General features: G+C 37.0%; 6 protein-coding genes and 1 pseudogene across 6 annotated transcripts; 3 read left to right on the forward strand and 4 right to left on the reverse strand.

Moving 5' to 3' along the window:
- Window positions 1-21132: 21132 nt before the first annotated feature.
- LOC110774758 (BAG family molecular chaperone regulator 5, mitochondrial-like) lies at window positions 21133-21703 on the reverse strand (annotated as a pseudogene).
- A 2009-nt stretch (window positions 21704-23712) lies between these two features.
- On the reverse strand, window positions 23713-25567 carry LOC110774765 (BAG family molecular chaperone regulator 5, mitochondrial). The gene is made up of 2 exons (XM_056827892.1): window positions 24928-25567; window positions 23713-24363 (listed from the first exon to the last, which is right to left on the reverse strand). The coding sequence occupies exons 1-2, from the start codon at window positions 25345-25347 to the stop codon at window positions 24181-24183; spliced, it is 603 nt and encodes a 200-aa protein (XP_056683870.1). The 5' UTR covers window positions 25348-25567; the 3' UTR covers window positions 23713-24180.
- Window positions 25568-25712: 145 nt separating this feature from the next.
- Window positions 25713-33341, reverse strand: LOC110774764 (fumarylacetoacetase). Its single transcript, XM_021979342.2, has 14 exons — window positions 32856-33341; window positions 29315-29393; window positions 29079-29137; window positions 28861-28985; window positions 28689-28763; window positions 28244-28322; window positions 27943-28042; window positions 27771-27830; window positions 27617-27687; window positions 27443-27505; window positions 27244-27305; window positions 26728-26824; window positions 26491-26616; window positions 25713-25943 (listed from the first exon to the last, which is right to left on the reverse strand). The coding sequence occupies exons 1-14, from the start codon at window positions 33057-33059 to the stop codon at window positions 25884-25886; spliced, it is 1260 nt and encodes a 419-aa protein (XP_021835034.1). The 5' UTR covers window positions 33060-33341; the 3' UTR covers window positions 25713-25883.
- Window positions 33342-33476: 135 nt separating this feature from the next.
- Window positions 33477-37136, forward strand: LOC130460605 (protein FAR1-RELATED SEQUENCE 5-like). The gene is made up of 4 exons (XM_056827890.1): window positions 33477-33693; window positions 33775-33870; window positions 35562-36596; window positions 37001-37136. Exons 1-3 carry the CDS (start codon window positions 33621-33623, stop codon window positions 36560-36562), a joined length of 1170 nt encoding a protein of 389 aa, XP_056683868.1. The 5' UTR covers window positions 33477-33620; the 3' UTR covers window positions 36563-36596; window positions 37001-37136.
- LOC130460606 (protein FAR1-RELATED SEQUENCE 9-like) lies at window positions 37004-38499 on the forward strand. The gene is made up of 3 exons (XM_056827891.1): window positions 37004-37601; window positions 37686-37947; window positions 38035-38499. The coding sequence occupies exons 1-3, from the start codon at window positions 37163-37165 to the stop codon at window positions 38423-38425; spliced, it is 1092 nt and encodes a 363-aa protein (XP_056683869.1). The 5' UTR covers window positions 37004-37162; the 3' UTR covers window positions 38426-38499.
- Window positions 38500-42064: 3565 nt separating this feature from the next.
- LOC130461680 (uncharacterized) lies at window positions 42065-45839 on the reverse strand. The gene is made up of 4 exons (XM_056829852.1): window positions 45599-45839; window positions 44450-44666; window positions 42741-43773; window positions 42065-42205 (listed from the first exon to the last, which is right to left on the reverse strand). Exons 1-4 carry the CDS (start codon window positions 45744-45746, stop codon window positions 42065-42067), a joined length of 1539 nt encoding a protein of 512 aa, XP_056685830.1. The 5' UTR covers window positions 45747-45839.
- A 2792-nt stretch (window positions 45840-48631) lies between these two features.
- LOC110774755 (uncharacterized) lies at window positions 48632-50521 on the forward strand. Its single transcript, XM_021979335.2, has 3 exons — window positions 48632-49553; window positions 49641-50176; window positions 50231-50521. The coding sequence occupies exons 1-3, from the start codon at window positions 48632-48634 to the stop codon at window positions 50519-50521; spliced, it is 1749 nt and encodes a 582-aa protein (XP_021835027.2).
- The last annotated feature ends 21298 nt before the right edge of the window (window positions 50522-71819 follow it).

Here is a 71819-nt window from a genome sequence, read left to right on the forward strand (position 1 = left end):
CAACAAAAAGGAACATACAATATAAAAAAGAACATAAAATTCCAAAAGAAAGAACAAAAAGTAAAACAATTATGAAGAATTTTGTGAAGAATTTTAAAAAGCAACATGAAAGAACAAACAGTACAACGAGAAAGAAAAACAATACAAACAGAAAGAACAAACAATACATGCGCTTGTAAACACATAAAAGATCAATGAAGAGCTTAATTTCAATATGAACATCAACTAGATGATTATTATGAAAAAACAAATTAATAAGAAAGAACAAACAATGGGTTTAAAAGATGCGCAGTAATAGAACAAGAATGAACAAAAAATACATAAGGTATGAACAAATAAAACAAAAAGTATGAACAATTTCATTATGAACATTAACCAGATGATTATTATGAACAAACAATTTAACAAAAATGAACAAACAATATAAAAAATAACATTTCCAGAAAAGAGAACAAACAACAAAACAATTATGAACAATTTTATGATGAATTTAAAAAAGCAACATGAAAGAACAAACAGTACAACGAGAAAGAACATAGAATACAAAAAGAAAGAAAGAACAATACATGCGCTTGTAAAAAGATAAAAGATCAATGAAGAGCTTAATTTCATTATGAACATTAACCAGATGATTATAATGAACAAACAAATAAATAAGAAAGAACAAACAATTCAACAAAAAAGAACATAAAATTCCAGACGAAAGATCAAACAATACAACAATTATGAACAATTTTATGATGAATTTAAAAAACAACATGAAAGAACAAACAGTACAACAAGAACAAACAAAAAATACAAAAAGACATTACAAACAATACAAACAATACAAATGCTCTAAATCACATAAAAATTGATTTGCAAGGAAATGGAGAGAGAAAATGGAGATTCAACCAGAAAAATTCTAATCACATAAAAATTGATGCGCGCACAAACGTAGAACATAAAAGGAAAACTCTACTGAGTTATCAAAGACATTCTTCTAATCAACATATAATTCAATAAACAAAACCACAAAAAATAAGAAAATTAAAAGCAAATAAAGTAGAAAAGATCGAGAGAAGAAGTTTACAGCTAGTGGCATCGACATCATTCTCGTGAAGGATAAGGGCGGCGCAAATGCAAGAGGATTCTCCGATTGACATTGTTATTCGAGATTAGAAAAAAAATCGCATACAAATGAGGAGAGAGAAACTTTTGGGAGAGAGAAAACAAAAATGAGGAGCGAAAAACTTTTGGGGAGAGAGAAAACAAAAATGACAGTTTTCTGATATTTGAAAAATGTATATGCAATGTTTTTTGTTAAAAAGAAAGCACGTGATACATATATATTTTTTTCATAAATTTCAATTGCTCGTCGTTTTTGACGGGGGTACAACCAAGTTGGTTGTACATGGGTATAGAAATTAGGGGTATGACATCTCTAATCAGGTAACCAATTAAAAACTAATGTTATTGATTGGCGAAATTAAATTTAAGTCAGTAGAATACACACGTTGTATACAAGTTTTGGATAAACAGTATTCACTCTTAAGTTCGAAGTTGATATTGAGTCAGAACAGGGCCAGATATAAGCCTGTGCATCCAGACCTATAGCACAGGGCCCCATAAAATTTAGGGCCCAAAAGGCCACATTTTGAAAAAAAAACCTTGTAGTATTAAATCACTATAAAATAAAAACTTGCAACTATTTTCTGTAAGTATAATTTGTCTTAGCGGTTAGGTTGAGCGCCTGACATGTGAACATTGACAATTTAGGACGAGGTTCGAATCTTGTTCAAAGCATTTCTAGAAACAATAGTTACGGATTAATGGTGGCCAAAAGGTAGAAAAAGATAGTGGGGTGAATTGTAGATATGTATAAAAAAAAATTGTTCACGTGTTCCTCACGAGGTACGTTCCTTGCAATTATGCCAAACAGTAATTGATTGTCGTTCGAGTCCAAAAAGGTCAAAGGAAGTCGAGATGAACAATTAACAGCATGTTTGCTAGCCGGTCATAAATGGTGTCAATGGGGATAAATTTTTATGTAAATTTGTAAGGAAAATCAATATTCATTCCCGTGGTAATGCTAGTTCACTGAACATTATCTGTTTTTCTTTATAAATTTTCATTACCATCCATTACAATTTGGGGAGTGGTATTAGGTGGGAATGCAAATTTATGAAGAAAAACACAAAGTTTGAGACAAAATTTAATTACCATAGACATCATGATGCAATTTTCTTGCCAAAGTACACTTAGTTTATTCTCATTCCCATCATTTATTACCGGCTTCCAAATCAAGAATTTGACTCAAGTTATTCAACTAAATGTTGTGGCGTTAAGGCAGGAATGTCACAATTTTATGATCGAATAGTTGAACAATAAAACAACGGGATGTTCAAATAAGTTGTCTGAATTCTCAAAGAAAAAGTGCAAAAAAATTAGGACCAATTGTTTTTTACCACCTAAAAAAACCAAAAATTATTTTTTACCACCTAAAAAAAGTGAGAAGTTGTGTTTTACCACCTAATAACATAAAATTTGAAGAAACCGTTATGTAAGGCCATAATAACGGTAACATTTCAAATTTTTTCAATTATTCCCACGATTTTACATATGTGCCTTGCTGCGTTTTATTCTCTGTCGTTGTTCTTCCCATCTGTGAAATTCTTACCCATCTTCCCAAAATTCAATCGAAAAAACCAGAAACCAAAATCTATTACACGTTGATAGAAGTATAGCGAGAAGGAAAGTTGGAGTATTTGATAGAATTTGCAGAAACCAACGAAGAGCCCACATTTTCGCAACTTGAGAAAGATAAAGAGAGAATGTTAAACCCTTGCGTGAGGTACCCAAATTGAAAGAATGCTTCTCAAAATTCACGAAAATAATAACTCAAGTCATTAAATCTTTCCAGCTTTGCAAAGGAGATTCAAGAGCTTGTTTAAGGTATGATTTATTTGTGTCAAAAATAATATCTCGTTAATTCGTATTGTAATGAGTAATAGAATCGATGATGTTAATTGTGTTTATAAACCAATTTGTGTGTGTAATTGATTCGGAAACATGATTTATGTTAAGCAATTTTCTGAATTTATGATTCAATGACTTAAATTAACCCCAAAATTGGAAATTAAATTTAGGGTTCATTGCAATTTGATCGAATTGGGGATTTCTTGTATGTGATCCGTTTTTCAAAATTAAAGTTAGAAAATGCTAATTGAATTTATTATGAACTAATTAGGTTCATTTTTGTATGTCAATTATAGGGGATAATGTCTGCTCTTAATTTTTCTCCTTCAAATTAAAGGAGAAAATTGTGGCTGTGGAGTTCCTCTTGCAAGGTTGACTGGTTGGACTAGGGATGCAAAGTTTTACGATTCAATCACAGAAACACGGGATGCAAAGCTTTCGAGTGGGTGGATGAACCAGATGGAACTGCTTAATGAAATTGATAGCTTGAAGGTGATAATTGATAAGCAAGGCTATGAGCTGTGACAGAAATAAAATGAACATGGCAGGGGGACAGGGGGGAAAATCAGTGAACACATGTGTTGTTATTGTTGTCGTTTCCTGTTTTTTCATGATTTTAGGAATGTTTTGGTTAGGGTAAGAATCAACCGTGCTCAAAGAAGTAGAGCGTTTAGGTTGTTGAATTGAAGTTGTAAGGGCTTGAGAATTGTAAATTTCCGGTGGTTGAATGAAATAAGATGCAGTTTCGAGTAATTAAACATAGTTGCGTTGTTGTTTATTAAACATAGTTGTTGTTGCCATTTGTTGTTTGAATTGGTTGAAGCATAGCAGATATAGAATAGCTTAGCAACAAGCAGTAGCAATAGTTGTCAAATTTCCCGTTATTAGGTGGTAAAACACAACTTTTAATTTTTTTTAGCTGGTAAAATACAACTTTTATTTTTCTAGGTGGAAAAAAATAATTTTTGGTTTTTTTTTAGGTGGTAAAAAACAATTTGTCTAAAACAATCGAAAAATATTTATCAACATGTTGCTAGCTTGCTGCCCAGGGCCGAACTGGGGACCTTCAGTGTGTAAGACGGACGTGATAACCACTACACAATAGCAGCTGAAGGAAATAATGCCCTTGGTTCAAGTATGCATTTAATGCTAAGTCTAATAAATGCGGTTCAGTATTAATTATACAAGTTAATAATTCAGTGAGATCAAGTGAACTGTATGCCTAGCTAGAGGCCGCTTCAGTTCAAGTGGAATTAATAATATTAATCTACAGCTTACTCTTGACTGAACCCGTAGGGTCACACAAATAGTACGTGAACGGATCAAGTATTTAAAGGATTTAAATACTCCATTTATGGATATTTGGAATCGACGGATCTCGGTTCAAGTGGGAGCTGAAATCGTCAAAAGGCAAATTATGGATACTCGGGAAACGATGATATTGCCGGAAAAGGAAATATGGATCGTATCGAAAATATAAATATTATCCAAGTCGTAGATGTTGCCGGAAACGGAAACATGGTACGTATCGGAAATTATTATCGGAAATGGAAATATTGCCGGAATCGGAAATATTGCCGGAAACAGAACTATTGTCAGAATCGGAAATATTATCGGAATCGGAAAATAATTCCGGAATCGGAAATATTAAATATTTGTTCGAAACGGAAATTAATTCCGGAACCGGAAATGTTAAATATTGTTCGAATCGGAAATGAATTCCGGAATCAGAAAATTAATCGGAAGCGCGTCGTACGAAATAAGAATCGGACGAGCTTGCTAGACGAAGGCCCAGCACGAAGCCAGTCCCACGCCTAGCAAGCCCAGCGCGCAACGCAGCAAGCCAAAGGCACGCAAGGCCCAGTGCAAGGCCAGGCCCAGCGCGCCCTTGGGCTGCGAGCAAGGCTGCGAGCAACATGGGCTGTGAGCAACGCGGGCTGCGAGGCTGCGTGTGGGCAGCAAGCCTGCTGCGAGTTTCTCGCGCACGCGGGCATGGCCTGCTCGCTTGTGGGTCGTGCTCGTGTGCGTGTTGGAGTTTGCGCATGCATCGAATCCTTAAGCGATTAGGAGTAGATTAAAAGATTAATTTTCTAAGTTACTAGTTTTAAGTAAATTCTAATTCTAATAGATTTAGAATACTTGAATCCTAGTAGACTTCTAATTCCATATTCCTACTCTATAAATATGTGATGGCATTCACAAATTTATGTACAACATAATTTCAATTATTCACCTAGTTTTAAGGATTAAAACTAAGTCTAATATTTGCCTAAAATATTCGAACATATTCATAGAACCTTAGGTGCAATTCTAGTTAATTAAATCTAAGGCGGATCCGAACGTGCTATGGACTATCTACGGAGGGACGACATTTGGAGTCCTAGACTTGTTCTTGATCGGTTCGGGCGCAGCTAGGAAGGGCACGCTACAAAGTGTGTGTGTGTCCCAAATTATGCTAATTTTTATGTGACAATTAATTTGGATTCCTGGCTTTATGGTTTTTCCGCATTATTTATATTCAATTATAAGTATCATAACCTAACAGTGGTATCACGAGCCTCTAATTAATTCCATAATAATTAGTTAACATGGTTAAATTTTATAAATTTGCAATGAATTAAAGGGGTGATTAATTCGAAATTTTCAATTTTTGGTAATTAATTGCAAATTCGTGCGATTATTTAATTATATGTTCGCTGAATTTTCGGTAGTTTAGTCAATAATGTTCGGATTCGTATAAGTTTATAGTGTATTTCGCATGTAAACGGCGTTTTAAAATTTTGACTAAAATCAAAGATTTGATGTTGAACCCAGAATTCCCAAATTCGAAGCCTAACTATGACTTTTCGGAGGTTTTAGTTTTTCGATCGCAAAATTTGTAATTTTTAAGATGTTAAATTAAATATTTGCAATTCTTGTTTGCAAATCTTGAATTTTTGAATGACCTACTGTATATGTTTAACAAATTTATATGCCTAAGCTTGTTAATTATACAACCTAATTTGTAATTGTAATTAATTTGTTGAAATTCGAATAATTTAGAATTTGATTTGATTTTCATAATTAATTAACAATTTAATTAGGTATCCATGATTAAAACCACCATAAAAGTTGTTAAATTTGATAAATTTTAAATTTTTATGACCTAGATTTGAATCCATGATAATCGGAAATTAATTGAATAATAAATTTTCGATTTTTCGCCCTAAATTTATGAAATTAATATGATTTATTAATTTGTCTATAAATTTGAATTAAAAAGTTTTAATTTTTATATAATCCGCTCACGGATTTGCACGCACAAAGCAATGGATGTTACGTATTACCCTTAAGGGGTGTTGTATAATGCGGGCATGCGACGACGAGCAAGGGAGCTCGTCGCCCATGGGGTACGAATGCAGCGAGCAACGAGCGTGGCATGCGCGCAAGGCAGTGGGCTGCTTGGGCGTGTGTGCTGCGACCCATGGGCAATGGGGCGATGAGGCAAGGCACAAGTCGAGCAGGCAGGCGCGCGTGGGCAGCGAGGGATGCTGCGCCACAGCGAGTGTTGCCTCGCCCAGCGAGCGCTGCTGCGCCACAGCGAGCGAGCTGCAGCTGCGCCTAGGCGTGGCTCGGCTTGCTGCGTCTAGGCGTGGCTGCTGCTCGTGCCTTGCTATGCGGTCAGTCGAGGGGCGCTGCTGCCTCGTGCACTCGACGGGGCATGGGCGCAAGCCCATGGCCTCGTCTTGATCCGATTGATGCGTTTTGACTTTAATTTTAAATTTTCAGTTCGAAAACGATTTTAATTAATTTTAAAATTCGTAATTTAATTTTTTCTCGGAATTTAATTTTGAATAATCTAATTATTATAAATTTTATTTATACTAATTTTTTTACTAAAATTAAAACCTTGAATAAATTTAAATTTATTAATTTAATAAACTGAAAATAAATTAAAGGATTCAAATATTAATTTATATGAGCTTTAAATTTTAATTAAATTTGTATGTTTCCAGTTAGACTAGGAAATACAATTTTATGTTTAAAATTAGTAAAGCATGTAAATTTATTGGTTTAAGTGGGAGCTTTTAGTCATAAACTCTTGATTAGGTCTACATTCCTTTAAGGTTAAAACAACTCGATTAGAATTAATAAGGATTGAATAATTGGTAGATTATTGGAAGCCTTGATTAATTGCTGCAAATATTTATGTGATGCATAATATGTTCTACTAACCAGCTATGTGGGCCATTCATTGATAAATGAATGGGTGAATGGTATATATTGTATATGTACTATTTTGCAGGTTATTGAAAGGGACTAGTATGGCCCAAATAGGATAGAAAATATGGTCTGCGTACCATTAATTTGAATGTAAAATTGGTCTAATGCACCAAAGTTTTTTAATTTAAATATGGTCTGCTTACCATCAAATAGTTGTAATTAGTTTAAATTATAGCTTATCCTATTTGAAGAAAATGGCGCCTCCCATGGTGAAATTCAAGACGAAGTTTCCAATCCATTTTCAAGACGGAGTTTGAAGTTGAAGCTTCAAGATGAAGTCGGGCCATACTAGATCACATTTATATCTTATGCATGTTTTAAGTTATTTATTGCTTTAAATATGTCTTAATTATGCATGAGATTATGGCTTGATTATGTTGAATGATTAAGGATTTTAGTTCACTTAAAATCTAACCAACATAGTAAGAGCCTTAAGTTCCAAACTTTAAAATTGAGTTAAAAGGTGTCATGCCAAAATAACACTTACTTGGATAACCTTTACATCAATCTTAGTAATAGTTTTCTGCCTAACCGAGGTGTTACTTATTGATCCTAAAGGGGTAAGGTACACAAATAATTGTGAGTACATGTTAGTTTTGGTGAAACTCAACGATATAAGTAAGGAGTCCTTTTATGCCGTGGAAAATGAGATAGGTTTACCTAATAAGTTCTTAGACGTACCTATCAACCAAGAGTAGTTTCTAGACTATTAGCAAAGGCTTTTCTTACCTAAAATATTTTAGAATTGAGTCTAAATACATAATGTGCTTAATTCTTAAATGATTTAAGGATCTTGGAATCATTTTATTCACACCTGTCGGAACACATAACTTGAATAAAATGCTTAATAAATGATAAATTATGCATGTATGCTAGAATTTAAGTTTATTAAGAGAAACTGTGAATGGTTATTACTTATTTATTTGTTTATTCTTTTTAAATTGTAGTTTTTACTATGGAAAACAACAATTCATTCAACATCCGATCAATTATCGAAAAGGAGAAGTTGAACGGGAAAAACTTCCTTGACTGGCAAAGGAACTTGCAAATAGTTCTTATGCAGGAAGAAAAGGAGTATGTCCTAGAAGAGGCGATGCCCGAAGCCGCAGGCGACGGGGTCACTCAGGCAGCCCTCAATCGTTGGATTGATGCCAACAAGGATGTGAAATGTCTAATGCATGCAACCATGAGTGCAGATCAACAGAAAACGTTCATCAACTCAGATGCTTTCACGATCATCAGTGAGTTAGAGAACATGTTCCAAGATCTGGCTCGAGTCGAAAGATTCGAGACTCATAGGAAAATTCTTGAGACCAAGCTTAAGAAAGGCGAGCCCGTAAGTCCACATGTTCTCAAAATGATTGGACTCATTGAGAATATGAGTCAGCTGGATCACCAATTTTCTCAGGAAATGGCTATAGACACCATCCTCCATTCTCTTCATAGCGGGTATGATCAGTTCAAGCTGAACTACAGTATGAATAGTCTGGACAAAACGCTCACTGAGCTTCACGGTATGCTGAAGACCGCTGAAAAGATGCTCAAACGTGATAAGCAAGATGTGCTTATGGTGCGTTGGGGCAAGTTCAAGAAATCTGGCAAGAAGAGGAATGCTAAGAAAGGTGGCAAGAAGGCCAGCCCAACTAAGCAAGCTGGCGGCACCAACTCTGAAAAGAAGAAGGTGAGCCAACCCACTTCTGAATCTGAATGCTTCTACTGCAAGAAGAAGGGGCATTGGAAGAGAGATTGCTTGAAGCTTAAGGAAGATCAGAAGAACGGAACAGTCGTTCCATCTTCAGGTATTTTCGTTATAGACTGTATACTTGCTAATTCAACTTCTTGGGTATTAGATACATGTTGTGGCTCACACTTATGTTCCAATTCGCAGGGACTAAGAAGAAGTAGAAGGTTAAGCAAGGGTGAAGTCGACCTACGAGTGGGAAATGGAGCACGGATTGCTGCATTAGCTGTAGGAACTTATTATTTGTCGTTGCTCTCTGGGCTAGTTTTGGAACTGGAAGATTGTTTCCATGTTCCAAGTCTTACTAAAAACATCATTTCTATTTCTCGCTTAGATGCTAAGGGATTTTCCTTTTTAATAAAAGACAATAGTTGCTCGTTTTATTTTAAAGAGATGTTTTATGGATCTGCTAGATTAGTCAATGGACTTTATTTATTAGATCACGACAAACAAGTTTATAACATAAATACCAAAAAGGCCAAAAAGAATTATTCAGATCTCACCTATCTGTGGCATTGTCGATTAGGCCATATAAACATAAAACGCATAGAAAGACTTCAAAAGGAAGGAATTCTAGAACATATTGACTTAGAGGATTATGGTAAATGCGAATCATGTTTACTTGGCAAAATGACAAAGAAACATTTATCTAAAGTTGGAGAAAGAGCAAATGAACTATTGGGTTTAATCCATACAGATGTATGTGGACCAATGAGTACAAATTCTAGAGGTGGTTTCAGCGACTTTATCACTTTCACTGATGACTTCAGTAGATATGGTTATGTCTACCTAATGAAGCATAAGTTTGAATCCTTTGACAAATTCAAGGAATTTCAGAGTGAAGTAGAGAATCAATTAGGCAAGAAGATTAAGGCACTGCGGTCTGATAGAGGCGGTGAATATCTGAGCTATGAATTTGATGACCATTTGAAAGAATGTGGAATTTTATCATTATTGACTCCTCCCGGAACACCTCAATGGAATGGTGTGTCGGAACGGAGGAATAGAACCTTGCTAGACATGGTTAGATCAATGATGGGTCAGGCCGAACTTCCAGTAGAATTTTGGGGACATGCACTAAACACAGCTGCACTCACTATAAATAGAGCTCCGTCTAAAGCTGTTAAAAAGACTCCATATGAGTTATGGTTTGGAAAGCCTCCAAAAGTGTCTTTTCTTAAGATTTGGGGTTGTGAAGTATACGTCAAACGATTAATTTCAGACAAACTTCAACCAAAATCTGACAAATGTATCCTTGTGGGCTATCCAAAGGAAACAAAGGGGTATTACTTCTACAATACATCTGAGAACAAGGTGTTTGTTGCTCGAGATGGTATCTTTTATGAAAGAGATCACATTTCCAAAATGACAAGTGGGAGAAAAGTAGACGTAGAAGAAATTCGAGTCGAACAACAAACTCTAGAGAATGCTCAAGATGACATTGAGGATGAAACTCAGAGATCTTTAGAAGTATCTGGTGAGAATCAAGGACCATCTAGAAATGTAACCCCGCGTAGATCGCAGAGATATAGATCTCAACCGGAAAGGTACTTAGGTATTTTGAAGAACGGGAGCTATGAAGTTCTATTACTTGAAAGTGATGAACCTGCGACTTACAAACAAGCTATGACGAGGCCTAGCTCCAAGCAATGGAAAGAAGCCATGCAATCTGAATTAGACTCCATGTCTGAAAACCAAGTTTGGGATTTGGTCGATTTGCCAGATGGCTACCAAGCCATAGGAAGAAAATCGGTTTTCAAACTAAAAAAGGACAAGGATGGGAAACTGGAAGTTTTCAAAGCTAGATTAGTTGCAAAAGGTCACAGGCAAGTCCACGGTGTGGATTACGATGAAACCTTTTCACCAGTTGCAATGTTAAAGTATATTCGGATAATGTTAGCAATCGCTGCATATTACGATTACCAAATATGGCAGATGGATGTCAAAACCGCTTTCTTAAACGGCATTTTAACAGAAACTGTATTTATGACACACCCTAAGGGTTTTGAGGATCCAAAGAATGCTAAAAATGTATGCAAGCTTAAGAAATCAATCTACGGATTGAAGCAAGCATCAAGGAGCTGGAATATACGTTTTGATGAAGCAGTCAGTGACTTTGGTTTCATCAAGAACGCAGACGAATCTTGTGTATACAAGAAGGTCAATGGGAGAAAAATTGCTTTTCTAGTATTATATGTGGACCACATATTACTTATCGGAAATGACATTCCGATGTTGAACTCTATCAAGATTTGGCTTGGGAAATGTTTTTCGGTGAAGGATATAGGAGAAGCACAATACATACTGGGCATCAAGATTTACAGAGATAGATCTAAGAAGATGATTGGACTCAGTCAAAGCACTTACATCAATAAGGTGCTTGAAAGGTTCAATATGGCAGACTCCAAGCGAGGCTACCTACCCATGTCTCATGGAATGACTCTAAGCAAGACTCAGTGCCCAAAAACACTGGATGAGCGTAGATGAATGAATGGGATTCCATATGCATCATTGATTGGTTCAATAATATATGCTATGATATGTACACGCCCGGATGTTGCGTACGCACTTAGTGCTACGAGCAGATACCGGTCAGACCCAGGAGAGGCACATTGGACTGCTGCCAAGAATATTCTGAAGTACCTGAAAAGGCACAAAGATGATTTCCTGGTCTATGGTGGAGATGATGAATTAATTGTTAAAGGCTATACGGACGCAAGTTTCCAAACCGACAAAGATGATTTTAGATCACAATCTGGGTTTGCCTTCTGCCTCAACGGAGGTGCAGTAAGCTGGAAAAGTGCTAAACAAAGCACCATTGCGGATTCTACAACTGAAGAGGAGTACATTGCTGCACATGAAGCAACAAAGGAAGCTATTTGGCTAAGGAAGTTCATAGGTGAACTTTGTGTAGTCCCCTCCATTAAAGGACCAATAGCTCTATATTGTGATAATAACGGAGTTATTGCACAGGCAAAGGAGCCTAGACACCACCAGAGAGTCAAGCATGTACTTCGTAGATTTCACCTTCTACGAGAGTTCATTGAAAGAAAAGAAGTCGAGATAAGCAAGATTGGAACTGACGACAACATCTTATATCCATTAACTAAATCTCTGCCACAGGCGAAGCATAACTCGCACACTGCAGCTATGGGAATCAAGCATGTTGGAGAATGGCTTTGATGTCCTTATTTAATGTTTTAAAGTTTTAGAGTTTAATACTCCCTCCGTTTCTTATTGTTGTATCCGTTTCCATTTTAGCGTTTCATATTGTTGTATCCATTTAGAATCTATTCTATTTTTGGACATACATTTTATCCTAAAATACCCTTACATTTCTATCTAATTACCAAAATACCTAAAAATTCTACCCATATTCCCACCTAATTTTCCCCACCCATAATATTTAATTCTTTTCCCTTCCCCATATACCCACTCTCTCACCTCCTTTATCACCCATCATTATCACTTCTCTTTCTTACCTTATTTCTTTATTATTTTCTCACTCCTTTATTTATTATAATCTCTTACACCCAATCATTACACTTATACCCATACAAACCAAGATTCCAATTTTCTTAAAAACCACACCAGATTCCAAATGGATACATCAAAAAGAAATGGAGGGAGTACTTTGTAAAACATTATTGGTTAATCATTCACATTAATGAATAGAATTCATTTTTCCATTTAATTTGTGGTTTATTAAATGATGAGTCCCCTCAATATTACGATATATTCAAGATAGGTTGTCAGGACCAGTCATGTGACTAAGAAGGATTGAATAATTGGTAGATTATTGGAAGCCTTGATTAATTGCTGCAAATATTTATGTGATGCATAATATGTTCTACTAACCAGCTATGTGGGTCATTCATTGATAAATGAATGGGTGAATGGTATATATTGTATATGTACTGTTTTGCAGGTTATTGAAAGGGACTAGTATGGCCCAAATAGGATAGACAATATGATCTGCGTACCATTAATTTGAATGTAAAATTGGTCTAATGCACCAAATTTTTTAATTTAAATATGGTCTGCTTACCATCAAAGAGTTGTAATTAGTTTAAATTATAGCTTATCCTATTTGAAGAAAATGGCGCCTCCCATGGTGAAATTCAAGACGAAGTTTCCAATCCATTTTCAAGACGGGGTTTGAAGTTGAAGCTTCAAGATGAAGTCGGGCCATACTAGATCACATTTATATCTTATGCATGTTTTAAGTTATTTATTGCTTTAAATATGTCTTAATTATGCATGAGATTATGGCTTGATTATGTTGAATGATTAAGGATTTTAGTTCACTTAAAATCTAACCAACATAGTAAGAGCCTTAAGTTCCAAACTTTAAAATTGAGTTAAAAGGTATCATGCCAAAATAACACTTACTTGGATAACCTTTACATCAATCTTAGTAATAGTTTTCCGCCTAACCGAGGTGTTACTTATTGATCCTAAAGGGGTAAGGTACACAAATAATTGTGAGTACATGTTAGTTTTGGTGAAACTCAACGATATAAGTAAGGAGTCCTTTTATGCCGTGGAAAATGAGATAGGTTTACCTAATAAGTTCTTAGACGTACCTATCAACCAAGAGTATTTTCTAGACTATTAGCAAAGGCTTTGCTTACCTAAAATATTTTAGAATTGAGTCTAAATACATAATGTGCTTAATTCTTCAATGATTTAAGGATCTTGGAATCATTTTATTCACACCTGTCGGAACACATAACTTGAATAAAATGCTTAATAAATGATAAATTATGCAGGTATTCTAGAATTTAAGTTTATTAAGAGAAACTGTGAATGGTTATTACTTATTTATTTGTTTATTCTTTTTCAATTGTAGTTTTTACTATGGAAAACAACAATTCATTCAACATCCGATCAATTCTTGAAAAGGAGAAGTTGAACGGGAAAAACTTCCTTTACTGGCAAAGGAACTTGCAAATAGTTCTTATGCAGGAAGAAAAGGAGTATGTCCTGGAAGAGGCGATGCCCGAAGCCGCAGGCGACGGGGTCACTCAGGCAGCCCTCAATCGTTGGATTGATGCCAACAAGGATGTGAAATGTCTAATGCTTGCAACCATGAGTGTAGATCAACCGAAAACATTCATCAACTCAGATGCTTTCACGATCATCAGTGAGTTAAAGAACATGTTCCAAGATCTGGCTCGAGTCGAAAGATTCGAGACTCATAGGAAAATTCTTGAGAGCAAGCTTAAGAAAGGCAAGCCCGTAAGTCCACATGTTCTCAAAATGATTGGACTCATTGAGAATATGAGTCAGCTGGATCACCAATTTTCTCAGGAAATGGCTATAGACACCATCCTCCATTCTCTTCATAGCGGGTATGATCAATTCAAGCTGAACTACAGTATGAATAGTCTGGACAAAACGCTCACTGAGCTTCACGGTATGCTGAAGACCGCTGAAAAGATGTTCAAACGTGATAAGCAAGATGTGCTTATGGTGCGTTGGAGCAAGTTCAAGAAATCTGGCAAGAAGAGGAATGCTAAGAAAGGTGGCAAGAAGGCCAGCCCAACTAAGCAAGCTGGCTGCACCAACTCTGAAAAGAAGAAGGTGAGCCAACCCACTTCTGAATCTGAATGCTTCTACTGCAAGAAGAAGGGGCATTGGAAGAGAGATTGCTTGAAGCTTAAGGAAGATCAGAAGAACGGAACAGTCGTTCCATCTTCAGGTATTTTCGTTATAGACTGTATACTTGCTAATTCAACTTCTTGGGTATTAGATACATGTTGTGGCTCACACTTATGTTCCAATTCGCAGGGACTAAGAAGAAGTAGAAGGTTAAGAAAGGGTGAAGTCGACCTACGAGTGGGAAATGGAGCACGGATTGCTGCATTAGCTGTAGGAACTTATTATTTGTCGTTGCCCTCTGGGCTAGTTTTGGAACTGGAAGATTGTTTCCATGTTCCAAGTCTTACTAAAAACATCATTTCTATTTCTCGCTTAGATGCTAAGGGATTTTCCTTTTTAATAAAAGACAATAGTTGCTCGTTTTATTTTAAAGAGATGTTTTATGGATCTCCTAGATTAGTCAATGGACTTTATTTATTAGATCACGACAAACAAGTTTATAACATAAATACCAAAAAGGCCAAAAAGAATTATTCAAATCTCACCTATCTGTGGCATTGTCGATTAGGCCATATAAACATAAAACGCATAGAAAGACTTCAAAAGGAAGGAATTCTAGAACCATTTGACATAGAGGATTATGGTAAGTGCGAATCATGTTTACTTGGCCAAATGACAAAGCAACCTTTCTCTAAAGTTGGAGAAAGAGCAAATGAACTATTGGGTTTAATCCATACAGATGTATGTGGACCAATGAGTACAAATTCTAGAGGTGGTTTCAGCTACTTTATCACTTTCACTGATGACTTCAGTAGATATGGTTATGTCTACCTCATGAAGCATAAGTCTGAATCCTTTGACAAATTCAAGGAATTTTAGAGTGAAGTAGAGAATCAATTAGGCAAGAAGATTAAGGCACTGCGGTCTGATAGAGGCGGTGAATATCTGAGCTATGAATTTGATGACCATCTGAAAGAATGTGGAATTTTATCAGAATTGACTCCTCCCTGAACACCTCAATGGAATGGTGTGTCGGAACGGAGGAATAGAACCTTGCTAGACATGGTTAGATCAATAATGGGTCAGGCCGAACTTCCAGTAGAATTTTGGGGACATGCACTAAACATAGCTGCACTCACTATAAATAGAGCTCCGTCTAAAGCTGTTAAAAAGACTCCATATGAGTTATGGTTTGGAAAGCCTCCAAAAGTGTCTTTTCTTAAGATTTGGGGTTGTGAAGTATACGTCAAACGATTAATTTCAGACAAACTTCAACCAAAATCTGACAAATGTATCCTTGTGGGCTATCCAAAGGAAACAAAGGGGTATTACTTCTACAATACATCTGAGAACAAGGTGTTTGTTGCTCGAGATGGTATCTTTTAGGAAAGAGATCACATTTCCAAAATGACAAGTGGGAGAAAAGTAGACGTCGAAGAAATTCGAGTCGAACAACAAACTCTAGAGAATGCTCAAGATGACATTCATGATGAAACTCAGAGATCTTTAGAAGTATCTGGTGAGAATCAAGGACCATCTAGAAATGTAACCCCGCGTAGATCGCAGAGATATAGATCTCAACTGGAAAGGTACTTAGGTATTTTGAAGAACGAGAGCTATGAAGTTCTATTACTTGAAAGTGATGAACCTGCGACTTACAAACAAGCTATGATGAGCCCTAGCTCCAAGCAATGGAAAGAAGCCATGCAATCTGAATTAGACTCCATGTCTGAAAACCAAGTTTGGGATTTGGTCGATTTGCCAGATGGCTACCAAGCCATAGGAAGCAAATCGGTTTTCAAACTGAAAAAGGACAAGGATGGGAAACTGGAAGTTTTCAAAGCTAGATTAGTTGCAAAAGGTTACAGGCAAGTCCACGGTGTGGATTACGATGAAACCTTTTCACCAGTTGCAATGTTAAAGTATATTCGGATAATGTTAGCAATCGCTGCATATTACGATTACGAAATATGGCAGATGGATGTCAAAACCGCTTTCTTAAACGGCATTTTAACAGAAACTGTATTTATGACACACCCTAAGGGTTTTGAGGATCCAAAGAATGCTAAAAATGTATGCAAGCTTAAGAAATCAATCTACGGATTGAAGCAAGCATCAAGGAGCTGGAATATACGTTTTGATGAAGCAGTCAGTGACTTTGGTTTCATCAAGAACGCAGACGAATCTTGTGTATACAAGAAGGTCAATGGGAGAAAAAATGCTTTTCTAGTATTATATGTGGACCACATATTACTTATCGGAAATGACATTCCTATGTTGAACTCTGTCAAGATTTGGCTTGGGAAATGTTTTTCGGTGAAGGATCTAGGAGAAGCACAATACATACTGGGCATCAAGATTTATAGAGATAGATCTAAGAAGATGATTGGACTCAGTCAAAGCACTTACATCAATAAGGTGATTGAAAGGTTCAATATGGCAGACTCCAAGCGAGGCTACCTACCCATGTCTCATGGAATGACTCTAAGCAAGACTCAGTGCCCAAAAACACTAGATGAGCGTAGACGAATGAATGGGATTCCATATGCATCATTGATTGGTTCAATAATGTATGCTATGATATGTACCACCCGGATGTTGCGTACGCACTTAGTGCTACGAGCAGATACCGGTCAGACCCAGGAGAGGCACATTGGACTGCTGCCAAGAATATTCTGAAGTACCTGAAAAGGCACAAAGATGATTTCCTGGTCTATGGTGGAGATGATGAATTAATTGTTAAAGGCTATACGGACGCAAGTTTCCAAACCGACAAAGATGATTTTAGATCACAATCTGGGTTTGCCTTCTGCCTCAACGGAGGTGCAGTAAGCTGGAAAAGTGCTAAACAAAGCACCATTGCGGATTCTACAACTGAAGCGGAGTACATTGCTGCACATGAAGCAGCAAAGGAAGCTATTTGGCTAAGGAAGTTCATAGGTGAACTTTGTGTAGTCCCCTCCATTAAAGGACCAATAGCTCTATATTGTGATAATAACGGAGTTATTGCACAGGCAAAGGAGCCTAGACACCACCAGAGAGTCAAGCATGTACTTCGTAGATTTCACCTTCTACGAGAGTTCATTGAAAGAAAAGAAGTCGAGATAAGCAAGATTGGAACTGACGACAACATCTTATATCCATTAACTAAATCTCTGCCACAGCCGAAGCATAACTCGCACACTGCAGCTATGGGAATCAAGCATGTTGGAGAATGGCTTTGATGTCCTTATTTAATGTTTTAAAGTTTTAGAGTTTAATACTCCCTCCGTTTCTTATTGTTGTATCCGTTTCCATTTTAGCGTTTCATATTGTTGTATCCATTTAGAATCTATTCTATTTTTGGACATACATTTTATCCTAAAATACCCTTACATTTCTATCTAATTACCAAAATACCTAAAGATTCTACCCATATTCCCACCTAATTTTCCCCACCCATAATATTTAATACTTTTCCCTTCCCCATATACCCACACTCTCACATCCTTTATCACCCATCATTATCACTCCTCTTTCTTACCTTATTTCTTTATTATTTTCTCACTCCTTTATTTATTATAATCTCTTACACCCAATCATTACACTTATACCCATACAAACCAAGATTCCAATTTTCTTAAAAACCACACCAGATTCCAAATGGATACATAAAAAAGAAATGGAGGGAGTACTTTGTAAAACATTATTGGTTAATCATTCACATTAATGAATAGAATTCATTTTTCCATTTAATTTGTGGTTTATTAAATGATGAGTCCCCTCAATTTGACGATATATTCAAGATAGGTTGTCAGGACTAGTCATGTGACTAAGAAATGTCTATCAAGTGAACTTGAATGTCAAAAGTTGAAAATGGTCCCTGGTCGGAGTTTTATATAAAGATGGACGCATAAAAAACGTTACACGACTAGAATGCAAGATGACTAGTAGTTCTGTTTCTTGAACTATGTGGACATGGAAATGTCGCAATCATTTGCATAGATACTTACTTTGGGAAGACTAGTATCGGACAGAAATATGAAACTTTACTGTAAGAGAAGAAAATCTGTCATAAGTAAATTTCATTAAAATTATTAGACACTAATCCTCAATACCTGAGTGATTTGAGAATACTTGTTTGAGAACTGGTTACTTTGACGTTGTCAACCGTCGCACCGTAAAAGGAGGCTATAAAGGCAACGCTCAGGTAATCACCTATCAAACGAAGTCTAATCTCAAGATCGCAAGATTGGGATTGTCCTCCCATAAATCGGGACGAGATGCTGAAAGTTGTACAAAGGCCACTCGGAGAGCTAGAAACTGTAAAATGCATGGTCGTGCTCAGATGAATCATAGGCTATGATTATCTGTTTATTTGATCAGTTGAACTCTGAAATCGAGAAACACCTCTGGACATAATAAGGAAGACAACTCTTACCTTATGTTCAAGACCAAGCATTGAGCGACAAAGGAATTAGGAAATGCACACTTGTCCCTAAGGACAAGTGGGAGACTGAAGGAAATAATTCCTTTGGTCCAAGTATGCATTTAATGCTAAAGTCTAATAAATGCGGTTCAGTATTAATTATACAAGTTAATAATTCAGTGAGATCAAGTGAACTGTATGCCTAGCTAGAGGTCGCTTCAGTTCAAGTGGAATTAATAATATTAATCCACAGCTTACTCTTGACTGAACCCGTAAGGTCACACAAATAGTACGTGAACGGATCAAGTATTTAAAGGATTTAAATACTCCATTTATGAATATTTGGAATCGACGGATCTCGGTTCCAGTGGGAGCTGAAATCGTCAAAAGGCAAATTATGGATACTCCGGAAACGATGATATTGTCGGAAACGGAAATATGGATCGTATCGGAAATATAAATATTATCCAAGTCGAAGATGTTGCCAGAAACAGAAACATGGTAAGTATCGGAAAATATTATCGAAAATGGAAATATTGCCGGAATCGGAAATATTGCCTGAAACGGAAATATTGTCAGAATCGGAAATATTGTCGGAATCGGAAAATAATTCCGGAATCGGAAATATTAAATATTTGTTCGAAACGGATTTTAATTCCGAAATCGGAAATGTTAAATATTGTTCGAATCGGAAATGAATTTCGGAATCGGAAAATTAATCGGAAGCGCGTCGTACGAAATAAGCATCAGACGAGCTTGCTAGACGAAGGCCCAGCATGAAGCCAGTCCAACGCCTAGCAAGCCCAGCGCGCAACGCAGCAAGCCAAAGGCACGCAAGGCCCAGCGCAAGGCCAGGCCCAGCGCGCCCTTGGGCTGCAACCAAGGCTGCGAGCATCACGGGCTATGAGCAACGTAGGCTGCGAGGCTGCGTGTGGGCTGCAAGCCTGCTGCGAGCTTCTTCGCGCGCGCGGGCATGGCCTGCTCGCTTGTGGGCCGTGCTCGTGTGCGTGTTGGAGTTTGTGCATGCATCGAATCCTTAAGCGATTAGGATTAGATTAAAACATTATTTTTCTAAGTTACTAGTTTTAAGTAAACTCTACTTCTAATAGATTTAGAATACTTGAATCCTAGTAGACTTCTAATTCCATATTCCTACTCTATAAATATGTGATGGCATTCACAAATTTATGTACAACATAATTTCAATTATTCACCTAGTTTTAAGGATTAAAACTAAGTCTAATATTTGCCTAAAATATTCGAACGTATTCATAGAACCTTAGGTGCAATTCTAGTTAATTAAATCTAAGGCGGATCCGAACGTGCTGTGGACTATCTACGGAGGGACGACATTTGGAGTCCTAGACTTGTTCTTGTTCGGTTCGGGCGCAGCTAGGGAGGGCACGCTACAAAGTGTTTGTGTCCTAAATTATGCTAATTGTTATGTGGCAATTAATTTGGATTCCTGGCTTTATGGTTTTTCCACATGATTTATATTCTATTATATGTATCATAACCTAACAGCAACCTCGTGACCTAAACTTTTATTTTTTTTGTTAACAAACAATTAAGATTAACTGCTTCATTTTTCTGGATTTCTCTTGGCATTAGCAAACAACACAGCTCATGATCCTCAACAGTTTATGCAAAGATTCAGACATCAAAATTCATCATTTACAGTAAGCTTTTGTTGCAATTGGATACGAAAATAATTTCATTTCAAAGTTCGGCTAATTAAAATTCAACACATTAAACATCCATAAACTTCAAGAACTATACAATTCATAGTAAACTAGCCATATATTCATCTTGGCTTCTCAAACTCGACTCTAAAATTGCAAGCAAGATTTACATTGGATTGTTGTTGTTCAAATGCTGATCCGAACATCAAGTTATAATCCATCCACACACTGATAATTGTCGTTATTGTTGTCGTTCCAAGGTTCACGTAAAACCTCTTCAAAACAACAAATTCACGAGAAACATACTATGCTAGGTGTTATTGTGTAAGTATGATAACGGTTTACCCTAATTGGGCTCCCATGAGGCCTCAGTGTTTTTTGTTTTTCTGGTACGACCGAGCTACAAGCCTACAAGCAAATTACAAATGGATAGTGGGATTCAAACCTGAAATCTATTGTACACAGGCTCTCAACCGTTATTTTCGCAAAAACCTCTCTAAACATCGAAAAACCCAAGTTATAAGCACAAAACTTCCCCAACTCTTCCCCACCTCTTTCCCTACAAAACCTTTCCTCAATCCTAGCAAACCTCTCATCCCAATCCCTCCAAAAATTCCATCCATCCATTACTCTATGATCACCACAAATCCCATCCATCACCTCTTGCAACCCCACGATCCGAAGGCTCAAACTCTTCCTCAGCTCCTTTACACTCAAGTTAAACCCAGTAACAGAATCCAACTTCAACAACTGAACCATCAAAGCCTCATTGATCCGCAACTTCTCCTTTTCACTGCTCCTAACTGCATCCACAGTTTCCTGCTGTTGGATCAACCTCTCCAGTTTATCAACCTCTTTTTCAACGGCTGCGATCTTCTTTAAGAGAGAGCGGACCACGTAGGAACGGTAGGCTGTCTGTATCTTAGAAGCTGCAGCTGAGTGAGCATGGAAATGGACGGCGATCGGAATTTCAGTGGTTGGGCCTCCATGGGTAGACCCCGTCCGTCTGCAGCATACTTCCCCTTTTGCTTCGCCGCTCTGCAGCATTCTTGCACTGGGACGGTTTCACTAAAGGATCTTGTGATTTCTTCTTGAAGGACATGCTGAAGTCTCTCTTGCCATTCGCCCGTGATGTTCTGATGGAGACCATGCAACATGTGCTGCAGGGATCTCGTGGAGGCTGGTTGGCTTGCTGAGACATCACACTGCTTTTTAGCTTCACCTCTTATAGTGGGATGCCCTATGTTGATAGCAGGCCGTCCTCCTCCTGCGTCTTTCTCAGATTCGGTTTGGCCATGATACTATACCTCCCCACAGACGGCGCCAACTGTTGTGGGATCTTTTGTGGTGATGACGTGTCACGCGTTCCTCGGAGGTATCAAGTATGCGCTGGCACGATCTTCCTGCAACCTGCAAAACAAGAATATTCCCGTAGGAATATTCCCTCCGACGCCTAAGTATTGGCTAGAGAGAGAAATAATTTGTAGAGAGAAGGCAGAGCAAAGATAGTTTAAGGTAGGTGGGAATGAATTCAATGCCCCTTTTACCTTGGGATTTGAACTATTTATATGGCTAGGGTTTCTTGGAAATTGATCCCATAACCCTAGCTTGCATGATTGGGCGTTCTCGGGGATTGGGACACGTGTCCATAAGTGGGCGTTTTGATTAGAACTTGATGAACTCTTTATACTTGGGCCTGGTCATGGATAACTCGGGCCTTTATCAAGGGAGTGGTCTTCCAGGGCATAAGTGACGAGGTTTGGGCTAGCATATGAGTTATGGGCCCATATAAATTTGGGGGTGGGCTTGAGTCAGATCTCACACGTCTCTGGGCCCATTGTGGTGATACACCAAGCCCACATCAGGTGGTATGAGAATATGAATTTGTGCCTTTTTCTTGGCCGTTTGAGGCCCTATTTATAGGAAATAGGCGTCGTTTGAGATGAGAACTGTTAGAGTTTGAGATGCGCTGAAAAGCATTTACGCGCAAAGAATCTTTCGCGCGTGGCACCTGGGCGTGAGAAATGCCTCACGCTCAAGTGCCAACGCCAGATTCGTTCAGCATTTGAGTTTGAACCAAATTAAGATTGTTACGTGAGAATTTTGTTGCGCATGAGCTTTGGCGCGAGTGATAAGCTGCGATGGGCCACGTGCACAAGATATTTCTTCTGCACAAATCAATTGTCATGCGTTTTTCTCAGATTTTCTGATTTAATTCGGTTTTATGCCGTATTAAACTCTTTTAGTCCTTGTTTTCTAATTCTATTTAATCAAAACTCTTTTAATCATTTTTCTATATTTTAGAATTCTTGAATTAATTGGGATGCGAATAGAATTCTTTAATGCTTTTCAATCTTTTCTTAGGGTATTAATTGGAATGCAACTAAAATTCCTAAAATTCCTAGAATTTTAATTAGAATGCAATTAAAATTCCGTTGACACAAATCTATCTCGAACGGCTTTCCATTTTTAGCAGGCACTTAGAAGACAGCTACTATAAATAGCAGTTACTATAAATAGAAACATAGGGTTTAGATAAATGAGTCCGCCAGTCTTAGAACATTCGTTGTTTAGGAATGCGTTTGCCAAGTGATCGTTTTGTTTCATCATCGAACTTATCACTTCTAGCCGGAGATCAAATATAGACGTCTACGAACCATCAAAAGAAATTCTTCAAGGATTTGCTCAAGTTATTCAATTAAATGTTGTGGCGTTGATTAAGGCAGGTATGTGACAATTGTATGATCGAATAGTTGAACAATAAAACAACGGGATGTTCAAATAAGTTGTCTGAATTCTCAAAGAAAAAGTGTAAAAAAATTATAATTTTTTTTTTAGTTGCTGGCGTGCTGCCCAGGACCGAACTGGGGACCTTCAGTGTGTAAGACGGATGTGATAACCACTACTCAACAGCAACCTCGTGTCCTAAACTTTTACTTTTTTGTTAGCAAACAATAAAGATTAACTGCTTCATTCCCGGATTTCTCTTGGCATTAGCAAACAACACAACTCATGATCCTCATCTAGTTATTGCAAAGATTCAAACATCAAATTCATTATTTTCAGTAAGCTTTTGTTTCAATTGAATACGAAAATAAGTTCATTACAAAGCTCGGGTAATTAAAATTCAACACACATTAAGCATCCATAAACTTCAAGAACTATACAATTCGTAGTAAACTAGCCATTCATCTTGGCTTATCAAACTCGACTCTAAAATTGCAAGCAAGATTTACATTGAATTGCTGTTGTCAAAATGCCGATCCGAACATCAAGTTATAATCCACACACTAATAATTGCCGTTCCAAGGTTCACGTAAAACCTCTTCAAAACAACGGAATCACGAGAAACATACTATATTAGGTGTTATTGTGTAAGTATGATAACAGCTTATCCTAATTGGGGCTCCCTGAGGCCTGAGTGTTTTTTGTTTTTCTGGTACGACTGAGCCACAAGGCAATATAAATTACAAACGGATAGAGAAATTCAAACCTGAAATCTATAGTACACAGGCTCTCAACCGTTATTGTCGCAAAAACCTCTCTAAACATCGAAAACCCAAGTTATAGGCACAAAACTTCTCCAACTCCTCCCCACCTCTTTCCCTACAAAACTTTTCCTCAATCCCACCAAACCCCTCATCCCAATCCCTCCATAAATCCCATCCATCCATTAATCTATGATCACCACAAATGCCATCCATCACCTCTTGTAGAGCTGGCAAAAATTGACCCAACCCACCAACCCAACCCGAACCCAACCCAATAATAAAGGGTTGGGTCAAGATTTTCAACCCGTTTAATTAAATGGGTCAACCCAACCCAACCCGTTTAATTAAATGGGTTGGGTCAGGTTGAAATTTTCAACCCGAAAACAACCCGTCTAACCCGTTTAAGTGCAAGCAAGTATGTAATATATATATGTATAATGTGATTTGAAAGATTTTATTTCTCATTTTCCCTTCAACATTGAATAATTATTTGACGTTTTGATTCATGTCAAATACATATTGAAAAATTACTTTTTGCAATGAGATATGCCATAACAAAATCACCTCGCAATTCTATAGTCAAATCAATTTACAATTAAAAGTGGGAAAAAAAAATTAAACGGGTCAACTTCAGGTCAACCCGTTTATAGTTGGGTTGGGTTGGGTTGAAAATCTCAACCCGTTTAATTAAACAGGTCGGGTTGGGTTGGGAAAATCTCAACCCGTTTATAAATGGGTCGACCTGATTTCGACCCAACCCAACCCATTGCCAGCTCTAACCTCTTGCAACCCCACGATCCGACGGCTCAAACTCTTCCTCAGCTCCTTTACACTCAAGTTAAACCCAGGAACAGAATCCAACTTCAACAACTGAACCATCAAAGCCTCATTGATCCGTAACTTGTCCTTTTCACTACTCCTTACTGCATCCACAGTTTCCTGCTGTTGGATCAGCCTCTCCAATTTATCAACCTCTTTTTCAATGGCTGCGATCTTCTTTAAGAGAGAGCGGACCACGTAGGAACGATAGGCTGTCTGTATCTTAGAAGCTGCAGCTGAGTGATCATGGAAATGGACGGTGATCGGAATTTCAGTGGTTGTGGTTTTGGGGAGGGTAGAGTTGTCATTTCTGTATGTGTAGGTGACAGTTGATGTTGAGGATGAAGATGGTGAGAAACGAGCTTTTCTGTTGGGTTTCATGGCCACCGACTGAGAGATGAGAAAAGTGAGGAAGAGAATGATGATAAGAGAGAGAAAGTGGGTTGAAAATGATGCAGGGGGGCCGTAGAAACTACATAAAGGAAAAGGTTAAATTATGGAAGACGTTACAGTTTAAGCTTTTGGACCCCATGTTGATGATAATTTTTACATGTGCTTGGGCAAATATGTCTATAATGGAGAAATGTTTGGCCCCACAAACATGTATCAGTGTATCACCCTAAGTCCTAACCATATATTGATATATGTCACCCATATGCGATACCAACATATTCGTTTTTCTACTCGAGATTTGATTCTGGTAGGCATATTGTATGTCGTTACAGTTTAAGTACACAATGAACAACTGATAATAATACAAATACACAGATATGTATATATGTGCATACAGATTATGACATCTAATCATGTTATCAGCCTGATAGAAAGAATGTCCAGTTTCAAACGCAGTGCTGAAAGTTCGACCATAAAGGACATATTTCGATTACACGGTCACTAGTACTATTTACAACAGTGTCTTAGAGAGATGGCAAAATCTTCCCTGAGCAAGTTCCAAATCCAATGTTGTAACCATTTCCCTGCATAGAATTAGAAACCTCCAATATCAACAATTCTTCCTGGGACATGTAAGGTTATTTAGCTATATATGAGACTATGAATATATGCCTGACTCCTACTAACACAAATTTGAGGTTCATCTGGACTACTGGCAGACCTCTGTGATTCCACACTTATAATTTGTAATGAATGTGATGTAAGGCGCTTCAAAGTTCAAACCTAGTGGATAACAGATAATCTAATGTGTATTAGGCTTCGTTCTTTTCAACTAAATTTTTCTTATCTTATAAATGCAGTACACTGCCCTGCGACCAAGCACCCAACCGACCATGATTAAGGTATTCGATAACATCCAATACTTCATGTAACTTTCTGCACTTTGATTTTATAGTCACTGCAATTAAACTAGAAACTTACAATTTAATGACCGTGTGTTCATTTGTGTGCATTTTGCTAGAACAAATGGACGATGATGCATTCATGAAGTGACTTCCATAAGCACACAATTCCAAGTATATTTTGGGAATTTTAAAATTTCATACGTCAAGAACTGAGAATGTAACAAACCTTGCAAACACCAGTAAAAATGACCTCATCTCCGTCTTCTAGGAATGTCCTAGATGTTCCATTCAAAGAAAGTGGCTTTTGTCCATTCCAAGTTTTCTCCAACAAACATCCAAGAGAGTCAGGTTCCTGTCAGCAAATCAAACAGGATCAAAATCTCCCAAAATTTTTGTTTACCTACCAGCAAAATATTTGATCTCCTGGAAAGCGGTATAAGATCATGACATAACAATTACTTACAGGACCACTGATTGTCCCGGTCCCAAGGAGATCACCAGGCCTTAAATTGCAACCATTGATTGTATGATGAGCAAGTTGTTGCGTAACCGTCCAGTACCTGAACCCCAAAAGTAAAATTAAGTTGCAGAAACAAGATAATTAGATCAGGAAAGTACTATTGGTATTGGATAATAGAATCAGGGGGTAAAAAGAAAGCAACAGTAGATATCCCTCAACCATCAACACCAAATTTTGGTAACAATGGATAAATAGCATAATAGCAATACCACTGGCCAATCAGCTTAACATTTAGAATCACATTAAAATCATGGTGTCACCTTAAGAAGTATGCTCTGACTACAATCATGTCTATCCCTACCATTTACCAGCTTCTTTAGTAAAACAGGGTGACTGCGGAGAAATGGACCTTTCAGTAGTGTAGATTCTTGCATCGCAATAATAACCACTTACTAAATGGGGAGACACTGACAGAAGAAAGAACCTCAAGAATTTCTTAAGTATGGATGAGATACTTACAAATGGTTAAAGTTGCTCTTTGTCACTACACAAGGCTCCTGCCCAGCAGGTTTGAGTTGAACCTTGCAACAAGTAAAAATTTCATTAAGAACTAAATGCCCAAGTATTTATCAGGCCAGCTAACTTATGCACAATGCAGACCTAATGGGGGAATGGATCAGTGTCAGAATCGAGAAATATAAACAGAGCTACATACTACCTCCAACTGTATATCATAGTTTTTCGACGTCTTCTCAGCCAAATATGGCAATGGAGGAGGATCCTACAGTTGCAGAGCAGACTTGTATCATCAGTGTAAATTGAAATGACGGTACCTTTAGCATCAAACTTTTTAGTACAAAATTAAATGCCAAATGGCTAATCCATCAAGTACCTGTTCTGGGACACCACAAGCAAAAGGTTCCAGAGCATCCAGAGTTACAATCCATGGTGAGATTGTTGTACCTAAACAGAAAAATATGTTTCCTAAACTCCAAATAGGTGAGGTTAACTCAAAGAATAAACAACCATTATAAAAACGATCATACCAAAACTCTTTCCCAGGAAAGGTCCAAGAGGCACGTATTCCCACCCCTGAATATCTCTAGCTGTGGAAACCATTTTCAAGTAAATTTGAAGAATATAAATACGACTAAAGAAAGATTTTTGAAAGATAAGATGAATCCAGATTAAATTTATAAAGGTCGGCAAAAGATCTACCACTCCAGTCATTCATCAGCACAAGCCCAAAGATGTGATCAGAAGCATTATTGACATCAATAGGTTTCCCCAATTCGTTTCCTGGACCAACCACAGCAGCCTGCAGCATCGGGGGGAAAAACAATATGACTACTGTTCAGCTTTATAAACAAGGAAAAGGGTCTACCAATATTTTACAAATATGAGCACTTCAACTGCAAAAATTGGACACCCTAGTAAAACTTATAGCACTGTGTATGCTCTCCTAAACTCTGGCAACATTACATAATGTAAAATAAGAGAAGAGAGTTACAGCTCATACCATTTCTAGTTCAAAATCTAACTTGCGCGAAGGTCCAAAGTAAGGGGGTGGAGAATTAGGAGCTGGAGGTCCCTGCCCCCTAAGAAAGGAAACAGAATTATTAGTTTGATATAATAAAATAAAAAATGTAAGACATATCAGTCAAATCCTAAAGATGTCCACAGAATCACAGAGATGGGCAAGAGAGGAAGAGCTCAATCAATATATGTTGCTAGCTTGTAACGACAACTGCAAGTAAGTAGCTAGTATTTAGATAAGCATATCAGCATGAAACACATGAGAAAAATGGAACCAATTTAAGTACCACATTTAACAGACATACTAGGAATAATTAACAATACTCTTTCTCACTGCAATGACATCTATTGTTCAGAGCTACTAGCAAATCAAGAAAAGAAGGGGGGAACGAGAAGGAAAAGGAGCGGAGACACAACTAAAATCAGACCTTGGTCTCACTATATCAGTTCCAGAGATGACAACAGAAGATGCACGCCCATGATACGCAATAGGAAGATAGTACCTGCCCAATAATTATTCAACCAAAATCATATCCAGCTTTAACTCTAGCATTTCTTCAGGAATACTACAAAATAATTAAAAATGTCAATATGTCATACCAATTCAAATTAATGGCATTCTCTGGGCCACGGAATATGAGCCCACAATTCCTTGCATGATGCTTGGATGAGAAAAAGTCCGTGTAGTCCCCAATGGTCATAGGGACAAGCATCCCAACCTTGCTCTAAACAAAAAGGTTATAAATACTAAGAACTGTAGTACAGGACCATAAACCATTTTCAGTCGTACTCAAAAATGCCATGTCGCAGGAGTTTACCATAGGAATGAGTGCTTTCTGCCTCAGACTAGCATTGTCCCGCAATATTGGCTCGCTTTCTATAGCAGAATAAACAAAACTCCATTTAGCTGAATTGGTCAAAATTTGGCCAACCTGGTCTTGCAGGTCAAAAACTTAAAATTGCAAGTAGAGTTTATTGCCCTTGTTTTTGAGAAAATTATGACTCAATATGAATCGAGCAAGTAGGTGGATAAAACGAGGATATTCAAACACACCTGATAGTAGCTTCTGAATGGTGGCACGTGCTTCCTTCCATGAAGGCCGTCCCATTGCCAAAAATTTATTGAGTGTAGGCTGCTTTCATAACAAAGCTGCTATTAGAAGCTGTTTATACTAATATTGAAGACAACACAAAACAACCTGTTATTGACGGTCTGGAGAGAAGAAACTGATATGATACTTGCATGTCAAATTTTGACATGAATTTCACATGACCTTGAGAAGATACAACAGAATTCTCAATAAAAATTCAGAAACATTCACCCAACAAAAATCATTTTTCGAGGAGACAAATACAATAAAATGGATATCTATGTTAGGGAAATATAGGTAATAAAACCACAATACTTTGATATTTCCATATATTTGGTATGATGATCAACACCTCCTCCTTACCAAGTTACCATCAAAGAAAACCATGCAAATTAATTTCTGAAGAAAAAGTGAAAACAAATTTTCCTCCGTTCCAACATTATTGCAAAATGTATGTTTTGCATATGACTTTAGGTAGTGGGTAAAATAAAGAGAGAGAAATACAAAAATACAAAATTGCCTATGTGATTACAACCATTATAAATCAAGAAGTGTTAAGAAGTAAGGGTATATTGAGTATTTGTAGTGTAAAAACAACTATTTTATTTTCTAAAATGGAAATGGTGCAATATTTGTGAAACTTCCTTAGGAAAATGGTGCAATAAACCTGGAACGGATGAAGTATTTAGTTTGTAAATGCGCCTTTTCAGCTTGCTTTTAAGCTGAAATAATAAGATGCTAGATTAGCATTTTAAGTTGTTCATTAACCAAATAATGGTGAATTTATCTTAATTGACTCAAGAAAATCATCCCTCACTCGGAGTCTAGCTTTACCAGAGAGTCAAAAACGTTATTAAGTATCAAAACATTAACACAAAATATTGCACTCGATTAAAAGAAGAATATTAGAGAATGTAACCCCATAAATTGCTCAATGAACTCAAGTAAAGCATTCCTAACCCAAAGACTTCGTATACTAACAAAATAAACCTGAATAGTCGTACCCATTACAAAAGGCACCTGCCACACCATGGTTTGGGTAAATCCATCATGTACACAGCCTTCCCAATATTGTCATAAAGAGGTTATTTCTAGGGTCAAAGGTATGGTCTTCAAATTCACTCAAAACATGCAATATAAACTAAACTTGTGTACATCTAGTGTCTTCCTCCCTTACAAAATAGTTATATCATTTTGACTATCAGTTGCCAACGTATAACTTTGCCTATCAATATTAACCTCATTATTAGTAAAAACTAGCTTTTGAGCCCGTTCAAAGAACGGACAGTTGTATAGTGGTTGTTCAGATGTCTTTTGAAGTTTTAATTAGTGAGTACTTGTGATTTTTGGTAACGGATGAATTAAATAGATGTGCAATTTGAAGGTTGGAAAAATATAAAAACTATAAAAACTATAATGTTGAATAAATATTGGATATTAAAGGGGTGGAGTGGAAGAGACTAATGAGTATAGTACACTATTAATAACTTGATGTTGAATAAGGAAAATGGAGTGGAAGAGACATTAGAAGTTGTAAAACATAGAAATAATAAAGAAAATTTGAAAAAAAAAACAAAACAAAATGTTGGATAAAAGGAGAGATGTCACATGGCTTCTAATAATGAGATGCCACATGACGAGTTAAGCTAATGTTTGGGGCCTCACGTTTTGAGTTTTTCACCCTTTGGGACATGCACCTTTTTTTTCACCCTTTGGAACCTGCACCTTTTTTTTTCACCCTTTAGGACCTCAACTTAATTTTCCAGCAAGTTAACTCACCTTTAACTCACCTTTAACCACATCATAAATAAAATAAAATAAAAACAATTTCAAGCATTTAATAAAATCAAAAAGATAACATTGAATTAATACTTCATAAATTTGTACTTTGTATTTATTTCGGCACATATACTACACATACAATATTATTAGAATTAATTAAAAAAAAGGGAGGAAATCTTTAATATCATAAGTTGTAAATTACAATGTGTAACTTATTTCTGAAAAATATGTATATTTTCTATAGGAATTTTAAAAGAAGTACATTCACATAATTCTTATACGCCGTATGAATTTTTTTATTTTATAAAGAATATTTGTAATCTATTTTGCTCTTTTCTGTCATGTTTTTCTATTTGCACCCATAAAAAATTAGCCGTAACAATGAAAATGTAAAACACATATTGAAGCAGAACAACTTATAGTTGATATTAGTAGCAGCTTCTCTTTGATTTATAAGTGATGACATAAGAAAAATGCTCATCCACCCATTGGTATGGAAGTTAGAACTACGAATTGATAAATAACTCGAGGCTTTTCATACAAATGTCAATACATCATTACCAAAAAGCAAGGCTAACTTAATCTGATACAAAAAACTTATTAATATACGGAGTAATATATATCCATGGATGACCAAGTGAATAATTACCGTATTGTTGATGTAAAGCCACATAAGTTGATACACTAGTACACTCTATGTAAAGCCACGAATGTTATCCAATGTATACATTGTTTAGTATAGGAAAATATAAATCCAACAACAATTAAGCAGTATAACAATAATCAAAATACAGAGTACGCAAAAATATATTATTAGAATTTTAGCAAATAATATTACTCCATTAATTTAAAAAAAAGTTACACTAAAATATATTATTATATTATATTTTCTAATTGAATTTTTAATTTACATCATAAAGGAACTAATTTACCCTTTTGTTGTGACACGTGTTAATAATTAATTAGCTTATTGTTTATTGCACAGCAAATAATATGTTGACACGTGTAAGGGACTAACCTTTTAACCATTGGGACTAACCTTTTAACCATGGGTACTAAACTTTCAGATTTATTATTTAATTTAGGCCGGAATATACTTTACGGGTCCTTAACAGTGAAAAAAAAAGATACAAGTCCTTAACGGTGAAAATTTACAAAGGAGAGTCCCCATTCTTTATCTTAACTCCCACATGACCTTCAAATAATCTATGGTTTTCCTTTTTAAATACTAGGTATAGATTATAAAAAGTTGGTATATATAAATATACATTGACATAAAACCCAATAACATTTAACATTTGCTTTTATTTATGATTAGAAAATTACGATCAAAAGTAGGTGAATAATGCCAGGGGTCAAAATGATGAAATTATGTAGAAACGGAGGTAGTACAACAAACTTATCACTCCAAATCGCAAAAGTCAATTTTGCGAAGGGGTGACTTTTATATACTTGAAGATGATGTACAAAACATTGCGGTATACAAGACCTATAATTTTGACAATTTTTATCACAAACCGTACAACACAATCTAAAAGATCAGGGTACAGACACAAATTAAAACAAACAATAAACAATATCCAGCTACATCAATTACTCATTACTAATTTTGATAATTTTGACGATATATTCTAATTACATGATAAAAAAAAATATTAAGAAAAAAAAGGCACAAATCACTGAAATCAGCAAACAAAATTAATTGATGAAGTAAGAATCGACCTGATTGAAGCAGTCGGAACCATTGAGAAGTGGACCGGAAAATAGACCGGCGGAAGAAACTTCAGAAAGGTCAAGAACAAAGTCGCCGATTGCAACACCCGGTCGAGGAAGCGAACCGGTTTCAGGCTTGAAAACGCCGTAAGGAAGGTTCTGGATAGGGAAGTCGGATTCCGGCGACACTTCAATGAACGACTTTATCGCCATATTATCCGGCGTAGAGGAGAGAGAAAAAAAAAGAAGAGAGATTGACGGTGGTGGAGAAAAGAGAGTGAAGAGAGTGTCGTAAATGACGATGCTACATAAATGCAGTAACTGGAAAACTACCAGGCGGAAATGTTGAAGACTATATTTTGTTTGGTTTCGATTTTAATTAATTTTATTTCATGATTTCATTTGTTTGGTAGAGTTTGGACTTCCTATGGGTCGCAATTTCGCAGCGGAATTTCTGATTATTTTTGTTGTATGTTTTTTTGAAAGGAATTCTCAATGGTACGGCACCGCAGACTATCGGCTCAGCTAAGGTGCACTGTGCATCCTGGGCTCCAGATAACAATTCCGCTTGCATGGACCCGGTCCACCATTAAGGTTACCATGGATCAGGGTAATTAGGTAATTTGCAGCGCTGAACCGTTTGAAATCACGTGTTCCAAAATAACAGAATGCGCGAAACCCTAAAATTGAGATCTCTCTCCTCCAGCAGCAGCTTCTCTCTCCTACAACAGCTTCTCTCTCCTCCAACAGCTTCTCTCTCTTCGAGCTTCAACAATGGAGGACGATTTAATCGATTTGAATATCGATTTAAATCGCGCAATAGAAGAAAAATTGTATAATTATGACGGTAATATTCGAATCCTAATAACTAACTACGAAGAAAATTATAGTAACTTTCATACTCATTGAGTAATTATTATTATTTTAGAAAACTTAGAGAATCATAGAGAAGTATATGATGTTGAAGATGAAGATGAAGGCACATCTCAGCAAGTTATGGTTGCAAATCAATGTATTGAAGAAGGTATGATATAGTATCTTTTAATATATATATAGTAACTGTTATATTGATATAGTTAACATATTATAATTGCAGTAGTGTAACTAACATAGAAAGAGGAATTATATTTAACGCAGAGTAACTATAACATACAAAGAGAAACTATGTTTAATGTAGAGTAACTATCTCATATAGACAGGACTTATAGTAACTGTAGAGTAACTATAAACTATAGAGACTAACTATATAAAATGAAGAGTAACTATCACATATAAAGAAGAACTATATACTGTAGAGTAACTATCACATATAAACAAGAGTTATATTAAGTGTGAGTAACTATAATATATAAACAGTAACTATATAAAATAAAGAGTAACTATCACATATAATGATAACTATATTTGAAATAAAGTAACTATAATTTATGAATTGTAACTATATTAATTATAGAGTAACTTCACATAACGAAATAATATAAATAAGAGATAACTACATTTAATTTATAGTAACTATAACATATAAAGAATAACTGTATTAACTGTAGAGTAACTATAACAATCAATAGATCCTAAGTAAGTATGTTAAATATAGAGTAACTATTACATGTAAAGAGTAACTATATTAACTGTAGAGTAACTATAACAATCAATAGATCTTAAGTAACAATGTTAAATATAGAGTAACTATAACATATAAAAAGTAACTATATAAAATGAAGAGTAACTATCACATATAAAGACGAACTATATACTGTAGAGTAACTATCACATATAAAAAGGAGTTATATTAACTGTGAGTAACTATAATATATAAACATTAACTGTATAAAATGAAGAGTAACTATCCCATATAATGATAACTATATTTATAATAAAGTAACTATAATTTATGAAAGGTAACTATATTAATTATAGAGTAATTTCACATAACGAAATAATCTATATAAGCAATAAACTACATTTAACTTATAGTAACTATAACATATAAAGAATAACTATATTAACTGTAGAGTAACTATAACAATCAATAGATCCTAAGTAAGTATGTTAAATATAGAGTAACTATTACATGTAAAGAGTAACTATATGAACTGTAGAGTAACTATAACTATCAATAGATCTTAAGTAACAATGTTAAATATAGAGTAACTAACATATAAAAAGTAACTATATAAAATGAAGAGTAACTATCACATATAAAGAAGAACTATATACTGTAGAGTAACTATAACATATAAAAAGGAGTTATATTAACTGTGAGTAACTATAATATATAAACAGTAACTGTATAAAATGAAGAGTAACTATCCCATATAATGATAACTATATTTATAATAAAGTAACTATAATTTATGAAAGGTAACTATATTAATTATAGAGTAACTTCACATAACGAAATAATCTATATAAGCAATAAACTACATTTAACTTATAGTAACTATAACATATAAAGAATAACTATATTAACTGTAGAGTAACTATAACAATCAATAGATCCTAAGTAAGTATGTTAAATATAGAGTAACTATAACAAATAAAGAGTAACTATATGAACTGTAGAGTAACTATAACAATCAATAGATCTTAAGTAACTATGTTAATTATATAGTAACTATAACATATAAAGAGTAACTATATAAATATTAAGAGTAACTATATAAATATTAAGAGTAACTATCACATTTAATGATAACTATGTTTGTATTTGTACAGGTTCAATAATACATTCAAATTATACAAACCACAACATCTTTGAAAATCCAAATAATGAGCAGGAAGAAAACATTGATAAAGAATTAGATGGCAGTTTAATTGGAGAAGCAAGGAAAACAACCGATGAGATTTATGATCTATATTGCAAACATGCTGCTATTATTGGTTTTAGTGTACGAAAAGGGAAGAATAGATATAAAGAAGGAACCACAATTGTTAATGGAAAATACTTCTACTGCTCTGCTGCTGGAATAAGAGACCCTCCTAAAAACAAAGAACTCAAAAATGAAGATGATCAATCAGATGCAAAAAAGAAAGAAAGGAGAAAGAGGGTTATGATAACAAGAACAAAATGTGAAGCTCAAATATTTGCAAAGAAGAATGAAAATGGAGATTTTGAAATAGAAAAGCATGTAGTGGTACATAATCACCCATTGACAAGAGAAATAAGTAATTATATCCACCGATCGGAACGACAAATGACAGAACCTAAAAAAGAAGCTATTGAGGCAATGTCAGAATGTGGTCTAAGACCAATGGAGTCTTATAAGTATATGTCAACAGAAACTGGCGGAGACGACTGTGTAGGTCATACGATGATTGATCATCTAAACTACTGCTACAAGTTAAAAATGAAGCAAATTGATGGCAAGGATTCACAAACACTAATGACCAAACTGTATGACATACAATCAATAGATCCCGAGTTCTTTTTCAGAGTAAGACTCAATGCTGAAGGAAAAGTTGAGTGCCTATTTTGGAGGGATTCTATGATGAGAGAAGATTACAAAATATATGGAGATGTTCTAGTTTTTGATACTACATTCAGAACCAATAAGTACAATCTCATATGTGCTCCATTTGTTGGTATCAATAACCATTGGAAAAACACAATGTTTGCTTGTGCTTTCATTGGGGATGAAACCACAGAATCTTTCGTTTGGGTGTTTGACTTTTCTGAAGGCTATGGGAGGAAAGCACCCTATATCAATTTTCACTGATCAAGATGCAGCTATTGCTGCTGGAATAGAACAGGTACCTCTTCATATATTATAGTTACTATTTTGACAATATAGTAACTCTTTATAAAATATAGTTACTATTTTAACAATATAGTAACTCTTTATAAAATATAGTTACTATTTTGACAATATAGTATCTCTTTATAAAATATAGTTACTATTTTGACAATATAGTAACTTTTAATTCAATATAGTTACTATTCTGAAATTATAGTAACACTTTATAAAGTATAGTTACTATTTTGACAATATAGTAACTATTTATTAAATATAGTTACTATTTTGAAAATATAGAAACTCTTATTAAAATATAGTTAATATTTTGACAATATAGTAATTCTTTATAAAGTATAGTAACTCTTTATAAAATATAGTTACTATTTTGTGGAACTATATATATTCATTATTGTTTTTCAGGTTTTTCCTTCTTCAAGACACAGGTTATGCTTGTGGCACTTGAGTAAAAATGCAAACAGTAGGTTTGGTTTATTGAAGTCTGATAAAAACTTCAAAAACGCATTCTACAAGTGTTTAAGTGGGTGTATAACACCAAATGATTTTGAAGAAATTTGGAAATCTATGATCAACACTTTTAAGCTGGAAAAAGATGACTGGTTCAACAGATTGTATGGTCTTAAAGAAAAATGGTGTACAACTTTAAGTAAAGATTTTTTTTCTGCCGGTATACTTTCTTCACAAAGAAGTGAAAGTACAAACCATGCTATTGGTTTTAAAGCAAATAAAAGTACAACATTAACAGAGTTCTATAGTATTTTTCAAGCTACAATAAATCAATGGAGAAAAACCGAAGAAAAAGACGACTTTGACTGTACAAGGGGAATACCAACTTCAGAGCTAAGTATGAGTGCTATATTAAAACAGGCAGCAAATGTATACACGATAACACTTTTCCGTGATTTTGAAGAAGAGTTCAAGCTTTCTGTGGCAAGTAGTACAATGTTCAAGGGAAGTGTAGGAAGAACAGTGTTTTTTGAAGTGTGGATAGAAGGAATAACAGGTAAAAAAACTATAAATCTTTATTTAATATTTAGAGTAGATGTTCTTTTGAATAATATTACATTATATGTAAATAATCTAACAGGATCAAGGCAAGAAGTTCAATACAAAATGGAAGATTCAACCGTCACTTGCACATGCAAAAACTTTGAAGAATCTGGATGGTTGTGCTTCCATTGTTTAAGAATATTGCATTTACATTCAATCAATACAATTCCAGATCGTTACATAACAACAAGATGGACTAGATATGCAAAGAAACAGATAAGGGAAAGGGTTGATACAATAAAAAGGGAGAAAGGTGAAAACAACAATTTTACTGGTTGGAGATTACATATGATCAGAAGGTAATTTTTTCAATATACATTAGTTCATTTTCATATATTTACAATTACAGTTGATATTTTACTTAACACTTAAACTCTATACCACAGATTCTATAACTTAATTTTGAAAGGGCATAAGATAGCAAAGGCCAGAAAATTTATCGAGGAGAAGTTTAAAATGGATAATAAAGTAGTTGATGAAATCATAAAAAAGGAAGAAGAAAGGAAGGCAAAAGAAGAAGCTGCAAAGATAGCAGAACAAGAAAAGGCAAAAGCTGAAGCACAACGAGAAACACAAGACGGGGAATCAACTAATTCTGAAATAACAATTGTGCTTGATCCTGATCGTGCTAATACTAAAGGAAAGAGTAAGAAGAGAATAAAGGGTCAATATGACAATTACAAGCAGCCATCAAAGAAAGGAAAAAAGAAACACAAAGAATTTGGATCTAAGACACCCAATATTCAATTATTTACACCTAAAGAACAACTATTTTAGTGATGTTCTTGTTTTATTATCATATACAGTTACTTCAACATTTTTAAACAAATTTATTGAGTGTTTATACTATAGTTCTCCTTTACAATACATAGTTACTATACATTCAGTATAGTAACTCTTTATAAACACACAATTTTTATTTATAGTAACTCGTTATAAAATAGTTACTATTTTGACAATATAGTATCTCTTAATACAATATAGTTACTATTCTGAAAATATAGTAACTCTTTATAAAATATAGTTACTATTTTGACAATATAGTAACTCTTAATAAAATATAGTTACTATTCTGATAATATAGTAACTCTTTATAAAATATACTTACTTTTTTTACAATATAGTAACTTTTTATAAAATATAGTTACTATTTAAAAAATATAGTAACTCTTAGAACAATATAGTTACTATTCTAAAAAAATATAGTAACGTTTTTTATGCAATCAAAATGACTTATAGTAACTATATGTTACTCAAAAATAAAATACCATAAAAAAGAGAGTAATTGTATCTTATTAAAGATAACTATATCTGTAAGATAGTAACTATTTGAATTTATACACAAAATTATTCACTTTTTATATATACCAACTCTTCACATTTAGTGGTCACCCTTCTTTACATATAGTAACTCTATATAAAATATAGTTACTATTTTGATAATATAGTAACTTTCGTTATGCAATCATATGACTTACAAATTTATAAGAGTAACTATATTTGAAGAAAGGTAACTATTTCATTCAAATAGAAACTATATTTAAAATAAGTAAATTGAACAATATGACACAAATACTGCAAAAGTTATAATTACTCTCATATATCAAACAATTAAAAATCATTGAGAGTAACTATATCAAACTTAGAATTAATTGTACATTCTAAGTAGTAATTCGACTACATACAAACACAAAAAATTAAATTGTTTTTTCAGCAATAATTATTAACCACGTGAAGCACCTCGTCCACGTGCCTTCCCGCGTCTGCCTCCTCGGGTGCGTCTCCCGCCTTTGCCACGTCCTTTCCCTTCAACATTGACATTTGTCTCAGCTTCATCTTCTGTTTCAACATGTTTGGATTTCCTTGCTGAACTATTTCTTGCAACAATTTCAATTTTTGAAGCATCATTCATGTATTTCTGCGTCAGCTCTTCCCTTTGTTTAATTAGGGCATCCAAAACATCTTGTTTCCTGTATTTCCTGAATGCAACCATTCGTTTCAGATATTCATCTCTGTAACAATTCAAATCTGACAACACAATGGTGCCACAAATACAAGCCCTGAGAAACTTCCTGAAATCTTCCTGCAAATATTTGAACAGTAACTATTAGAATAAAAACAGTAACTATGATAACAAAACAATAAATATAAAGAATGAAAAGAAAAATATGAATAACATTAATTATTTTTAACACAAAAACTTACATTTGCCAAGGGATCAAAGTCAAAAATCCCAACACCATCTTGTACCGTTTCAACACCATGAAAAACCATCATTAACATCATCAAATAGACACAACAGTCTTTGTCATAAGCACCTCGCTTCCAATTACCACCAACCGGGATAAATTTGAAGCTTTTAATATCTTCATGATGAATGTTATCCATATTTTTCAGTAGTTTTTCCAATGAAGAACACTGTACAAAACATATAGTAGGTATTATCAACATATAGTAACCTTTGAAATCATATAGTAACTATTACCAACATATAGTAAGAATTAAAATCATATAGTAACTATTAAAATCATATAGTAACCATTAAAATCATATAGTAACTATTAAAATCATATATTAACTATTAGAATCATCTAGGAACCATTAAAATCATATAGTAACCATTACCAACATATAGTAACCTTTGGAATCATATAGTAACTATTTTATAACGATAGTAACTATTTTAAAAATATAGTTACTGTTTTAAACAAATAGTAACCTTGTCAAAAATATAGTTCCTCTAAAAAAGAAAGACTAATATAAAGGTAACTATAACATTTATAGAGTAACTACAACAACAAAAAAGGTAACTATAAAAAAAACTTACCAAGACAGAATAAGCTTTCTTCCTTTGTTCCATCTCTTTTGGTTCCAGAAGCATATTATCAAAGAAATAGACACTTTTGTCTTTCATACTAATGACAAACAGGTAATAATGCTTCGGGTCTTCAATCAGAACAGGAGCAAAAATCTATATAAAAAAGAAAAACAACAGATTACAACTACAAGAAAGGAGACAAAAAAAAAGAAGATAATATGGTTATATAAAGAAAATATAAATCATACCATATTATAATCTTTCAACGATTGAACTCCATTTACATCTTTCACACCATAATTAAGACAAACACACAATTCAGACATGATTTTTTCATTGCCTAGTTTCTCAATCAAATCAGCAACATATTTCTGCAAATCAATATTAAAAGAAAAATTAAACAAAGGCCAAAAAAATTTAAAATAATTAACATTTTATATTATTAAAAATATAACTTACACAATATGTGCCACCTAAAAACAGCTTCTGAGGAGAACCAGCAGGATTCCTTTCATTTTCATTCAATAAAAAAGCCCAAGCTTCAATATGAATCAAAAGAATATCAAATGTGGAAGGAAGGGTCCACATGTCATCTCTTCCTACCGCAATAAAATGATTGTATTCTATAACTTTATCACTGAAAAACATAAAAAGAAACAATAAATATGTCAGAAGAATTATAAAGGTTACTATAATAAATAAAAGGTAACAATAGAATATAAAAGGTAAATATAGTAAACAAAAGGATACTATAGTATACAAATAGTAACTATATTATATGAAAGGTTACTATAAAGTTAGGGCAACAACTTCACTTTTAAGAAAGGTAACTATATTATATGAAAGGTAACTATATTAAATGAAGGGTTACTATAAATAATAAAAAGTAACTATATTATATGAAAGGTAACTACATTATATGAAAGGTAACTATATTATATAAAAGGTAACTATAATATATGAAAGGTAACTATAATATATGAATGGTAACTATATTATTTGAAAGGTAACTATAAATTATTAAATGAGAAAACTTCTACTTACTCAGTCAAAATACCCTCTCCATCAGTCAGAGCAGCAAAGTCCACAGCTTCTTGAACAAATGCTGGAAGACAGTCAAAATACCCTCTCCATCAGTCAGAGCAGCAAAGTCCACAGCTTCTTGAACAAATGCTGGAAGTAAATGCTATCATAAACGGAGACATAAACATCACATTTTCCTCTATGCCATAGACACTGACATTCACTCTTGATACAACATGGTTGTTAATGATGCATTTTTGAAATCCAGCCCAGACGCGCTCATATTCTTCTATTTCTTCATCATCATCCTCCGTAATTTCTTTATCTTTGCTTTTCAAAGAATCAAGAACTGCATTTATTTAAGTGTCAGGATCAACTTCTCGAATAATTGCTTCGGTAGATGTTGTTGCATCAACAACAGCAGCTGTAACAACTGCAGGCTCAGTTGGAACAACGGTAGAAGGTTGAGGGGCAGCAGTAACAACTGGATTGTTACTTGAACCAAAAATGTCATCCCAACCATTTGGTAGATTCTTCACCAACTGATGAATCTCCACCAACTCATCAACCATCTTTTAATAAGTGGAATTTTCCAAAATATCATCGCCATGGTTCTGCGAAGGCATTGAAGCCTTTAATTTGAACAGCTCTTCAGCATGGATGGCTGAAACTACATCCAGATCTCTCTTCATCAACAACCACTGACCATGAAAATCCTAATAACAAAATACATAAATTTAAATATGGAACATAATATGAAAATTTAACTAAAAATACAAAAAATATTATAAGAAAATGTATCTATAGTATATAAAGATAACTGTATAAAAGTTAACTATAGTATATGAAAAGTAACTATAGAATATAAAAGATAACTATAGAAAATAAAAGATAACTATAGTAAATAAAAGGTAACTATAGTATATAAAATATATCTATAGTATACACAAGATAACTATAGTACATAAAACATATAGTAACTATTTATACCATATAGTAACTGTTTAAAACATATAGTTACTATTTGTTAAAACAAAGTAATGGTAACATAGTGTATGAAAGATAACTATAGTACATAAAAGATAACTATAGAATATAAAAGATAACTATAGAATATAAAAGATAATTATATATACCTACATTTACTAAACCAAAGATAATGATAACAATAGTGTATAAAAGATAACTATAGCATATAAAAAATAACTATACTATATATTGACAAATATATCAATAATAAAATAAACTTACATCAGTGGCTTTAGAGAAAATTTCTTCATCTGTAGGATGAGAATTAGGGATTTCAAACTGAAGAATCCTAGGACGCCGACTTGGAATTCGACGCCCAACATAGGGCTGTTCAGCTCTTCCCCCACTGCTGCCTGCTTCATTTTCTTTCGAAATAGATTTGATTTGGGTCAAATCTATTTGACCATCAACAAAAACAAACTTTTTGGAAATTGGATACTTCCCCTTCTCCAATATACCAGAACCATATAATGCACTCATATTGGCATTTTCAGCATGAATCCGATCGATTACCATCTTCGATGTCCAATGCTGAATAAGAGGTAATTGATCAGGAATACCACTGGAATTCCTAAACTTAATCCTCTGAAAATACACAAGTTGCAAAAACACAACACAGCCTCCAAATGTCTTTTGATCTTTGCCTTTCAATAAACAATTTTTAAGTTTCACTGTTTCCTCACATAATACGTCAAGAACGTATTTACACCAATTGTATTTGGAAATCATTTTAGGATCTTCCAAAGCCTTAGCCAATCTCAAATCTACAGTCCTATTGGCTGTTGGAGTAAAAAATGTAGAGAAAGCAACAAAAACAAATAATTGTTTAAACAGATCACCACCGTCTGTCAACAATTTAATCTTTTCCTCAAGCAACCTTATAGGAATTTGAGCATTGACCTCTTCAAAACCGAACTCTTTTCTCCACTTGATCTTCAAATCAAAATCAGGATTAGTGGAATTGCGCCCACGTTTAACCCCTTCAACCTCCAGCTCAGAAAGGGGGAGCATAAACAAATCGTACACATCATAATCAGTGATTTCAAATTGCTTGGAATCACTGATTGTAAACAGAGAACTCACACCATCAAAGCACTTGATGCACCAGTACATCATCTGAGTGTTTTTTCGACTTAATTGAAGGCCTAACAATCCTCCAAACCCTATCTCTTGAACAGCTGCCTTTTGATCAGGAGAGAAGTCTTTAATTAATTTACACAATGATCCTCCTGAACATTGTGTATCAAAATTAAACCTGAAAAAAATGAATAATGAAAGTAAGTCAGCTTTATATATCATATAGTAACTATTTAGAACACATAGTAACTGTTTAAAACATGTAGTAACTATTAGAAACATATAGTTACTATTTAGAAAATATAGTAACTGTTTAAAACATATAGTAACCTTTCAAATAATATAGTAACTATACTACACATAGTACACATAGAACCTATTTATAACATATAGTAATTATTTAGAAGATATAGTAACTGTTTAAAACATAAAGTAACTATTTAGAACATATAGTAACCTTTGATATAGTCAATATTGTAAACATAGTACACATAGAACCTATTTAGAACATATAGTAACTGTTTAAAACATATAGTAACCTTTGGAGTCATATAGTAACTATTGTAAACATAGTACACATAGAACCTATTTAGAACATATTTCAAAACATATAGTAACTATTTAAAACATATAGTAACCTTTGGAATCATATAGTAACTATTTAAAACATGTAGTAACCTTTGGAATCATATAGTAACTGTTTACAACATATAGTAACCTTTGGAATCATATAGTAACTGTTTACAACATATAGTAACTATTTTAAAAAATATAGTAACTATTTAGAACATAGTAACTATTTTGAATATATAGTAACTATTTAGAACAATTAACTAAATTAAACTAACACTTACACGATAGGCAGACCATCAGCGCCAACTTCTTTCAAAACTTGTGAATGAAGTTGATGAGATTTAGGCTGTGGAACGTCAACCAGAGAAGAATTTTGTAAAACTAGTTGATTAGGTTGTTCTTCTTCAATTGGTTCTTTTTCAGATACAAGCGCAATTGCTTTTGATTTCGGACTGCCAGCCTTTTTGTTCTTCTTTATAGACACAGATTCCTTAGCAACTGAAACAAAACAATTATAAAACAAAATATTACTATATAGTAACCATTACAATCACATAGTAACCAATAAAATCATATAGTAACCTTTCAAATAATATAATAAATACATAAACATAGAGTATCCATTTAAATCAGATAGTAACTATTTATTAGACATAGTAACTGTTTAATTTTATAATAACATTTAAGAAAGATAGTAACTATTTATAACACATAGTTACTGTTTTAAAGTTATATTTACTTTCTAAAAACGATAGTAACTATTTATAACACATAGTTCCTATTTTAAAGTTTATTTACTTTCTAAAAACACAGTAACTATTTATAACACATATTTACTGTTTTAAAGTTATATTTACTTTCTAAAAAAGATAGTAACTAATTATAACACATAGTTACTATTTTAAAGTTAATTTACTTTCTAAAAAGACAGTAACTATTTTAAAAACATAGTTACTGTTTTAGAAATATAGTAACCTTTTAAAAATATAATTACTCTAAAAAACTACGAACAAACCAGTCACTAATAAAAACACTTAAAAACTTCGTAACATAAAATAAAAAGTAACTATATCTTTGAAACAGTAACTTCAAACAAAAACCACAAACATTTCAATAATTCAAAATCAAACAAAAAATAAGTTCGAATTACTAGAAATTTCTTCAGAAACAGCAAATAAAAGGTAACTATATCTTTGAAACAGTAACTGCATGAAACACTAAACCTAATTTCAGCAAAAACCACAAACATTTCAATAATTCAAAATCAAACAAAAAATAAGTTCGAATTAACAGGAATTTCTTCAGAAACAGCAAATAAAAGGTAACTATATCTTTGAAACAGTAACTGCATGAAACACTAAACGTAATTTCAGCAAAAACCACAAACATTTCAATAATTCAAAATCAAACAAAAAATAAGTTCGAATTACCAGGAATTTCTTCAGAAACAGCATTTGGCCTTCTTCCTCGCCTTCGAGGAGCTTCAACAGCCATTTCAGCGACGGAATTGTCGAATTCAAGTTTCTTCGCTGCCGGTTTCTTCGCTGCCGGATTCTTCGGTGCCGCTTTCTTCACCATTTTTTAGAAAAAAGAAGATCGGAAGAGTAATTTGATGCAAATGGATGAAAATAATCACTGAAATTAAATTTGAAATGGAGAGAGAAATTCAGAGAGAAGTTCAAAAGCAGTTTAGAGAGAGAAGTTGAGTGAGAAGTTCAAAAGCCGGGAAAAAGGAAATTAAAAAAAAAAAACATATATATAATTAGGAAAGCATGTGACAGTTACACGCAACTTCTCGCACGCAACAACGCAAAGACTATAATACCCTGGTCCATAGCATGGACCAAGTTTACTATAGTGTAAATATCCAGATAATCACAAATTAGAACCCGGTTGCATACAGCGATACGTACAATCGGATTGTTTTGTATTTTGCATATAGTATATTTTTTGAAATACTATAATACAGAGTACATTCTTCCTATAATGAAAAAACCTAAGAGCTGAGCAACCAACAATAATTTACATATCTTCCAAACCTTTTGAACTCCAATTTGAGAACCCCAATTTATTCAAGTAAAGATATAAGTTCCATAAATGGTTAATTGCATCTCTTTGGATAATATGTTCTTTTAAAACGTATTTGCTTTTAAGCTGTAAAATGTGCTTTAATATGTAAAAATGTGCTTGTACACTATAAAAATATTTAAGTGGTTAAAAATTCAAAACGACCGGTTGCATGTAAATCTACATACAATCGGGTGTACCTTCTACCAATTGCGGATACACCATACATAGTTTTGCGGATATCTATATAATTAAAGCAAATCTATACCTAGTATTTAAAAAGGAACACCATACAATATTAGAAGTCATGTTGCATTTCATTATTAAAAGCCATGTGGCATCTCTCCTTTCATCCATCATTTTTTTTTTTCAATTTATCTTTATTGTTTCTATGATTTACAACTTATAATGCCTCTTCCACTTCATTTTTCCTTATTCAACATCAAGTTATTAGTAGTCTAATATACTCATTAGTCTCTTCCATTCCACCCCTTTAACATCCAAAATTTATTCAACATAATTTTTATATTTTTCCAACCATCAAATTACGCCTCTATTTAATTCATATATTACCAAAAATCAGAAGTACTCACTAATTAAAACTTCAAAAGACAACTGAACAACCACTATACAACCGTTCGTTCTATGAACGGGCTCAAAAGCTAGTTGATGGTTAATGAGAGATGAGCAAACCCCCAATACTCTCTTCTCACCTATGCCATGTCAATTACCACGTCGTACCCACTCAAAAGACAACTAATCAATCTAAACCTTCAATCAAGAAAAAAAATAGAAAATTCAAACTAGCAATAAAAGGAAACATAACCATTCACAAAAAAATGAAAATAGTAAGTTTTGTATTAAATAAATGGAATATAAATGCAAATAAATACGGAAAATGAAAAAAAAATTAAAAAATCAGGTTGTATATCTTTAGAATGGAAATTTGAATAACATAAATGTAATGACATGCTATTTCGAAACAAGTCATCAAAAATCATGAAATACATTGAAAAATCATTTGAATTCGAATAAATATGAAAAATAGAACACGTCATTTTTTAATTATGGATTTTATGCATATATATAATCAGTTTAATAATAAAAACAAAAGTATGTACTTTAGTCAAATGGTTAAACCATGCAATTTATAACTTACACTATATTGTTAGAATATAACATTTTATATTAGTACCAACATTCCAACTATCTAACATCATTAAAAAATATTTCTCATATAGATGTAGATATTGATGTGGGTAAAAATACCCTGCCAACATGGCCCAATTACTTCTCGCCACGTGGCACGCCCCAGCTGGCGGGTTGCCCACCTGGCATCAGTAATAGAACCTTCGAGAATGATTCATGGCTGAGGTAATGTGCACTCCCATCCTTATAGCCCATGGCCCAATGAAGGGAATGTTGTGACAAGGACACTTGTCATGTCACTATTGGCTGACTAATCATATGCCCTCTTTCTAGAGTTTTCCCCCAAAAAGGGGATGATATAAATACTCTCAAATCCCAAGAAAGAGACACACAGGTCCCTAGATAGAAAGTACATTCAGATTCAAATTAGTAAATGCTCTCTTTTTACTAAATACTTCTTCCTTAAAACCCTAATCTTCCTTAAGCATCGGAGGGAATATTCCTACGGGAATATTCTTGTTTTGCAGGGAACGCAACCCGACGTGAATTGGACTTAGCTCTACGTGGAGCCGGATACCTCCTCGTCATCAACGATTGGAAAAACTCCCACAACATTTGGCGTCGTCTGTGGGGAGGTAAGGTAACATGGTAGACGTCCAACACTTCAGAGACGTGCCCATCAATCGCAACGAAGTGAATGAAGCCACGATGATTGGTGACCGTCCTCCTCGAGGGAGGGACGAGAGAAACAACCGCTCCACAGGGCAGGACAACCGTCCCGACCCCCCGCCTGAGCAACAACACCCCGAACAAGTGATAGTAGAAGATGAAGCTAGTCAACCTCTACTCCCTCCAGGTGGTCACTTAAGGGCCTACGCCGATACTGTTATGGAGGAGAACCCAGATTTTCCGGTGTCATCGGGACAACTCAAAGATATTCTGGCCGGATTCAAAGCGCAGATGGACACTCTTAAAGATGAAATCAGAACCATCCGTTCTCAGTCTCACGGGACGGGAGTACCGTTCTTTAATGGAGTCACTTGGTCCAATGTCTGGCGGCAAGATCAAGCTCGAAATGACGAACGCGACAGGCGTTTCGAATGGACTAGAACTTCATTTCAACCTGTGGCTCCACGTCGAATCTTACCGACCACTCGGCCTGATCCGGGACCGTGCAGAAGAGTACCTGTGATTCGCTAGACAGACCCCAAGAAACTGAGCTGTCTGACACCTGCTCCACCCCCATTATGGATGACTCACCTCTTGCTGCTCCCTCGCTCCGTCAAACAAGAACCAATATGAGTCATGCGAACAACGGGCGGCGTAGAGTCTCCCACATCAGGAGACAAGACCCAATATGTCACATTCAACAAGGAGTAGCCGGCCTCATTCTTGATTACAACACCCCTTTTTGTGCTGACATTTTGAATGCGCCTAAGGAGCCTAAAGTCAAGCCGCCAGCTATTGACACATATGACGGCACCTCTGATCTTGATGTGCACCTCCTGGCTTATCGTCACCATATGTATGTCCAAGGAACCACTGAAACAACTTGGTGCAAATACTTCCCGGCCACTTTGAAAGGCATCGCCTCAAAATGGTTCGAGAAAATTCCTGCTGGAACGATCAACACTTACGCAGAGTTAGAAATGTTATTTTTTGCAAGGTTCATGGCCTATAAAGAGGAAAAGCAAACGAGCATGCACTTGGGCCGCATACAGCAAGGAAAAGATGCGTCCCTTCGAAGCTACGTGCGGCGTTTTAACTTGGAATCAGGGCAAATTCCGGATCTGCCTGACGGAGTGGCTTTTGATAACTTTTTTAGAGGTCTCAAGAAGGGTTCCTTCAAGTTTGATTTGGTTACGAAGAGTGTAAGAACCATGGAAGATGCCTTGGACGAAGCCGAATCTTTTATCCATGCTACAGAAATTTGTTCCGTCCCAAAAGAGTCCAAGGGGATGGAGGCCTCATATCACCCCCAACGCAAGGATAAATCAGATAAGAAGACCAACCGTCCAAATGGGACGTGGGCCATTGAGAAGAAGGGGTATCAAGCCAACTCCTCTCCGGGACAGAAGAGAGGACGACCCTACGATAAAGAGAAGTTTGAGTATAACACAGATCTTTACACTATATTACTAGACGTCAGCAATAGATATGAGATCGATCGTTCGTTCCCCATAAAGTCACCGGTTGAAACTCGATACAACACCTTGTATTGAAAATTCCATTGTGACGTTGGGCATGATACAAAAGATTGCAAGAGTTTACGCAGGGCTATCGATGGATTGGCCGCCAAGGGTTTTATAAAATCATATCTTAGCAAAAATACAGGGGGGAATAGTAAAAAGTTCTATAAGAAGAGTAAATCTCCATCATACCGCCGTGATGATAATGACACAGATCCAGAATATGTAGCGGTAATCTCAGGAGGTCTGGCTGCTGAGGGCCCGATGATGAGGGGGAAAAAAGATTATGCAAGCCGGTTGGGCCAGGTAATTCTGTCAGGCAAAGCACCAATTGATCACTTCCCAAAGGTGGAAATCTGTGAGGCCGATAGAGGAAAGATAACAACCCCCCATGACGATCCTCTGGTCATTGAGTTGAAGGTGGCAAACCTTAAAGTAAGGAGTATCCTAGTCGATACAGGAAGTTCGTCGGACATCATTAGTTCAGCCTACCTGAACCGTCTTGAGCATGATCCTAAGACGATTGAGAAAATTCACTATCCCATCATTGGGTTCGGAGGCGGCATAATTCATCCCCAGGGCATTATAACTCTACCCCTTCGAGTAGGTGGCCGACATCAGAGTAGGAACTTGAACGTCTGATTTCTGATTGTAAAGGATCTTACTGCATATAATATCATCTTGGGGCGTCCTACTCTAAATCGGGTAAAGGCAGTGGTTGTCACCCATCTTATGTTAATGAAGTATGTTTGCGATAAAGGCCAAGTCGGCACTATTCATGGTGATCAACAATTGGCTAGAGATTGTTATCTGACCACACTAAGTCCTGAAGCATGGGGAGGAAGAAAAACCAATGAGGGAAAATCTGGTTCGAAAAGAAAATTGGACGAGACAGAAGATAAAATCAAGAAAGAAACCTTCACCATTGCCACGTCACATGGAGACTAGGCGACCTGAGCCTATCGGCGACCATTATGAAATTGTTCTCGAGGAAGCACGCCCAGGGAGGACGGTGCCAATGGGACTCTCTCCTGACGATCAGCTTGGGGCAAAACTGGTCACTCTCTTGAGAGAATTTCAGGATATCTTTGCCTTCACTGTGGAAGAAATGCCGGGCATTGATCCAAGTGTAGACGTCCACAAACTCAATGTATATGACACCTTAAAACGTGTTCTTCAGAAGACGAGAAATCATGGTGAAGCTAGAAACAAGGCTGCGGCCGAAGAAGTTCAGAAGTTGTTGGACGCTGGGTTCATTCGTCTAAGCCAGTATCCAGATTGGGTATAAAATGTGGTATTAGTTCCGAAGCCAAATGGATCATGGAGGATGTGTGTAGACTACACGGATTTGAACAAGGCATGCCCAAAGGACAACTTTCTTCTGCCTAAGATAGACCGGTTAGTAGACTCAACGGCTGGTCATGCTATGATGTCTTTTATGGATGCCTACTCTGGATTTCACCAAATTTCCTTATGGCCTGACGATCAAGATAAGACGTCATTTTTTACCGAGAAAGGGTTCTACAGTTACAAAGTAATGTCGTTTGGCTTAAAAAAGGCACCGGCCACCTTCCAGCGCCTTGTTAACACAGTTTTCTCCAACCAGCTAGGACGGAACATTGAAGCTTACATTGATGACATGATAGTAAAAAGTAAGCGACGTGAAGAACACCTGACTGATCTGAGAGAGACTTTTGAAACGCTCCAAAAATACAAGATGAAGCTGAATATGAAGAAATTTGTCTTTGGAGTGATGGCGGGAAAGTTCTTAGGCTTCCTCATCGATGAAAGAGGAATTGAGGCCAATCTTGACAAAGTTCAAGCAGTGATAGACATGATGTCTCCTAAATCAGTAAAAGAGGTCCAGCGTCTGACTGGATGTCTGGCCGCATTGGGACGGTTCTTATCAAGAGCAGGGGATAAGTGTCATTATTTCTTTGGCACCATCAAGAAAAAGAGTAAGTTTGAATGGACCGAGTCGGCAGAAGCTGCCTTCGTTCGGCTGAAAAAACACCTCCACACCTTACCACGGCTTGTCAGCCCCCTTCAAGGCGAAACCCTGTACGTGTATTTGGCTATCTATGAGTGGTCTTTGAGCGTTGTTTTATTGACGGAGAGAGAGGGGGTTCAACACCCCGTCTTTTTTGTGAGCCACGTCCTGCGAAATGCGGAATTAAGATACCCCCAATTGAAAAGTTTGCGCTTGTGCTTTTTATGGCAAGTAAGAAGCTGCATCCTTACTTCTTGGCACACAAACTGGTAGTGTACACAGATCAACCTCTTAAGAAATCGCTCACAAAAGTAAACGCTGCAGGATGAATTCTTAAATGGGCAATTGAGCTGAATGCGTTTGATATCTCGTATGAGCCTCGAAAATCTATCAAGGGGTAAGCATTTGCCGATTTCATTGCAGAAATGGCGAGGCCTACCTTTGCGAAAAATGAATTGACTCGCTGGACGGTATATGTTGATGGGTCGTCCACTCAGAATGGATGTGGAGCCGGCATAATATGTCAATCTCCTGAGGAGACAAGTATGAGTATGCCATGAAATTCAACTTCCAAACATCCAACAATGAAGCAAAATATGAAGCCCTGCTAGCTAGAATCAAAATGTGCAAGGCAGTCGGAGCCCAAGAAATACTGGCCTTGTCCGACTCACAGCTCATTGTAAGCCAAGTAAACGGAGATGATGAAGCAAGGTATCCCAACATGATTAAATACATACAAGCTGTGCATCAAAAAATCGAACACTTGAAGAGTTTCGAGGCCAAGCAAATCCCTAGAACAAAAAACAATCAGGCCAACGCCTTATCCAAACTAGCCAGCTCGACCTCTTGTGACACTCCCCATCATGTGTTTTGGGAGGTAAAGGAAAAACGGAGTATTGAACAAGAGCTATGTATTCCCGATGTAGCGATTCTTGATTGAACTTCGTCTTGGATGGATGCCATCATAGCTTATAAAACTGACGGAACACTTCCCAATGACCACCGTCTAGCTGCTAAGTTGCAAAAAAGAAGTTCTTGGTTTGAAATATGGAACGCCGTCTTATACAAAAAGTCTTATTTCCGGCCTCTCTTTCGCTGTGTGACGCCTGAAAAAGGGAAGGAAATCCTAGCTGATTTGCATCAAGGGTTATGTAGTTCTCATATTGGAGGACGAGCCTTAGCCGAAAAAGCACTTAAAACTGGTTATTATTGACCTACATTGAGAGAGGACGCGCTAGTCATGGTTTAGAAGTGTGACAAATGCCAACGATTTGCTCATCTTATTCACATGTCGGCCCAACCCCTGACGCCCATTACTAGTCCGATTCCGTTTGCTAAATGGGGAATGGACCTGCTAGGCCCATACACTGCTGCTTCTGGGGGCAGACGTTATGCTATTGTGGCAGTTGACTATTTCACCAAATGGGTTGAAGCCGAAGTCCTCAAAAACATCAAAACGTATGATGTAAAGGCGTTTATCTGGAGAAACGTCATTACCAGGTTTGGAGTACCTCATTCGATCGTCTTTGACAATGGACCTCAATTTGAGACACCTAAGTTGAAATAATGGATGACAGAGCACGGGATTCACAGTTGATTTGCCTCCGTCGGGCGACCACAAGCCAACGGCCAAGTTGAAGCTTTCAACAAGATTATCTCAGAAGGGATAAAGAAAAAGTTGGATGAAGCTAAAGGATTATGGGCTGATGAATTGCCTAATGTTTTGTGGTCAATTCGTACCACGGCAAAAAATTCCACTGGAGAAACCCCATTCTTGCTGGCCTACGGTGCAGAAGTTGTCCTCCCCATAGAAATGTGTGAACCGACCCTCCAGGTCATGCTTTATGATGAGAACGCAAACTGAGAGATGATGAAAGATGCTTTAGACTTCTTACTGGAGGTCAGGGGAAATGATGCGCTTCGACAACATTTGTATAAGTTAATGATGGCGAGGGAATACAACAAGAAAGTGTCCACGCAAGTAGGGGACTTCGTCCTCCGAAAAATGGAATCTGTAGGACGAGCCAATGAGCAAGGCAAGCTGACGCCTACCTGGGAAGGCCCTTATGAGATATATGATGAAGTCAGGGATGGAACTTATCGCATTCAGGATATGCATGGCCGGCCTATTTTGCGCACCTAGAATGCGGACAACCTTAAGAAATATTTTTTCTAGATAGCATCTGGTTCCGTCCTTCATAGAAGTATCATTGCTTAAAAAAAGACCTCTAACGGTCCTTGTAGGGTAGTAATCGTACTTGACTAAATTCGCCTTACAAAGTTATAAATAACACTACTCTACTTATTTCGTACACTGTTTGTTACTTGCACGTCAAAAAAACTAACCTAACTAACATAAGCATGCCAAGCCTAATCGAATAAAGGCCTAAGAAGTGGCCCAGATTAGCAACACATCCAAGCCTAATTGATTGAAGCCTAAGAAGTGGCCCAGATTAGCACAAGTATAGGCTGATCACCTATCAAATCTCATAAACAAAAATCGTTCTACAAAACGAACGTCATTTTTTCTAATGCACTTAGGAAATTCCTATATGCAGCGGCATAAATCATGCCGCCTCCATCTTATGACGGGGGCAAACCCCCAACAAAAAACCGTTCTACAAAACGAAAGTCATTTTTTCTAAGTCATTTAGGAAAAGCTCCTATATGCAGCGGCATAAATCATGCCGCCTCCATCTAATGACGGGGGCAAACCCCCAACAAAAAACCGTTCTACAAAACGAACGTCATTTTTTCTAAGTCATTTAGGAAAAGCTCTTATATGCAGCGGCATAAATCATGCCGCCTCCATCTAATGACGGGGGCAAACCCCCAACAAAAAACCGTTCTACACATTGAACGTTATTTTTTTAAAGGCATTCAACAACATTTTGTTTTAATAAATTAACAAAGAGTCATGGATCACTAGTACAAACATGCCGAGAAGGACCCCCAAGAATCATCTATTGATGACAAATCATTTCTGAGTACTAACAAAAAATTGACGAATTAAAAAGTGTCCGTGAGAATTTCAAGTGAGGGGCAATTATACTAATTAATTGACGGATGACTGTCAATTAAAGACAAGATCACTCTAAAACCTCAGGACACCATGATGTCGTTCATCAGCAAGCCCCATTCCCAAGTTCAGCAGCAATCATACTGATTGATTTAGCGTCAATCAATCATCTAAAATAAACTTGGGTATGGGAGTCCTGCTCAATGACTTACAAACGCCTCCTCTGGGGCAAAAGGGTTGACGACCATTAACAAACAAAACATGCACAAATAAAGAGAAGGTTAAAAGTCGCAAGAGATGCAAAACAGAAACAACTTAGGCATAAAAAGGTGACTAAGCACCATTTGTCTACCCCAAAACGACGCCAAATCCAACAAAAATTAAAAATATTTAGACAAACGCCCTCAGCGTTAAAAAGACAAATAAAATTATTCATTACAGACGCTCACGACGCCATAAAAACTTGATTTATCGAAAGGAGAGGAGCTAGGGTCTAGCAGCGGCAGAATTGGCAGACGCCGGCACGTCGAAACCATCTGGACCGTCGGCAGCAGGTCTTGGCACTGGCTGGGCGGAAGTCCCCTCCTCCTGGGCCGGTGAGTTCACCTCCTCACTTTCGGCATCAGAATCCTCAAATACGGGAGGAGGAAGCCCTTGTCGCTTAGCGGCAATAATAACACCCTGCTTCTCGATTTGCCGTTCAAACCAAGCAAATGAGAACTCTTCCATGCAGGCGTCCCAAGCGCGGGGAGTTCTTTCCCTCGTTTCATCCGCAGCCGGCCTGCTTAGCTTTAGCCTTGACCTGGGATATCTCAGTTTGGGCGGCCGAAACCAATTCCTCAAGACTGGCCACTTGTTGCCGTAGGGCTGCTACTTTCTTCACCTTGGCCTCGGCGTCTTGGAGGAAAGATTGAGTAGAGAGGGCTTCGGCATTAAAAGTTTCAATAGCAAGTATTTGTTCATTAATCTTGATCAAGCACTACTTCTTGTTGCTCCTCAAGACGGCAAGCTCCTTACTTTGAGCTTCGATGGTTTCCTGCTTCTCTAACCGAACCTTCTCCACCGTGGCCATAGCATAGTCGCCGGCATTGGTTGCCCTGTGCACCTGCCTTTGGAGCTGACTGGTGACGTCAGCGCGCCAGCGCTTAAAGCCATCGGCCTTAATTAGCAACTGAGGGAGAAAGACAAGTTAGATGAATTATTAAAGTACCACGAAATGAGCGGCATATGAAGCATACTTACATCCAGAAGAGTTGCATGCATGGCCCCAAAGTGAGCATCCGCCGCCGGAAGAAATTGCTCCACATAATCCTTAGGCACGACCTTGATCACCGTAGAGATAATCTTAGCTTTATCCCGCGAAGAAAAATGCCGCGACGGAGGTATGTTGCGAGCCTCCCCGTCCAATGCCGCCTGCCTTCTAGAAGTTGAAGCCGATAGAAGAAATGATTAGTTCGAAAGAACTTGTAAAGGTAGTTAAACAAATACAAAAATCTGAAACCTACCAAGATCCTCATTAGCTCGATGACGAGGCCCTTCCGGAGCTTGGGCCGTTTGAGCCGTCGGCTTCTCGTCATCCCCGTCGAGAATCTCAATGGAAGTTGGTGAGGGAACTCCCTTACTCGGACCAGCCTCTCTCCCGGCATCACCCCTCCTAGCCGGACCTTCCGGCGGAGGATGCTGTCTCAATGAAGTCATATCCATGGGGACAACTTCGACTGGGGAATCTGCCGACCCCTCAGCAGCATCCTCTTTTTTGGGACGCTTGATCCCCGCTTTGACCCTTGGACGCTTCCCAACTACGGAAGCCGTTTTATCCCCGGCCTTACGCTTGGGGCCGACTTGGCCCTTCTCACCCTTCTGCAAAGACAAAGGGACAATAAAAATAAGGAAAAATGCCGAAACTCATAAGGTACCAGAAAAAGATGACAAAATAACAAACTTACTTTCGCCGACGCAGCTCCGACAATCCCCTTCATCTTTTGGTCAACCATCTGAGTCAACCACTCCTTGGTGCTATATTCCTCCTTTTTCTTGAGCTGGAAGCTTATACATAGCAACGGCTGCATCAAAAATGTATTTTTTAGTAAGGCAAAAAACATCCTATCCAATAAGAAAGAATACCTTGATACCTTGGTCTAACCCATGATCTAGACCAGCGACCGCTAAAAACACTGAATTCTTAAACTGTGAACAGGACGGGAGCCAAGACTTAGGGATATTCAAGTTCTTTCCCTGCATTGCCAACGTTTAGGCTTGAAAGTGGACGGCAATTTGGTCCCACTCTTGCGCAGCCAAGGACGGAAAATCCTCATTTCCCCCTGAATAGCGAGGTTCCAGCTGCCAGCGGCTGAATTTCAGCTCCATCTCTTGGTCGGCAGTCCACATCACCACCCACCTTAGTCTCCAAAGGTGATGCTTGGACGACTTGTCAAAGGAAGTAGTATAATCCCCTTTGCTTTCCAGTTGGAACCAACCTTCGGCTCCCTTGACCTTCTGAAGACGCACCAACCTTAGGAAGGAATTAAAAGATGGTCTTAAACCCATCAGTTCACACTTAGCTATGTACCCCAGTACGTTCGTCCATGAATTGGGGGTCAGTTGGCACAAGCCAATGCCGAACCCATCAAGCAGTTCCTCCACAAAAGGATGGACAGGAAAGCGCAAACCACCTTTAAAAGATCCACTATACACTGGAAACTCACCAGGTCCCACGTCAAAAATAGTGGACGCCTCACTCTTAGGAAATCTCATCTCGTACCCGGGACCTGTGTTCATGCCCGCTGCATAATCCTCCCCATGCTTTTCAAGCCATTTCGGATCGGCACCAATTTTATTTGCGGAGATTTTACCATTCTCTCCCTGTACACCCACAACAGCAACTTGAGGCTCCTCAACCGCCTCGTCCTCAGCAACCTCACCTATAACCCCACCGTCGCTCTCATCTTGTTCCGACTCCTTGAACGAATCGACATGTTTCTTAGACGGACCAGCATCCTCCATTTCCTCCATCCAAAATTCATCAAAATATGTAGTTTCACGACGAGAGCTCTGAGCCTCGCCTGGAGGAGTCCGACTTATTTCTCTTGCCGACACTCTGATGGATCTCCTCCCTGAGAAAGAAGGGTCCATATGTTGTCCTCTTAGCCGTAAGTCAGCTATATTTTCCGTCTTTTTCGTCCTCGCCATCGTATCCTGCATAAGAGGCATAATGGGAGGCCGAACTTAACGACGGGCTTAAAAATGAGGGATATTGGTGCGGCACAGATCAGACCACCATATCCAGAAGTTCCAACCATAACGGCTCAAGAACCATGGCACCGTCAGAGTAACTGACGGCGCAAAAATTGACGAAGGTAAATGTGCGCAAATATCAACTAAGAAAACTTCTAAGAAAAGAAATCCAAGAAATTCAAAGGGTTAAAAGAATTACCTTAAAAAGGTTGGAGATGATGACTATGAAACTGGGCGGCGAAAAGAATGGACGGAGCAGTCGTAATGCACCTTCTTCGTCCTTGAAAGTTGCAGACCTGGAGATCTTGTCAAAGTATCTTTGTAAATTCTCTCTCTAAACAAGGAGACAAATCCGTGAAAGTAAAAAACAAATTTTTACTCTCCCTCCTCTATAAATAGGGGGATGGAATCGGAAAAGTCGCCACGTGGAACTCTTCCCATTAGTCCCAAGAATTTGTTCAGGAAATCGAACAGTCAAGAACAGATACTATCAAAACCATTTTACTCTACTACCCTTCTTGAGGGGCAAATGATATGGGTAAAAATACCCTGCTGTGAGGGGGTCGAAAAAGCACGAGGCTAATGCGTGACCTCGTCCCTCGTGGGTGTGACGCTTCTTTTTGTCAAATCAAGTGTAATTGGATTTCCTGTGAGTTTACACCCAATTGACTAGTAATATTGGAGTCGCCATTCAGTTTTTAACGACAATGAGAAAAACTGACAAAACCCGGTTATCGTGACATAAAGGGAGTGCAATTATGTTTGACCACGACGGCCGTAGGTTCCCTTGTGATCCCTGGTGGTGGGGATCGCTCAACGTACACCCGCAGGGTAGAGATTGAGGGTTCGGGGGACTGTAACTACCGAGAGGAGTACTCGCTCTTCGATAACTCCAGAGGCAGGATATCCTTACTAGCTCAGCATAAATAATTGAAGGGACATGCGTTAACTATTAAACTAATCTGAGTTGATTTTATCAATATGCAACATATAGTACTAGATCGAACGCGATTATCTGATTTAGATTGTTTTAAGGGACCTAGCATGATAATCCAATTTCCCAAAAATATCATATTTATTAAGCGTGATCGAACAATCAGATTTTAGTTAGTTTAACAGTTCATAAAAGGGCGAGGAAAGCAATTAAACCATGGAAAAGGGACACATTACGACGCACCCTTGAGAGGTGCGTCACGGTTCTCAGAAAACTAACCACTTTGACTTTGCTATTTCTCCTTTTATTTAACGAATCTCAAATTATGGGACGGGATACGTTCTGTTCGATTTATGGATCGATTGCGACAGAACGCGTGATCAGTTTTGCAGCGTGAGGCTTAGGCTTAGGGGTTTAGAGTCAATACTCAGAATATAATTGTGTGTTGTGTGTCCTCTTTTCACGTCGAACTTAAGGCCCTATTTATAGAAAAGAGTTCGTGGAAAGATAGAATTGCAGAACTCTAATCCACGAGGAATTAGGATAAAACACGTACCAGGTATTTTCAGCGCCCAGACCTGGGCGCCGAAGATTTCAGCGCCCAGAGCCAGGCGTTGAAAATAGGATATGGGCTGTTTTTCTTAGTCAGATTCGGATTCCTAGAATCCGGAGTATTTGAGATTTAATTGAGTCCTTTAGTGCGTATTAACCTTGTGACGGGATGCGTCTGGGCCCGTTACGAACTCTAGGCTCGTTAGGATTTTAATTAATACGTGACTCTTACTTTCGAATCGTATTAGGAATAGGATTCTCTCGCAATTTCTATCTCATTTAGGATTTATGTTGGAGTGCAACACCTAATTCTGACAGGTTTCTATCTTTTATGACTTGCCACTTTTAACAACTACCCATTACGGCAGTTATTATTTTAGCAGGTTTCCATAAATAGCAGGTTTCTATAAATAGCAGGTTTCGGGTGAAATGAAAAGGGGTAATGAGATTCGTTATTTTATAGGAGATGCGTTGTCAAGTGGAGATTTACGTTTTCATCATCGAACCTTCCCTTTCGGGAATGGGGACAAAAGTAGGTGTCTACAGTTAGCCCCCACTTTGACTGAGTCTTGGAATAAGACGATGGTCAATTTACTAGACGGAGTGCTGTTAGGTTATGATACATATGACAATACATAAATCATGCGGAAAAACCATAAAGCCAGGAAAGCATATTATTTACACATAATCATTTAGCCTAGAATAGATGCATACACTTTGTAGCGTGCCTTCCCTAGCTGCGCCCGAACCGAACAAGAACAAGTCTTTAGGACTCCAAGTGTCGTCCCTCCGTAGATAGTCCACAGTACGTCCGGATCCGCCTCAAGATTGACCAACTAAAATCGCCCTTAAGGTGCTTAGGAATTTTCGGCTGTTATTGTGCAAGAGTGTGGCTGAATTTTCTTTCAAAACTTACCCTTTTGAATACTTCAATCGTACTCATAAATTATGACCCTAGGCCCTTATTTATAGAGGTTTGGAAAGGGAATTGGAATTCTAGTAGGATACAATTTAATTAAACTTAGAATCCTACAAGGACTCTAATTAATTAAATAATCCTAATAGGAATAGGAGTTTAATCATACACCAAATCCTAATAGATATAGGAATTGTGCATGGACACAAACACACACGCACGGAGCCACGAGGGCGCCCGCACGCATGCGCTCGGCCCACGCAGCCCGCGCTGGGCAGCCTTGCCTTGGCGCGCTGGGCCAGCCTTGCGGTGGGCCTGGCGCTGCCTTGGGCTGGGCGTTGGCGCGCGTCCTTGCTTGCTGGGCGATGGCCTGGCTTCGTGCTGGGCCTTCGCCCGGCAGGCCTCGCCCGATGCTTATTCGTACGATACGCTTCCGATTAAATTCCCGGTTCCGGAATTCATTTCCGATACGAACAATATTTAATATTTCCGATTCCGAAAGTAATTTCCGTTTCGAACAAATATTTAATATTTTCGTTTCCGGAACTATTTTCCGATTCCGATAATATTTCCGATTCTGACAATATTTCCGTTTCCGGTAATATTTCCGATTCCGGCAATATTTCCATTTCCGATAATATTTTCCGATACGTACCATGTTTCCGTTTCCGGCAACATCTACGATTTGGATAATATTTATTTTTCCGATACGATCCATATTTCCGTTTCCGGCAATATCATCGTTTCCGGAGTATTCATTTCTTGCTTGTGACGATCTTAGCTCCCACTGAAACCAAGATCCGTCGATTCCGAATATCCATAGATAGAGTATTTAATGCCATTAAATACTTGATCCGTTTACGTACTATTTGTGTGACCCTACGGGTTCAGTCAAGAGTAAGTTGTGGATTAATATCATTAATTCCACTTGAACTGAAGCGGCCTCTAGCTAGGCATTCAGCTCACTTGATCTCACTGAATTATTAACTTGTTAATTAATACTGAACCGCATTTATTAGACTTAACATTGAATGCATACTTGGACCAAGGGCATTATTTCCTTTAGTCTCCCACTTGTCCTTAGGGACAAGTGTGCATTTCCTAATTCCTTTGTCGCTCGATGCTTGCTCTTGAACATAAGGTAAGAGCTGTCATCCTTATTATGTCCAGAGGTGTTTCTCGGTTTCAGAGTTCAACTGATCAAATAAGCAGATAATCATAGCCTATGATTCATCTAAGCACGGCCATGCATTTCACAGTTTTAGCTCTCCGAGTGGCCTTGTACAACTTTTAAGCATCTCATCCCGATTTATGGGAGGAGAATCCCAATCTTGCGATCTTGAGATTAGACTTCGTTTGATAGGTGATTACCTGAGCGTTGCCTTTATAGCCTCCTTTTACGGTGCGACGGTTGGTCAACGTCAAAGCAACCAGTTCTCAAACAAGTAATCTCAAATCACTCAGGTATTGAGGATTTAGTGTCTAATTATTTTAATGAAATTTACTTATGACAGATTTTCATCTCTTACAGTAAAGTTTCATAGGTCTGTCCGATACTAGTCTTCCCAAAGTAAGTATCTATGCAAATGATTATGACATTGCCATGTCCACATAGTTCAAGAAATAGAACTACTAGTCATCTTGCATTCTAGTCGTCTAACGTTTTTTATGCGTCAAATTTTATAGAAAACTCCGACCAAGGACCATTTTCAACTTTTGACATTCAAGTTCATTTGATAGACATTTCTTAGTCACAGGACTGGTCCTGACAGTCTATCTTGAATATATCGTCAAATTGAAGGGACTCAAAATTTAATAAACCACAATTAAATGGAAAAATGAATTCTATTCATTTATTGTGAATGATTAACCAATAATGTTTTACAAAGATTTAAACTCTAAAACTTTAAAACATTAAATAAGGATATCAAAGCCATTCTCCAATATGCTTGATTCCCATGGCTGCAGTGTGCGAGTTGTGCTTCGCCTGCGGCACAGGTTTAGTTAATGGATCTGATATGTTGTCATCAGTTCCAATCTTGCTTATCTCGACTTCTTTTCTTTCAACGAACTCTCTTAGAAGGTGAAATCTACGAAGTACATGCTTGACTCTTTGGTGGTGTCTAGGCTCCTTTGCCTGTGCAATAGCTGCGTTGTTATCACAATACAGGGCTATTGGTCCTTTAATGGAGGGGACTACACCTAGTTCACCTATGAACTTCCTTAGCCATATAGCTTCCTTTGCTGCTTCATGTGCAGCAATGTACTCCGCTTCAGTTGTAGAATCCGCAATGGTGCTTTGCTTAGCACTTTTCCAGCTTACCGCACCTCCGTTGAGGCAGAAGACAAACCCAGACTGTGATCTGAAATCATCTTTGTCGGTTTGGAAACTTGCGTCCGTATAGCCTTTAACAATTAATTCATCATCTCCTCCATAGACCAGGAAGTCATCTTTGTGCCTTTTCAGGTACTTCAGAATATTCTTGGCAGCAGTCCAATGTGCCTCTCCTGGGTCTGACTGGTATCTGCTCGTAGCACTGAGTGCGTACGCAACATCCGGGCGTGTACATATCATAGCATACATTATTGAACTAATCAATGATGCATATGGAATCCCATTCATTCGTCTACGCTCATCAAGTGTTTTTGGGCACTGAGTCTTGCTTAGAGTTATTCCATGAGACATGGGTAGGTAGCCTCGCTTGGAGTCTGCCATCTTGAACCTATCAAGCACCTTATTCATATAAGTGCTTTGACTAAGTCCAATCATCCTTTTAGATCTATCTCTGTAAATCTTGATGCCCAATATGTACTGTGCTTCTCCTAGATCCTTCATCGAAAAACATTTCCCAAGCCAAATCTTGACAGAGTTCAACATAGGAATGTCATTTCCGATAAGTAATATGTCGTCGACATATAATACTAGGAAAGCAATTTTGCTTCCACTGACCTTCTTGTATACACAAGATTCGTCTGCGTTCTTGATGAAACCAAAGTCACTGACTGCTAGCTTCATCAAAACGTATATTCCAGCTCCTGGATGCCTGCTTCAATCCGTAGATTTATTTCTTTAGCTTGCATACCTTTTAAGCATTCTTTGGATCCTCAAAACCTTCAGGCTGTGTCATAAACACAGTTTCTGTTAAAACGCCGTTTAAGAAAGCGGTTTTGACATCCATCTGCCATATTTCGTAATCGTAATATGCAGCGATTGCTAACATTATCCGAATAGATTTTCGCATTGCAACTGGTGAAAAGGTTCATCGTAATCCACACCATGGACTTGCCTGTAACCTTTTGCAACCAATCTAGCTTTGAAAACTTCAAGTTTCCCATCCTTGTCCTTTTTCAGTTTGAAAACCCATTTGCTTCCAATGGCTTGGTAGCCATCTGGCAAATCGACCAAATCCCATACTTGGTTTTCAGACATGGAGTCTAATTCAGATTGCATGGCTTCTTGCCATTGCTTGGAGCTAGGGCTCGTCATAGCTTGTTTGTAAGTCGCAGGTTCATCACTTTCAAGTAATAGAACGTCATAGCTCTCGTTTGTCAAAATACCTAAGTACCTTTCCGGTTGAGATCTATATCTTTGCGATCTACGCGGGGTAACATTTCTAGATTGACCATGATTCTCACCAGATTCTTCTAAAGATCTCTGAGTTTCATCCTGAATGTCATCTTGAGCATTCTCTAGAGTTTGTTGTTCGACTCGAATTTCTTCGAGGTCTACTTTTCTCCCACTTGTCATTTTGGAAATGTGATCTTTCTCCAAAAAGACACCATCTCGAGCAACAAACACCTTGTTCTCAGATGTATTGTAGAAGTAATACCCCTTTGTTTCCTTTGGATAGCCCACAAGGATACATTTGTCAGATTTTGGATGAAGTTTGTCTGAAATTAATCGTTTGACGTATACTTCACATCCCCAAATCTTAAGAAAAGACACATTTGGAGGCTTTCCAAACCATAACTCATATGGAGTCTTTTCGACAGCTTTAGACGGAGCTCTGTTTATAGTGAGTGCAGCTGTACTTAGTGCATGTCCCCAAAATTCTATTGGAAGTTCGGCCTGACCCATCATTGACCTGACCATGTCTAGCAAGGTTCTGTTCCTCCGTTCCGACACACCGTTCCATTGTGGTGTTCCAGGAGGGGTCAATTCTGATAGAATTCCACATTCTTTCAGATGGTCATCAAATTCATAGCTCAGATATTCACCGCCTCTATCAGACCGCAATGCCTTAATCTTCTTGCCTAATTGATTCTCTACTTCACTCTGAAATTCCTTGAATTTTTCAAAGGATTCAGACTTATGCTTCATTAGGTAGACATAACCCTATCTACTGAAGTCATCAGTGAAAGTGATAAAGTAGCTGGAACCACTTCTAGGATTTGTACTCATTGGTCCACATACATCTGTATGGATTAAACCCAATAGTTCAGTTGCTCTTTCTCCAACTTTAGAGAAAGGTTGCTTTGTCATTTTGCCAAGTAAACATGATTCGCATTTACCATAATCCTCTAAGTCAAATGGTTCTAGAATTCCTTCCTTTTGAAGTCTTTCTAAGCGTTTCAAGTTTATATGGCCTAATCGACAATGCCACAGATAGGTGAGATCTGAATCATCCTTTTTGGCCTTTTTGGTATTTATGTTATAAACTTGTTTGTCGTGATCTAATAAATAAAGTCCATTGAGTAATCTAGCAGATCCATAAAACATCTCTTTAAAATAAAACGAACAACTATTGTCTTTTATTAAAAAGGAAAATCCCTTAGCATCTAAGCAAGAAACTGAAATGATGTTTTTAGTAAGACTTGGAACATGGAAACGTTCTTCCAGTTCCAAATCTAGCCCAGCGGGCAACGACAAATACTAAGTTCCTACAGCTAATGCAGCAATCCGTGCTCCAATTCCCACTCGTAGGTCGACTTCACCCTTGCTTAACTTTCTACTTCTTCTTAGTCCCTGTGGATTGGAACATAAGTGTGAGCCACAACCTATATCTAATACCCAAGAAGTTGAATTAGCAAGTATACAGTCTATAACGAAAATACCTGAAGATGGAACGACTGTTCCGTTCTTCTGATCTTCCTTTAGCTTTGGACATTCTCTTTTGTAATGGCCTACTCCATTTCAATAAAGACAACTTGATGTGGACTTGTCCTGCTTTGATTTAGCATTGCCCTTGGACTTTCCATTTTTCTTGAACGGTCTCCCTCTAGCCTTGAGTAAATCTTTGGCTTCACGGTCCAGTATTATCTCAGCCTTTCTGACAAGGTGAACAAATTCTGCAACTGTTTCTTCTCTTGGTTCACTTAGGTATAGTTGCTTGAAGCGACCAAACCCACTGTGTAGTGAATTGAGCAAGATAGAGACTGCCATCCTTTTGCTTATTGGTGTTCCTAGTAGACTTAGGCGATCAAAGTATGAACGCATAAGATCCACATGGAACCTCAGTGGGACGCCTACCCTCTGTTTAGTGTGAAGGAGCTGAACATGTGTTTCTTGGACTTCCATCCTATAACACCTGTTGGGAGAACTGACCTTAAGACCAGACATTGATTCAATCAACTCATGGACATTTAGGTCCCTGTCCTCCGTGCTTCCACGACAGATATCCCTCAGATTCTTGATGAGAGTAAAAGGTTCATAAGCTACAAACCTTCTAGCCCATTCATCAGGGATATTGTTCAGCATGAGACTCATAACCTTTTTGAGATCCGTATCCCAGGCGAAAAATCTTTCAGGGGTCATGTCTCTGGCATAGTAGCTTCGCATGGGATGTAACAGTACATACTCAAGTCCATTGAGTCTGACTATTTCAACTAGCTTAGCTTCCCATTCAAGAAAATTTGATAGGTTCAGCTTGACCATAAGCTCAGAACCCATGATGATGTTTTGATTGTTGTTTGCCATAATTAAAACTACAATTGAAAGAATAAACAAATAAATAACCATTCACAGTTTCTCTTAATAAACTTAAATTCTAGCATACATGCATAATTCAATGTTCATTAAGCATTTTATTCAAGTTATGTGTTCCGGCAGGTGTGAATAAAATGATTTCAAGATCCTAAAATCCATTGAAGAATTAAGCACAGTTTGTCGACTCAATCCTAAAACATCTTAGGTAAGCAAAAATCTTTTGCTAATAGTCTAGAAACTATTCTTGGTTGATAGGCACGTCTAAGAACTTATTAGGTAAACCTATCGATTTTGCCACGACATAAAAGAACTCCTTACTTATATCGTTGAGTTTCACCAAAACTAACATGTACTCACAATTATTTGTGTACCTTGCCCCTTTAGGACCAATAAGTAACACCTCGCTGAGCGAAAACTATTACTAGATTGATGTAAAGGATATCCAAGCAAGTGTATATTTTGGCATGGCACCTTTTAACTCAATTTTTAAGTTTGGAACTTAAGGCTCTTACTATGTTGGTTAGATTTTTAAGTGAACTAAAATCCTTAATCATGCAACATAATCAAGCCACAATCTCATGCATAATTAAGACATATTTAAAGCAATAAATAACTTAAAGCATGAATAAGATAAATGTGATCTAGTATGGCCCGACTTCATCTTGAAGTTTCAACTTCAAAGTCCGTCTCGAAAATCTCCGTGGGAGGCACCATTTTCTTCAAATAGGATAAGCTATAATTAAACTAATTACAACTATTTGATGGTACGCAGACCATATTTGAATTGAAAAATAACTTTGGTACTTCAGACCAATTACATTCAAATTAATGGTACGCAGACCATATTTTCTATCCTATTTGGGCCATACTAGTCACTTCATAACCTGGAAAACAGTACATATACAATATATACCATTCACCCATTCATTATCATGAATGGCCCACATAGCTGGTTAGTAAAACACATTATGCATCACGTAAACATTTGCAGCAATTAATCAAGGGCACCAATAATCTACCAATTATTCAGTCCTTATTAATTCTAATCAAGTTGTTTTAACCTTAAGGATTTGTAGACCTAATCAAGAGTTTATGACTAAATTACGCTCCCACTTAAACCAATAAATTCATATGCTTTACTAATTTTAAACATAAAAATGTATTTCTAGTCTAACCGGAAACATACAAATTTAATTAAAATTTAAAGCTCATATAAATTTATAATTGAATCCAAAAGTTTAATTTAATTTCAGTCGTATTTAAATTAATTCATGATTTTAATTTTAGTAAAATAATTAGAATAAATAAAATTTATTATAATTACAATATTCAAAATTAAAATCCAAGAAAATAATTTAAATTATTAATTTTAAAATTAATTAAAATTACGTGAACTGGAATTTTCAAATTAAACATTAAAAACGATCTTTAATCGTAACGCAAACACCCTACGCGTTGCACGCCCATGGGCCGCACGCACACAGCCATTGCTGGCCATGTGCGCGCAGCCCATGCGCTCGTCGCATAGCTGCTTCATCCCCATCGCAAGCCTCCGCACGCATTGGTGCTCGCTGCGCGCGCCAGCGCTCATCGCACGCGAGCTATCGCTCGCAGTGCGGGCGCGACATCGCTCGCTGGGCGCGCGACATCGCTCGCTGGGCGCGCGACATCGCTCGCTGGGCGCGCGACATCGCTCGCTGGGCGCGCGACATCGCTCGCTGGGCGCGCGACATCGCTCGCTGGGCGCGCGAGCCATCGCTCGCTGGGCGCGCGACATCGCTCGCTGGGCGGGCGACATCGCTCGCTGTGCGCGCGAGCAATGCTGGCTGTGCGCGCGAGTCCTCGCTCGTTGTGCGCGCGAGCAATGCTGGCTGTGCGCGCGAGTCCTCGCTCGTTGTGCGCGCGAGCAATGCTGGGCGCAGCGCTTGTGGCACGCGAGCTTGCGCTCGCTGCGCGCGAGGCTGCGCGCTCTTGTGCTAGGCAGCGCGCGTTGTGGCGCAGCTCGCTTGCTGCCCACACGCGACTGCCTTGGCTCGCCCTTCGCCCATGCCCATTCGTCCATTGCTCGTGGCACACGACACAAGGCAGGGCTGCTGCCTTGTGCTCGTGCACTACGCCCTTGCTCATTGCATTCGTGCCGCACGGGCGACGAGCTCCCTTGCTCGTCGTCGCATGCCCGCATTATACAACACCCCTTAAGGGTAACACGAAGCGTCCATTGCTTCGTGCGTGCAAGTTTTATGAACGAATCGCATAAAAATTTAAAATTTATATTTAAAAATAATGACAAATTAATAAATAATATTAATTTCATAATTTTAGGGCGAAAAAATCGAAAATTTATTATCCAATTGATTTCCGATTGTTATGGATTCAAGTCTATGTCATAAAATTTAAAATTTATCATAAATTTACAATTTTTATGGTGGTTTTTAATCATAGGTTTCTAATTAAATTACAATTAATTATGAAAATCAAATTAATTCTAAATTATTCTAATTTTCAACAAATTAATCATAATTACAAATTAGATTGCATAATTAACAAGACTAGGCATTCAAACTTGTTAAACATATGCAGTAGGTCAATCAAAAATTCAAGATTTATCAACAAGAATCGCAAATATTTAATTTAACATCTTAAATTTACGAAATTTTGCATTCGAAAAACTAAAACCTTCGAAAAGTCATAGTTAGGCTTTGAATTTGAGAATTCTGGGTTCGGCAGAAAAATACTCTTTTTGTCAAAATTTTAGAATGCCTTTTACATGCGGAATTGACACAAAAATCACTCAATTCGGATGAGTAACGAAGAAACTGCCGAAAAACTGCGTACGTATAATTAAATAAACGCAATTTGCAATTAATTAACAATTACGAAAATTAATCACCCCTTTTAATTCTTGCAAATTTGTAATATTTAACCATGTTCATGCAATTTAGATTATGAAAATAATAAGGGGCTCGTGATACCACTGTTAGGTTATGATACATATGACATTACATAGATCATGCGGAAACAACCATTAACCCAGGACAACATATTATTTACACATAATCATATAGCATAATTTAGATGCATACTCTTTGTTGCGTGCCCTCCCTAGCTGCGCCCGAACCGAACAAGAACAAGTCTTTAGGACTCCAAGTGTCGTCCCTCCGTAGATAGTCCACAGCACGTCCGGATCCGCCTTAAGATTGACCAACTAGAATCGCCCTTAAGGTACTAGAAAATTTCGGCACTTTATGAGCAAGATGTGTGTTTTAATTTTCTCTCAAAAACTCACTTTTTGAATACTTTGAAACTTCTTATAAATTGTGAGCCCTAGCCTCATATTTATAGGGGTATGGAAAGGGAATCGAAATCCTATTCAGATACAAATTAATTAAACCTAGAATCCTACAAGAACTCTAATTTAATTAATTTATCAAATAGAATTAGGAATTTAATCATTAACCGAACTCTGCATGTTTTAGGAAACGTGCACGAACACAAACACTTGCACACACACGCACGGCAGCCACGATGGGCCCCCATGCGTGCGCGCGAGCAGCAGCCCACGCAGCGCCCGCGCGTGCTGCGCGCTGCGCGTGCTGTGCGCGCTGCGCAGCCTTCTGGGCCTGGCCTTGCGCTGGGCCTGGCGTGGCTGTTTGTGCGGCGTGCTTGGCTTGCTGGGCGATGGTCTGGCTTCGTGCTGGGCCTCGTCCGGCAGGCCTCGTCCGATGCTTATTCGTACGATGCGCTTCCGATTAAATTTTCCGATTCCGGAATTCATTTCCGATACGAACAATATTTAATATTTCCGATTCCGGAATTAATTTCCGTTTCGAACAAATATTTAATATTTCCGTTTCCGGAATTATTTTCCGATTCCGGTAATATTTCCGATTCTGACAATATTTCCGTTTCCGGCAATATTTCCGATTCTGGCAATATTTCCATTTCCGATAATATTTTCCGATACGTACCATGTTTCCGTTTCCGGCAACATCTACGACTTGGATAATATTTATATTTCCGATACGATCCATATTTCCGTTTCCGGCAATATCATCGTTTCCGGAGTATTCATTTCTTGCCTGTGACGATCTTAGCTCCCACTGAAACCAAGATCCGTCGGTTCCGAATATTTATAGATGGAGTATTTAAGCCATTAAATACTTGATCCGTTTACGTACTATTTGTGTGACCCTACGGGTTCAGTCAAGAGTAAGCTGTGGATTAATATCATTAATTCCACTTGAACTGAAGCGGCCTCTAGCTAGGCATTCAGCTCACTTGATCTCACTGAATTATTAACTTGTTAATTAATACTGAACCGCATTTATTAGACTTAACATAGAATGCATACTTGGACCAAGGGCATTATTTCCTTCACGTTACGAACTCTAGGCTCGTTAGGATTTTAATTAATACGTGACTCTTACTTTCGAATCGTATTAGGAATAGGATTCTCTCGCAATTTCTATCTCATTTAGGATTTATGTTGGAGTGCAACACCTAATTCTGACAGGTTTCTATCTTTTATGACTTGCCACTTTTAACAACTACCCATTACGGCAGTTAATATTTTTAGCAGGTTTCCATAAATAGCAGGTTTCTATAAATAGCAGGTTTTGGGTGAAATGAAAAGGGGTAATGAGATTCGTTATTTTATAGGAGATGCGTTGTCAAGTGGAGATTTACGTTTTCATCATCGAACCTTCCATTCGGGAATGGGGACAAAAGTAGGTGTCTACACCTGCCAACATGGCCTAATTACTTCTCGCCACGTGGCACTCCCTAGCTAGCGGGTTGCCCACCTGGCATCAGTAATAGAACCTTCGAGAATGATTCATGGCTGAGGTAATGTGCACTCCCATCCTTAGAGCCCATGACCCAATGAAGGGAATGTTGTGACAAGGACACTTGTTATGTCACTATTGCCTGACCAATCATATGCCCTCTTTCTAGGATTTTCCTCCAAAAGGGGATGATATAAATACTCTCAAATCCCAAGAAAGAGACACACAGGTCCCTAGATAGAAACTACATTCAAATTCACATTAGTAAATGCTCTCTTTTTACTAAATACTTCTTCCTTAAAATCCTAATCTTACTTAAGCATTGGAGGGAATATTCCTACGGGAATATTCTTGTTTTGCAGGGAACACAACCCGACGTGGATTAGACTTAGCTCTACGTGGAACCGGATACCTCCTTGTCATCAACCATTGGAAAAACTCCCACAACAGATATATCCTCATTTCTTAATTTCATAACTACTCTCAATTTGTGTTATTACCATTATAATGTACAGTGTAAATATTTTAAATCTAATGCACATTTTATTTACTTCCTAATTCAAAAACATCCCGTGCATTAGCACGGGCCCATACTAGTAATAAATATTGTACAACAATGTAAAAGTTAATTCAAAATAATTAAAAGTTACTCCGATATAGCTAAAGTTATTTATTTTTAGTGATAAAGTTTTACATTTTAATAAAATTTATTTCTTCAAAATCACTAATAATATTGTATAAATATAACTACTTAACCTTTAAAATGTTTATTCATCAACCTTTTTTCATAATATGAAAGTTAATAAAAAAATATTCAAACTGGGTATAAGTATCCCGGTGTCCAAATTTTTTTTTTTTTTTTGCATGTTGTATCATAAATTTATTGTAGAC

Source organism: Spinacia oleracea, chromosome 5, assembly GCF_020520425.1.
Source record: "Spinacia oleracea cultivar Varoflay chromosome 5, BTI_SOV_V1, whole genome shotgun sequence".
Lineage (NCBI taxonomy): Eukaryota > Viridiplantae > Streptophyta > Magnoliopsida > Caryophyllales > Amaranthaceae > Spinacia > Spinacia oleracea.

What these genes read in the sequence shown, in the direction of transcription:
- LOC130460606 (XM_056827891.1), top strand. Translation starts at nt 37,163, where the DNA reads ATGATCAACACTTTTAAGCTGGAAAAAGATGACTGGTTCAACAGATTG. An exon ending in GTGGATAGAAGGAATAACAG is followed by an intron (nt 37,602 to 37,685) that starts GTAAAAAAACTA and finishes ATAATCTAACAG; the next exon opens with GATCAAGGCAAGAAGTTCAA. An exon ending in AGATTACATATGATCAGAAG is followed by an intron (nt 37,948 to 38,034) that starts GTAATTTTTTCA and finishes TCTATACCACAG; the next exon opens with ATTCTATAACTTAATTTTGA.
- LOC110774755 (XM_021979335.2), top strand. Translation starts at nt 48,632, where the DNA reads ATGGATGACTCACCTCTTGCTGCTCCCTCGCTCCGTCAAACAAGAACC. An exon ending in CAATAGATATGAGATCGATC is followed by an intron (nt 49,554 to 49,640) that starts GTTCGTTCCCCA and finishes ATGATACAAAAG; the next exon opens with ATTGCAAGAGTTTACGCAGG. An exon ending in TTATAACTCTACCCCTTCGA is followed by an intron (nt 50,177 to 50,230) that starts GTAGGTGGCCGA and finishes CTGATTGTAAAG; the next exon opens with GATCTTACTGCATATAATAT.
- LOC130461680 (XM_056829852.1), bottom strand. Translation starts at nt 45,746, where the DNA reads ATGGTGAAGAAAGCGGCACCGAAGAATCCGGCAGCGAAGAAACCGGCA. An exon ending in TGTTTCTGAAGAAATTCCTG is followed by an intron (nt 44,667 to 45,598) that starts GTAATTCGAACT and finishes GTTTTGTTTCAG; the next exon opens with TTGCTAAGGAATCTGTGTCT. An exon ending in TTTTCTCTAAAGCCACTGAT is followed by an intron (nt 42,206 to 42,740) that starts GTAAGTTTATTT and finishes TTTTGTTATTAG; the next exon opens with GATTTTCATGGTCAGTGGTT.
- LOC110774764 (XM_021979342.2), bottom strand. Translation starts at nt 33,059, where the DNA reads ATGGCGATAAAGTCGTTCATTGAAGTGTCGCCGGAATCCGACTTCCCT. An exon ending in AGAAAGCACTCATTCCTATG is followed by an intron (nt 28,986 to 29,078) that starts GTAAACTCCTGC and finishes CTTTTTGTTTAG; the next exon opens with AGCAAGGTTGGGATGCTTGT. An exon ending in ACTGATATAGTGAGACCAAG is followed by an intron (nt 28,323 to 28,688) that starts GTCTGATTTTAG and finishes TTCCTTTCTTAG; the next exon opens with GGGGCAGGGACCTCCAGCTC.
- LOC110774765 (XM_056827892.1), bottom strand. Translation starts at nt 25,347, where the DNA reads ATGAAACCCAACAGAAAAGCTCGTTTCTCACCATCTTCATCCTCAACA. An exon ending in GGATCGTGGGGTTGCAAGAG is followed by an intron (nt 24,364 to 24,927) that starts GTTAGAGCTGGC and finishes GCTCTACAAGAG; the next exon opens with GTGATGGATGGCATTTGTGG.
- LOC130460605 (XM_056827890.1), top strand. Translation starts at nt 33,621, where the DNA reads ATGGAGGACGATTTAATCGATTTGAATATCGATTTAAATCGCGCAATA. An exon ending in AAAATTGTATAATTATGACG is followed by an intron (nt 33,694 to 33,774) that starts GTAATATTCGAA and finishes TTATTATTTTAG; the next exon opens with AAAACTTAGAGAATCATAGA. An exon ending in AAATCAATGTATTGAAGAAG is followed by an intron (nt 33,871 to 35,561) that starts GTATGATATAGT and finishes GTATTTGTACAG; the next exon opens with GTTCAATAATACATTCAAAT.